The sequence below is a fragment of the Phyllobates terribilis genome, unplaced genomic scaffold (genome assembly GCF_046119375.1).
Source record: "Phyllobates terribilis strain yellow unplaced genomic scaffold, ASM4611937v1 Scaffold_2__4_contigs__length_985480577, whole genome shotgun sequence".
In the NCBI taxonomy this organism is placed as follows: Eukaryota; Metazoa; Chordata; class Amphibia; order Anura; family Dendrobatidae; genus Phyllobates; species Phyllobates terribilis.
Window position 1 is genome coordinate 807,787,716 of NW_027362762.1, and position 72,089 is coordinate 807,859,804.

Here is a 72,089-nt window from a genome sequence, read left to right on the forward strand (position 1 = left end):
TGCTCTGTCAGCACTTCCTCACTCTACAACCTTCAGCAAATGCTGACACATACCTCTGATACAGTTATATGCTCATTACATGATACAGGAGAACAGAGGAACCAGCTGAAAGGCACCAGATTTGAAACTAGGTGTAACAATGCAACACCTCCAGTCGCCTACATGGACCATAGTGCATTTAGGCCTCCATTAGCATTCCCTGTCCTGCATCTGGTGGGGGCATGTGTGTCCTTCTCCCACAAGTTGAATTGAATGTAGCAGGGAGTGGGGTATAAGCGCCTCTGCACAACAAGGGGGTTGGTCCCAAGAGGCAGGTAGAAAGGGAAAGACACACGTATGGGGGTTGTTGGTGCCGTGTCTTGGTAGGGCTAGGTGCCACTACTTGGGCTATTAAAGATTGGGGTTTCTCAGCCTTTTGGCCAAGATGATCAAGTGCAGTATCTTTTGAAAAGGCGGCTTAGCCGGAGGCCGCCCTAGTAGATTGATATAATGCACACTGGGTTTGGTGCGATTGTTAGTACGCCAGGTGGCTCATATAGTCATCTGGTGGAAAGCATAGCCCCCCAGGATCAATGCCATTGGGCCGAGGAAGATCAAAAGCCCCCAAGTGCAAAGTGCCTCTGGAGTGGTGACCCACTTGGCACTTAGTTCATTCCCACCTAACAGGTAATATAATATACACCAGTTTATACAGGATATGTGTTCATTTCTCTGCAATCTACATGTACCCTATGTTCATTCCACATCTAAGATGCCAAAGAAACCAGTAAGTTGGAATGAATTGGACCAATAAGTTCTGTTCATTCTTTTCATTCCTTTTCTGTACGTCCCAGGCAATAGTTATGGGCTGCCCGTGCTCCTATCCGCATTGCCCTGATCCTACTGAAAGGGGCAGATGTAGTGAGCACATGTGACTTCTCATGTGATTACAGTAAGCTAGTACTCTACACAGCAGCTGAGTCCTGCGCTGGGATTCCCTGTATTTCGCCCATGGTGGTGTTTGCAGGTCATTAGATCCGCGCTGCTGTCCATGTCAGTGGTCGGATTGCATCATCTGCAGTGTCAGTGTGCTCAGTGCTGCTGCTGTGAGGAGGCTTCAGTGTGAATGATCTACTTCCGGTTACACAGCTCACAGCCCCGCAGATGATGCCCCGTGAGACTGTGCGGATGAATGAGCACGTAACCGGCACAGCTCGGCCCTACGGGCTTTACCCGGCACTCAGCTTGTAACCTCTACGTTCCCGCCCCTAAATCGTGACATCACCGTTCGTCCACCAATCACTTGCCAACCCTTGGGCAGAAAGGGCGGGTCTCACAAACTGATGTCGAGGTGCGGACCGCAGCCTGAACCGGAAGTGATTCCATGGGGCATGCTGGGATTGCCTGTAGTCTGCCAGTGACTTCCTCTTCAGCAAGATGGCGGGTGACGAGCCGGGAGTGACTCTGGGACAGCCGCATTTATCTAAGCAGGATCTGACTACTCTGGTGAGTTCTTCTGTGTTGCGGCCTCGGACGATGCCGGAGAGCTGCTGCCCCAGTGTGCGGCGGTGAGGAGGAGCGGACACATGAGCGCAGCATGCCGGCTGGGCTTATCTGCCACCGCGTGTTCTGCCGGGATCCGCACCGCAGGCCCGAGTATAGCCGCAGTGTGCACCGGGGCTGTGTGTGCGCGGCCGGGGGCGGCTCCCCGCTCACAGCCTGGACTGCTCTGCACCGGCCGCTCCTGAACGAGTCTCTGTGCGGACAGGAGGCGTCAGATACACCGTATGGGGGGAGCAGCAGTGGCCGATAATATGGAGACCCCCACACGTTCAGCTCTCCCATCCACCACTGCGGGGAGTGACCGGGAAGCCTACAGTCATAGGCCCTGGGAATTAAAGGGAAGCTGTCCGGTCCCGGTGCCCCCAGAGCCAGCAGCAGTGGTCTGCAGATCTCCTGCCTGACAGGCCGTGTGTTACATTACACACAAACTGATATTTACAAAAAGTATTTCTAAAGTCTGTTTATGATATGTAAGTGAGGCCTCTGACTAGTCAATGGGGCTTTAGTGTCTCCAGACTAGTCGGCCCACTTATCATGTTATCAAGCCCCTGTGAGTATGAGAACGTGACTTACAAGTGCGTCCCGGGTTCAGAGAGGCGCTCTGCGCACGGTCAGAAGTCTTCTGCGCTTCCAGTCGTGTGTCTCTCTGAAGCCGGCCCACGTACACTCGTCTTCAGAGGATCAGTGACGTGAGGGGAAGAAGCCGCACACATGCACAGGTAACTATAGCGCTGGCGATGACACCTGTAAGTTATGATATCATACCCAAGTGTGCGTCATAACATGCTAAGTGGGCCGACTAGTCTGGAGACACAACTAGTCAAAGGCCTCATTTACATATCATAAATGGACTATATAAATACTTTTTATAAAGATCTGTTATTGTGTGTAACGTAATACACTAAAGCAGAGGATTATATGATGAAAACATGATTTATATTGAGTCTTTCTCACAAAACTATATACCAGTCCGCTCAGCTCCACCTGCTCTATAACATGGTGCCTACAGATTGGACTGTATTTTCATGGTGACAGGTTCCCTTTAAATGTGATCAGCAGGCATCTGAATCTGTGGTCCTCTGATTTGCTCGCCTGTGAATGCGACATTGAAAGAGCAGGATTAACCCTTTCAGTCTCTATGAAACATTCAGAGCAGTATCAAATCAATGTACATTAGTACTGAAATGAGACATCCAAACACGCAATGGGGTTAACACCTGTCACCGAGGTTGATGTGGTCTTGATATTCTTTTGTCTGGGTGCTTTACTTCAACACAACAGTGGAATTTTTGTTATTCCACCAAGACCGTCCAAACAGTTGTAAGTCAAAAAGTCAGGCGTTTTATGCTTAGTTTCTTCTTGGGGAGTAGTCAGACGGCCATATAAATAAGACGAAGATCAGCACGCAGTGCACGGATTGGCCGCGGCTCTACTGACCAAGCGTGACAGCTATATAAAAATACATGCATCTGTCACGCTTGGCTAAGGAGAGCTGCCGGCCAGTCTGTGCACTGCGGTCTGATTTATCCGCTGTCTGGCTGTACCCTTAGTGAAAAATTTTACCTTTATTTTATCCTTTTATAATTCATGGCAACATTTCACCCACAAATGGCCTCAAACCTGTATTAAAAGAGGTAAAATGCACCCAAAGAGAGGTTTTGTAGTCTGGAACAGTCTAATATATTTTAAAGCGAATCTGTCTTCAGAAAAACGCTATTGGGCCACAGCTCCATTCTCTGTATTCGGTATTTTTCTCAGGAGTGGGAGCCAAATCCAGGAGTGGGTGATAAATGCAGAATTGGTGACTTGTTTCTATTATACCTTTTCTCTGATTGTTCCTCTCCTGGTTGTGGCTCCCACTCCTGAGAAAAAATACTGAACAAATACTGATAGTGGGACCGTGGCCTTAACATCCAGTAATTGGGTTAATCTTTCTAGGGTGCATAGGCAGTCTGCGCTTAAAGGGTGGCGACTATTCATGCCCCCAAGTTAGTTTTATCAAAGTTTGATCCATAAAAAAAATAAATAACACTAATACTAGGCAACCACCTTCAATGTGAATTGTTAGGCGTGCGAGTGGTTGTTTCAGCAATATTTTGCACTTTTCGCCTTTATCAAGAGGGGCTTGCTGCGTTCTGCAATGTATTTAATATTGAGGTTTTTGCTTTTTTTTCTGTGATGTTTTTTTTTTTGCATGTTTGATCCCTGTTGACATCACTTTCTTTGTATATGGCTTTCATTGTAGACCTTAATGATACAATCAGGGCTATGGAGACTGTGAATCAAATTTGCAACTTTGACTTCCTTATGGCTTGTGTGTAAATTCCTATGAAAGTAGATGTGCGATAAGCTGTGAATTCTATTAATGATACATGATCATATTTATTGTTGGGGTCGGTACATTTCTACCTCTTGCGACTCCCCACAGCTCTGGTCACAATGTGTCAGATTGGCTTCATGTTGGTGTGAAAGCCAGGAATGGTTATGTTGCTGATCGCTATGAGATGGTAATGGAAAACAATGCTGACCAGCAGGGTCTCATTGATGTCACTGGTGCTTACAGATCAGTATGAATATATCGGCCTGTTCGCATGCGATCGTCTATTTTGATAATGGACAGTGGACCACCGTATACTTTACTCCATCCATGGCCTCGTATACACGGATTCAATGTAATTCCAAATAGAGAAGTCGTTCATACGGCTTCCAAAGGAGCCCAGCCTAATTTTATGTTTGTTTTTTTTTTTTTGTCAAGATGCATAAGGATTAGTGTTAAGCGAGTATGTTTCATTAACCGTTTCCGGCGAGCACGCTCTGATGCTAGCCAAGTATTTTAGCATGCTCTTCATTTCGTGCTCGAACAGGCAAACTCTGCATGTGTGACAGCTGTCTAACAGCCATGACGCTTGCAACCGCGGCGACAGTAAAAGAAATGCCGAGCACGCTAAAATACTTGGTGAGCACCCGAGCGTGCTCGCCGGAAAGGGTTAATGAAACATACTCGCTCAACACTAATAAGGATATATTTGCTGACCCCCTTCAATACGCTTTGGTAGCTGCAGACTTCAGCACTGGCTATTGGTGAATTATTAGCGTTGGCTATGTGCACACGATCCGTACAGGCAGTGCTTTGATCGCAGCAAACTGTATGCTGCGTCCAAAGCGCTGCTTTATATGAACGCTGGTGAATCCGCATGTGGTCATTAAACCATGCGGGTTTACCGCATTCAATACACTGTACTGATCTAATTTCTCTTGCGGAGATGAGCGACTCCACAAGAGAAATTGTGATGCTGCGGTCCTGAAAGACGCGCCACATATCCATGGGTGATCCCCCAGGTGCACGGAGACACATAGTGGACATGGGATTTCTAGAAATCCCATCCACTATACTGTAACACCTGGACGCTGCAGGTTTGACGCTGCATAACACGCAGCGTCAAAAACGTACCCTTATTAGGGTTTATCCATGTGTCAGTATCCGTCCTCTGATATTTTGCATCAGTGTTTGTATGCCAAAACCAGCAGTGTAACTTGCATAGAACTGTAATGGAAAGATTGAAACCTGTTCTGTGTTTTGGAGATACAAATACTGATGTGTGAATAAAGCCTTAAAGGGACCCTGTCACAATTTTTTTTTTTTTTTTTTTTTTTTGTTTAAGCTTCAAAACCCTGCCCATCACCTTTAAGATAATAAGAATAAGGTTCCTGCAACCCCTTTATATCCACAGATGTGCCGCTGCATACCTCAGAAAAAATGTTTTCTACTTGTCCCTCGCTGTATGTAAATTGCACGGCCCAGACTGATGGGTGTCTCCCTCATTGTGTCCCTTCAAACACCGCCTCTTATAAGTGCATGTAAGTGGATGACGTCTGTCATCCACATGGCACCCGAAGTCTTGCGCCTGCGCGCTGGAATCACTGGCCGTTCAATAGGGCTCAATGAGGAGTCTGCACAGCTCTCCGATTCCAGTGCGCAGGCGCAAGACTTCGGGTGCCATGTGGATGACAGACTTCATCCACTTACATGTACTTATAAGAGGCGGTGTTTGAAGGGATCGGGGTGGCGCTGATTACAATGTGGAGACACCCATCAGTCTGGGCCGTGCAATTTACATACAGCGAGGGACAAGTAGAAAAACTTTTTCTGAGGTATGCAATGGCACATCTGTGGATATAAAGGGGTTGCAGGAACCTCATTCTTATGATCTTAAAGGTGATGGGTGGGTTTATAAGCTAAAAAACAATGACTGGTTCCCTTTAGGCCCATTGTTGGGCGTCCTGACACATCTTATGTGAGTCACCCTTTGTCCATCCATCTCTCATGGGTCAGACCTTTCTTCCTGTGGAGCTCTTATCAGTGATGTCCATTATATATAGTGTTAATGCCCTCCTGGCGGTCACACGCGGTGTAATTAATGCTGTTTCTTGGTATGATTTTCCTCAACACAGTACAGATTTTAGGAAATGTTCAGCACAGTACATATTAGAGTTTAATGAGGCTTCATAAAGATAGATCATCAATATCAGATTGTTGGACGGCCCAGCACCAGGTCTCACACTGGCTAGGTGTTGTATGAGTCTGAAAAGCACGGCCTGTACACTGTATATTGGCTGTGTCTGGGGGCTGCAGCTCTGCCCCTATTCATCAGCTCTGCAGTGGCCAGTACATGGGGTGCATGGTGAGCGGCCCATGGTATTACTATTGAGCCTGTAGACACTGCGTGCGGTGTACAGGAGCTGCGCACTACACAGCCGTATTTTGAGATCGGTGGGGGGTCTCAGGAACCATACCCCCATTGATCATAGGCTATTTGCAGTGTTTGCTGCTCCTATAGAAGAAATGCTTTGCTTGCTGTATGTATCCCTGGCATTAGCTGATAACACAACGTTGCTGGTGTATATTAGGTCTCAGGCTGTAAGTGACCGCCAGAAATCGGGTAGAGAAGCTTTCCTAACCCTTAGGCCTCATTCAGACATTCTTTTTTATGTACATGTCCTAGCTGTATTTTCAGCTAGAATACCTACCCTTTATAACCTATGGAGCTGTTCACATGTCCATGTTTTTTTTTTGCAGATTGAATGGTCTGCAAAAAATCACGGTGATATTTTGGTTTTTGATCCAAATCCTAGATCACAATTACCCATATAAGTCTGAGGAAATCACGTACGGCGTCGGTGTGCTGTCCATGATCACAGTGTAATGGATAGGTGAAGCTCTGTCATTTATTTCCATTAGTGAAGATAACGGCTCAAACACTGATGGTAAAAACAGCCACTGACCAAACGCTTGAAATAGAAAAATATCTGATCCCAAACACTAATGAGCACCGCTCCACATTCTGATGCATGAGATAAACCACTGATGTCTGAACAAGGCCTTATTTCTGCCTATAATAAAAAGACAATGTCAAAGATTCCCAGGTCTCGGGGAAGAGCTCGGCGATAAAGTTAAGAGATAATGTGTATTGTATGGATTATAAAATGTTCATGGAATATGTCTTCAAAGCACTTTCTATTTTTTACAGAATGTCACCAAGTTGACTCCACTTTCGCCAGAAATCATCAGCAGACAAGCCACAATTAACATAGGTAAAATCTGCTCCTCGTAATGGTATAGCGAACAGGCTGTCCCGGTCTTTGTTCACTACAATAAAATGTCGCCCAGTTCCCCCGACTGGTGTGAACTGCGTATGCCAGGGGCGTGCTCTGTTCACAGCTGATCGGCCGTAGTATAGGAGACGCGGTCAGTGTCTGACCACCATTTCCTGTGCGCTGAGGCTGCCGTGTTAGCGCTAAGTCGTGCTCTGACACATACACACCAGCAAATAAAAATGGCAGCCCCCACTGGCTGCAGAAAAAAATAATCCATTTTAGTATAGTAGATTTTATATTGTTTTTACAAATATTTATGTAATTTTTAATATAAATTGTGATGCATTACCTTAACGGTCAGATTTGCTGTTCTAGGTACCATTGGTCATGTAGCCCATGGAAAGTCAACCGTAGTAAAAGCCATTTCTGGTGTGCACACTGTCCGATTTAAGAATGAACTTGAGAGGAACATTACCATCAAGCTTGGATATGCCAATGCCAAGGTGAGTTCACATTGCATATACACAAACACATTATTTATTTATTTTTTTTTTTATACAATCTACCGTATTTTTCGGACTATAAGACACACTGGACCATAAGACTCACCTAGGTTTTAGAGGAGGAAAATAGAAAAAAATGAAGCAAAAAATGTGGTCACGATGCACTGTTAAGGGGGAGGGGATCTGCTGCTGACACTGGTATAGGGGTAATGTCTCCCAATTCTGTTAATATCACCCATCCTTGTACATATGCCCACCCTTCCTATTATGCATGGCACCCCTCGTCCCCCATCCTGGCATGCATGGCACCCCTCGTCCCCCATCCTGGCATGCATGGCACCCCTCGTCCCCATCACGCTGCACATAATAAAAAATAAAATAAACACTTGTACTCTCCTTTCTTCCCTGTGCTCCAGCGCTGCGTCCTGCTCTGCTGCCAGCATTGATCTCACCATGTGAGCCGCGCATGGCATCACTGCCATGCGCTCTCACAAGGTGAGATCAGCTGCGGGACGTTACTGCTCCCCACGCTGGGACTGTGTGCATGGGGAGCACTGAATATTCATTCTCCTTAATAGCCGGCACACAGTGTAGCCGCAGCGCGGCTCCTGCTGCTGCCGGGTGATCGCGTGTGCCCGCTATTAAAGAGCATGAATTTTCACCCCTCTCCCATGGGCGTGGAGAGGGGTGAATATTCATGCCCTTTTAATAACGGGCACACGCTATCGCACGGCTGCGGCTACACTGTGTGCCGGCTATAAGAAGAATGAATATTCAGTGGCCCCCATGCCCATGGGCGTGGAGAGCAGTGAATATTTTTTATTTAGCAGCGGGGGCAGTGTAGGCTGCAGCTGCCTCCTGTGCCCTGCTCCTACGCCACTGCCGCTCCCCCCCCACACCCTCCACAGTGTGTGTATGTGTGTTTATAGTCCGAAAAATACGGTATATACCTGGGATTTTATTCCACTAATGACAATCTCTCGTTAACATGGTCTCTATATTCAGAGGAGGTTCACTAGTCTGGTTCTGATATTTCAGATTATCATCCAACTCTAATTTGGAAGTTTGTGCTGAGTTTCCGGTCTTTCAATGATGACCGGCTGCCTACAATTTAGGATAATTTTAGATTTATTGCAAAGTAATTTCCATAACACTAAAACTCTATTGCCCTGATGTGCTTTGTTTAATGACTGCTGGCATTGCAGATCTACAAACTTGATGACCCGAGCTGTTCTCGGCCTGAGTGCTACCGTTCCTGCGGCAGCAGCACCCCTGATGAATTTCCCACAGACATACCCAACACCAAGGGCAACTTTAAATTGGTCCGGTAAGTAGCTGATGAAAATGTGTGCGTTGAGTCAGGCAGATTTGGCGCTCGTTAGAAAACAGCCACTATGTAGTTGGGAATTTTACCGTATTCCTTAGGTTATATGTGTTTTGTGCATAACGTGTCATGATTTAGCATTTGATAGGATGTAAAGTTTTACGCAAAAATAAATCTAATTCAGATTGAGAAGTGTCTTTTGATTTTTATTATGGGGCAATATTCTGCCTTGGATAAATCACTTTTAAATGGTGATGTGGAATAAAAAAACGTCTCTGTGCAACTATTAGTTTATACAGATGCTGAAAATAAAGCATTATTTAACCGGTTCCCGACCGCCCACTGTAGATAAACGTCGGCGCTTGCCGGGCTCTGTGCAGTGCCGACGTTTAAAAACGGTGGGTGGTCTCGCAGTGCTCAGGACCCCCAGGGTCCTGCAAGCACTGTGATTCCGGTGCAGAGCGTTAGCTCTGACAGGGTACATCATCGGGACCTGATTAGATCAGGTCCCAGTGATGTTAACCCTTTGCTGTCTTCTATATGCTGTGATCTATAGTGATCGCGGCATATAGGAGACAGCAGGAAGAGAGGGGCTCGTCTTACTTACCTCCGAAGACCTCCGTTTCGTTTGAGGACCTGGGGTTGCTATGGCAGCTGGAGGTCACATGACCGCCTCCAGCTCTGCCATATATGGTGTCCTTCCTGTCTGGCTTCAGCCTGTATGTAGCTGAAGTCAGACAGGAGACTGACTGAAACATAGAATGGTAGAGTTGGAAGGGACCTCCTGGGTCATCTGGTCCAACCCCCTGCTCAAAGCAGGATTCACTAGATCATCTCAGACAGATGTCTGTCCAGCCTCTGTTTGAAGACGTCCATTGAAGGGGAACTCACCACCTCTCGTGGCAGCCTGTTCCACTCATTAATCACCCTAACTGTCAAAAAGTTTTTTCTAATATCTAATCTGTGTCTCCTCCCATTTAGTTTCATCCCATTGCTTCTAGTCTTTCCTTGTGCAAATGAGAATAAAGATGATCCTTCTACAATGTGACAGCCCTTGACATATTTGTAGACAGCTATTAAGTCTCTTCTCAGTCTTCTTTTTTGCAAGCTAAACATTCCCAAATCCTGCAACCGTTCCTCATAGGACATGGTTTGCAGACCAGTCACCATTCTGGTCGCTCTTCTCTGAACTTGCTCCAGTTTGTCTGTCTTTTTTAAAATGTGGTGCCCAAAACTGTACACAGTATTCCAGATGAGGTCTGACCAAAGAGGAGTAAAGACCGATAATGACTTCACGTGATCTAGACTGTATGCTTCTGTTAATACATCCCAGAATTGTATTTGCCTTTTTTGCTGCTGCATCACACTGTTGACTCATGTTCAGTCTATGATCTATTAGTATACCTAAGTCTTTTTCACATGTACTGTTGCTTAGCTCTATTCCTCCCATTCTGTATATGCTTTTTTCATTTTTATTGCCCAGATGTAGTACTTTGCATTTTTCCCTGTTAAAAACCATTCTGTTGGTTGCTGCCCACTGCTCCAGTTTATTTAGGTCTTTTTGAATCCTCTCTCTCTCTTCTCTAGTATTAGCTATCCCTCCTAGCTTTGTGTCATCAGCAAATTTAATCAGTTTACCCTCAATTCCTTCATCTAAATCATTGATAAAGATGTTGAACAATACAGGTCCCAGGACGGAGCCCTGTGGTACCCCACTTGAGACATTCATCCAGCTGGATGTGAAGCCATTTACAACCACCCTTTGAGTCCGATCACTAAGCCAGTTATGAATCCACCTAACAGTTGCCTGGTCCATTGCATACTTGGTCATTTTTTCAATAAGGATGTTGTGAGATACTTTGTCAAATGCTTTGCTGAAGTCAAGATATACTATATCTACAGCATTTCCCTGATCCACCCAGTCAGTGATTCTGTCATAGAAGGAAATTAAGTTAGTCTGACATGACTTGTTAGTTACAAACCCATGCTGACTCTGGTTAATCACTTCATTCTTATCCATGTACTTACATACATGTTGTTTAATAATTTGTTCAAAGATCTTTCCTGGTATAGAAGTCAGACTCACCGGCCTATAGTTCCCTGGGTCCACCTTCTTCCCCTTTTTGAAGATCGGAACAACATTTGCTCTTCTCCAGTCTTCTGGGACTTCTCCTGTTCTCCAAGAATTTTCAAAGATTATGGAGAGTGGTTCTAAAATTTCTTCTACAATCTCCTTCAGTACTCTGGGGTGTAATTCATCTGGACCTGGAGACTTGAACTCATTTATGTTAGCTAAATATTCCCTCACAATCTTTCTGTTTACTGATAACTTGGATTCCTCTATTCCTTTAAAAGGACAGTGAAGATCAGTTGATGTTACATTTTCTTTCTGAGAGAAAACAGATGCAAAATAGGAATTAAAAAGTTCGGCCTTCTCAACATCCTCTCTTACCATTTCTCCATTTTCATCCTGTAAAAATCCTATAGCATCTTTGACTTTTCTTTTACTTTTGACATACCCCCAAAATCCTTTTTTATTGCTTTTGACATCTCTTGCAAGCCTTAATTCATTGTCAGCTTTAGCTAACCTGATACGTGCCCTGCAGGATCTGCAGACTGCATTATAATCTTCTTTAGATATGCCTCCCTCTTTCCATTTAATAAACATTTCTTTCTTTCTTTTTAGCATGTGTTTAAGTTCTGTGTTCATCCATCCTGGTTTCCTTAAATGCTTCCCATTCTTCCTACTTTTCGGGATTGTTAACGATTGTGCTTTGAGAATCTCATTTTTAAAAATTTCCCATCCTTCCTGGACATTTTTGTCCTTAAGGACATCCAGCCATTGGATCCCTCCTATTCTCTGTCTGAGTCTCTTAAAATCTGCCTTTCTAAAATCTAACCTTGAAGTTTGAGTCTTCACATGTCTTCCTCCTCTAGTTATCCAAAATTCTATAATAGCATGATCGCTGCCTCCTAGGGTCCCAGCCACCTTTACCTCCTCAACCATTTCCTCCCTGTTTATAAGAATTAGATCCAAAGTAGCAGATCCCCTTGTTTTCTCCCCTACCTTTTGGAAGATAAAGTTGTCAGCAAGAGAGGATAAGAATTTGCTTGACCTGTTAGTTTTACTTGAGAGAGATTCCCAACAAATGTCTGGATAGTTGAAATCTCCCATGACCACTACGTCATATTTTTTGGAGAACTTGGTCATTTGATACATAAAGAGTTCATCCATATCTTCAGCTTGCCCAGGTGGCCTGTAGTAAATGCCTACAATGGTGTCCTTTCCGTTGTTCTCTCCTTGTATTCTTACCCAAACAGTTTCCACAGAACTCCCAGTCTCTGAAGCTTCAATCTCTGTGCAGATATACGCTTTTCTAACATACAATACAACACCTCCTCCTCGTTTATCAAGTCTATTTCTTGCAAATAAGTTGTATCCTTTTAGCCTTTTATTCCAATCATGTGTATCGTCCCACCAAGTTTCAGTGATTCCAATGACATCATATTCCTTTTCCTGCATTAGTAGTTCCAATTCTCCTTGTTTGTTGCCCATGCTTTGTGCATTTGTATAAAAACATTTTAGTTTGTGATTGGTTTCTCTTCCTCCCATATTTTTATTATTTAGATTTTTTTGTCTTTGTTCTTCTTTTCCACTTCCAGTAGCAGAGATCTCAATAGTATTTGTCAGCTGTATGGCTTTTTCTGGCCTTTTGAAGATCTCATATAATGTAATATATGTGTATTACATTACATGAGATCAGTGATCAGAAAAATAAAAATTAATGTCCCATACAGGGACTAAGTAAAAATGTAAAAAAAAGTAAAAAAAAAAGGTTTTAAACTATTAAAAAAAAAAATCACAAAATAAATAAAAATAAATAAATAAAATATTAAACCAATAAATCCGTAAATTACAAAACCAAAAAAAGTACACATATTTGGTATCGCCGCGTCCGAAACAACCCGAGCTATAAAACTGTCACACTAACTCCTTCTGTGCACACCGTAATAAAAATAAATAAAAAACGGAGCAAAAAAATATGCTTTTTCATCATATCGCCAAACAAAAAGTGGAAAAAAATGCGATCAAAAAGCAGAATAGAAATAAAAATGGTACCACTGAAAACGTCATCTTGTTCCGCAAAAAAAAGCCGCCATACAGCTCCATCAGCCAAAAAATAAAAAAGTTATAGCGCTCAGAATAAAGCAATGCAAAAAAAATATTTTTTTTTCTATAAAATTGTTTTATTGTGTAAAAGCGCCAAAACATAAAAAAAATACAGTAAGTGTAGTATCGCTGTAAACGTACTGACCCGAAGAATAACGCTGCCTGATCACTTTTACCACACGCAGAACGGCATAAAAAAAAACTCAAAAAACAATTCCTGAAGTGTTTGTTTTTGTTAACTTTACCTCCCAAAAAACGGAATAGAAGGCGATCAAAAAATGTCACGTGCCCAAAAATGGTTCCAATAAAAATTTCAACTCGTCCTGCAAAAAACAAGCCGTCACATGACTGTCGGCCGAAATATGGAAAAATTATAGCTCTCAAAATATGGTGATGCAAAAACTAGATTTTGCAAAAAAAGCGTATTTTAGTGTGTGACAGCTGTCAGTCATAAAAACCCGATATAAATCTGGTATCTCTGTAATCGCACCGACCCGAAGAATAAAGTAATCTAATCAGTTATATCACACTAGGAACGGCATAAAAAATAAATAAAACAAATATTATTTACCTGCTACTGATTTGTTTATTATGTCTCCCAAAGATCCCAGTAAGGCTCTGCTCACATTTATCCTGTGCTCTGCGCTGAGCACTTACACCAGAGTTTCCGTGTAAATCTCTGAAATACGTGATTCAGCCAGAACCCATGATGGAAGATTCCCTGTAATGAGGCAGATATAGGCCACTGTGGACGCCGTCTAGCCTGGGATCCCACGGTGTCATTTGTTTTAGGCGTGCATAAAAGTGCGGTTGGCCACAGTTTTGTGCACTTCTGAAAAAAAGGACACCACTAAACAGAGGCCAGACGGAGTCCAGAGTAACTCTGCTGCCTCATTACAGTGAATGGATCCTGCAGGGGTTTCATCTGAATTACATCACTTGGAAAATTAGATGGAAACCCCGATGTAAGTGCTCAGCCTAGAGAGCCGGATAAATGTTATGCAAAATGTTCCCAATAAAAGCTTCAACTCAGTCCTCAAAAAAAGCTAGTCCCCACTCAGGTCCATCATCTGTTAAAAATATAAGGGACTTCCAAGTTACTGGTAGCAGAAAGGCTCTGGAAAAGCAAAATGGTCCTTGCCCCCCAAAAGAAATTCAGAAAATTTTGTGCTCCCAAATCCAAATGCCTATTCTACAATAATTTGTTCTCCAATTGTCAAATAGCGCTCCTTCCCCCTCAAATCTCACCGTATGGCTAAGTGGTACGATACAGCCACATATGGGGTATTGACACTTTTAGAAGAAATTGTGTGACACATTTCGGCACCATTTTTACCCATTGCCCTGTGTGAAAATGTAAAATCTGAGGGTAAAACATTTTTTTGTGGTAAAAATATAATTATGCTTTTTTCACTGCCCAATGGTATAAATTTAAAAATTAAAAAATGCTCACTACTTCCCTAGATGAATTCCTTGAGAGGTGTAGTTTACAAAATGGGGTCACTTGTGGGGGTTTCTGCTGTTTTGGCATGTCAGCGACTCTTCAAATGTGACATGGTGTCTGCTGCCTATCCCAGCCAACATAGCGCTTCTTTCTCTTCCGAACCCTGCCGTACACCAAAGCAGTGGTTTTCCCCCACATATGGGGTATCGGCGTACTCAGGAGAAATTGCACAGCAAATTTCATGGTGCAATTTCTCCTGTTACCCTTATGATAATGCAAAATTAGGGAATGAAAAACATTTTTTTATGGGAAAAATGTGAAAATTTTATTTTTACGGCTCAATATTATAAACTTCTGTGAAGCAGCTGGGGGTGCAAGGTGCTCACCACACATCTAGATAAGTTCCCTAAGGGGTCTAGTTTCCAAAATGGTGGCACTTGTGGGGGGTTTCCACTGTTTAGGCACATTAGGGGCTCCCCAAATGTGACATGGCGTCCGCTAATTATTCAAACAAATTTTACATTCAAAAAGTCAAATGGCGCTCCTTCCCTTTCAAACCCTGCCATGTGCCCAAACAGTAATTTGCCTCCACATATGGGGTATCGGCGTGTTCAGGAGAAATTGCACAACAAATTTCATGGTGCAATTTATCCTGTTACCCTTATGATAATACAAAATTAGGGAATGAAAAACATTTTTTGAGGGAAAAATGTGAAAATTTTATTTTTACGGCTCAATATTATAAACTTCTGTGAAGCAGCTGGGGGTGCAAGGTGCTCACCACACATCTAGATAAGTTCCCTAAGGGGTCTAGTTTCCAAAATGGTGTCACTTGTGGGGGGTTTCCACTGTTTAGGCACATCAGGAGCTCTCCAAACGCAACATGGCGTCCGCTAATTATTCAGACAAATTTTACATTCAAAAAGTCTAATGGCGCTCCTTCCCTTCTGAACCCTGCCGTGCGCCCAAACAGTGGTTTTCCCTCACATATGGGGTATCAGCACGCTCAAGAGAAACTGCACAAAAAAATTTGGGGTCCATTTTTTCATGTTACCCCTGTGAAAATAAAAAAATTGGGTCTAAAGTAACATTTTTGTGAAAAAAGTTAAATGTTAATTTTTTTTCTTCCACATTCCAAAAATTCCTGTGAAGCACCTGAAGGGTTAATAAAGTTCTTGAATGTGGTTTTGAGCACCTTGAGGGGTGCAGTTTTTAGAATGGTGTCACTTTTGGGTATTTTCTGTCATAAAGACCCCTCAAAGTGACTTCAAATATGATGTGGTCCCTAAAAAAAAATGTTTTTGTAAATTTTGTTGGAAAAATGAGAAATCGCTGGTCAACTTTTAACCCTTATAGCTCCCTAACAAAAAAAAATTTGGGTTCCAAAATTGTGCTGATGTAAAGTAGACATGTGGAAAATGTTATTTATTAACTATTTTGTGTGACATATCTCTCTGATTTTAAGGGCATGAAAATTCAAAGTTTGAAATTTGGTGAAAATTTTGAAAATTTTGCAAATTTCCGATTTTTTCACAAATAAACGCAAGTGATATCGAAGAAATTTTACCACTATCATGAAGTACAATATGTCACGAAAAAACAATCTCAGAATCAGGGGAATACGTTGAAGCGTTCCAGGGTAATTACTTCATAAACTGGCAGTGGTCAGAATTGAAAAAATTGGCCCGGTCACGAAGGCAAAAACAGGCTCTGGCGCGAAGTGGTTTTAAAGTACCTTTTAAAGCACTACTCCAGAGTTTTATTTGTTTTTTTTTTAATTGCAACGCTGGAGTGGTGCTTGTAATCCAAGTTCCCTGCCTCTACTCTCATTTACCTGTCGACGTCTCCGCTCCCATCAGTCTCCAGCAGTTTGTGATCTACAAGATTGCTCCAGTGTTTACTGAAGTGAGCCGGAGGTCACATTTCAGTGCAAGTCTATGGGAGCCTCGTTCTGGCTCTTATAGATTTGCATTGAGCGATTGAGCTAGAGACTTATTACTTCTGGACAGTCAGAACCTGCAGTCATAAGATGGTGCTGTGGGTTCGGAGCGGCGGTGATAGGTGAAGATGGTGGCGGGTAAGTATGATAGTAGGGGCAGAGACCTTGGATTAGAATCATGACTCCAGTGCTGGGAAAAAAAAAAAACACCCCGCTGGAGTGGTGCTTTACCTGTGCCCAATACTTGGGCAATGTTTACATTTTTCTGGACCTGACTTATCTCTAACCAGTGCCCGTCTGGCATATGTCTGGGTATTATGTGTTGAAAAACTTCCTTTCTATGCCGAGCCATGAATTCGTGATGAACTTTCATTTTACAATTTGAGGCTGCATTCACACATTGCGTATTTCCCTGCATTTTTTTACGCGTGCATATTTTCCTGCTTTTATGGAGGTGCAGGAGAAAATGAAGTGTGAGGAGCATGGACACCTGTATATAATGTAATGTATGTGTATGTATGTAATGTACGTGTCTGTGTCGTGTGTGCGAGTGTCCCCCTAGCAGTGTATGTACAGACAGCTTCTGGCTGCAGCACATACACTGCTTTAAAAGGAAAAAACTATGGATACTCACCTATCCGATAGATGGGAGGGCCGTCCGGTCCGGTCCCGCGGCTTCCAGCATCTGCCGTGAAGCGATCAGCTGACTGTCACGTGACCGGCTTGTAAATCAGTTGACCGGAAGCCGGTAAGCTACAGTTAACTGATCGCTTCACCGGCAGATGCTGGAGGCGGCGGGACCGGACCGGACGGCTCTCATATCCATCGGATAGGTGAGTATCCATAGTTTCTCCTGCGCCTCCATAAAAAAGCGCTGGAATTACGCAGTGTGTGAACACCGCTGCGTAATTCCATCGCTTATAATGGGCACAATAGGAGAAAGCGCGGGACGCAGCTGCGTAAAGAATTGACATGTCAGCGCGGGACGCAGCTGCGTAAAGAATTGACATGTCAGCGCGGGACGCAGCTGCGTAAAGAATTGACATGTCAGCGCGGGACGCAGCTGCGTAAAGAATTGACATGTCAGCGCGGGACGCAGCTGCGTAAAGAATTGACATGTCAGCGCGGGACGCAGCTGCGTAAAGAATTGACATGTCAGCGCGGGACGCAGCTGCGTAAAGAATTGACATGTCAGCGCGGGACGCAGCTGCGTAAAGAATTGACATGTCAGCGCGGGACGCAGCTGCGTAAAGAATTGACATGTCAGCGCGGGACGCAGCTGCGTAAAGAATTGACATGTCAGCGCGGGACGCAGCTGCGTAAAGAATTGACATGTCAGCGCGGGACGCAGCTGCGTAAAGAATTGACATGTCAGCGCGGGACGCAGCTGCGTAAAGAATTGACATGTCAGCGCGGGACGCAGCTGCGTAAAGAATTGACATGTCAGCGCGGGACGCAGCTGCGTAAAGAATTGACATGTCAGCGCGGGACGCAGCTGCGTAAAGAATTGACATGTCAGCGCGGGACGCAGCTGCGTAAAGAATTGACATGTCAGCGCGGGACGCAGCTGCGTAAAGAATTGACATGTCAGCGCGGGACGCAGCTGCGTAAAGAATTGACATGTCAGCGCGGGACGCAGCTGCGTAAAGAATTGACATGTCAGCGCGGGACGCAGCTGCGTAAAGAATTGACATGTCAGCGCGGGACGCAGCTGCGTAAAGAATTGACATGTCAGCGCGGGACGCAGCTGCGTAAAGAATTGACATGTCAGCGCGGGACGCAGCTGCGTAAAGAATTGACATGTCAGCGCGGGACGCAGCTGCGTAAAGAATTGACATGTCAGCGCGGGACGCAGCTGCGTAAAGAATTGACATGTCAGCGCGGGACGCAGCTGCGTAAAGAATTGACATGTCAGCGCGGGACGCAGCTGCGCTTTCGCTTCGTAAAATCACACAGTCTGAACGGCAAAGTGAATTTCTCATTCACTTTGCTGGCAGACACAAGGCACATTGCGTATTTTCGTGCGCTTTTTCAAAATACGCAATGTGTGAACGCAGCCTGAAACATGAAAGTCTAAAAATTGAGAATTCAAGAGAAGACTATGCGTAATGTCACAGCTGCCATAACAATGAATGAATATTACTCTATGAAAAAGAAACTACTTGTTTCAGCATTTTTAATTTCAGCGTTCGTTTGTGCCTTTTATGAGGGCACCCTTTAAGTGCTTGTTATCCTGTTTTGCAGGCATGTATCTTTTGTAGATTGCCCAGGTCACGATATTTTGATGGCAACTATGCTGAACGGTGCAGCTGTTATGGATGCTGCCTTATTGTTAATAGGTGAGTTTGCACATATCTGTAATGTATTTTCAGCATAATATCTTTTCTCATGTTTTATTATGTTTTAGTTTTTGTGTTGCGCTGTTTATATCTGACTGCAGAATGAGTTTATTAAGAATCCGGCAGTCGGCCCGTTCTGATTGATTTATAAGTTTGGTTTTTTCAGCTGTCTTTTACTGAGCTCTTCTTAGAACATGTAATGACCACATGGTAGTTGAGCTGTTCTTATAAGGAGGTCAGTGGTCATAATTACGCTGGCATGTGTTGAGTAAAACTCAAGTAATGTATAAACTTTCAGGAGTTGACTGAATCCTTAGTTAAGGGGTTTCACACCTTCAGGAAAGTCAACTCCAAACGTTGTAAAATACCTAAAATAACCAACAGAAGCAGGTACTTTCACCTCCCTGCGTCCAGGACAGGACCTCCTCCCCACCGCTATTTGATGGCACACATTGAAGGCAAGCATCACTGCTGCAGCACAGGTTGCTGTTAAGTGATTGGCAACCTAGCTTGGCAGAACTGCTGAGCTTAGTGATTGGCTGCAGCAGTGATGGATGGTATTGACATGATGTCACCATAGAAGATCAAATACTGAGAGCCAACTGGCAGCGGGAAGCTGGCACTGCATCGGGAAGAGTGAGTACCTGCTCGGCTTGTTTAAAGTTTTTTTTTCCCTGAAAATGAAAACCCATTTGGTTCATTCTGCAGCTAGCAATGTGCAGGTAAATAGGCAAATAAATGCCAAGAAGTTGTCCACATCCTTCCAGTGATATTCTTTTTATGTGAGCAGCAATATTGAAAGTTCTGTAATTAGTAATGAGCGCAAGTGCTCTTTTCTCGAGTTTGCTGAGGGTGCTTGGGTATGCACCGAGTATCGCAGATGTTTGAGTCCCCACTGGCGCATGTTTCGCAGCTGTTAGACTACCACAAAACTTGCGGGGTTTGCCTGACAGACACGAGCAAGCCCGCATGTTTTGTGGTTGTCTAACAGTCATGAAACATGCGGCCGCGGGGACTCGAACATGTCACTCAAGCACCCGCGATACTCTGTACATACCTGAGCACCCTCAGCAAACTCGAGCAACGAGCACTTGCGCTCATCACTATCTGTAATACCACTGATCTTTACGATCCTATATCACCCCCCTGCCAATTCTCCACCAGTCTCCATATCATGATAAACACTGACTTCTATTCTTGTCTGATTTTATATTACAGCTGGTAATGAATCCTGTCCTCAGCCCCAGACTTCAGAACATCTGGCTGCCATTGAAATCATGAAGCTAAAGCACATCCTCATTTTACAAAATAAGATTGATTTGGTTAAAGAAAGTCAAGCCAAGGAGCAGTATGAGCAGATCCTGGCATTTGTACAAGGTGAGTAACTATATGGCCTCTGTACCAAAGCAAAGACTTAATGTTTATTATTCTGTTTTAAACTATAAAAGGGTTGTTAGGTGTTGCATCATCCAAGTGTTTGCTTGTTTTTTTTATTAAAAAAATCTAAATCTTTCACTTTACTGCTGTGAAAAATGTGGATCCAGTAAAGATTGCATTGGTGGCCAGCAGTGGCTCGGAAAGTGATGGCTGCATTATCTGAATATTACAGGACTGCTGCAGCGGTCAGGTGATGGAACAGGACACCATCAGGGAAGTGTGATGATCTGCTATTCCACTCACCTGACCACTGCAGCCAGTCACATGCTTCAGCAGTCCTGTGACATCCAGACGGCGCAGAAATCTCTTATCAGAAAAGCCTGTACTAGATGCACAGGGGTAACAGCAAGTGACTCTCACACTTTTTTTTTAAATATCAATGCCAAAAATACTTATTAGACAACCCCCTTAAGATCTTAGCAGTGTTCCTTTAGTTAAAAGCTTATGGAACTCTTCAAAATAATATGGAAGTAAGCGAATCTTCTTAAGTGACTTGTAAAACATACTTTAACGCCTTTACCCCCGAGGGTGGTTTGCACATTAATGACCGGGCTAATTTTTACAAATCTGACCACTGTCCCTTTATGAGGTAATACCTCTGGAACGCTTAAACGGATCCCGCTGATTCTGAGATTTGATTTTTTTATGACATATTGTACTTCATGATTGTGGTACAATTTCTTCGATATAACTTGAGTTTATTTGTGAAAAAATCGGAAATTTGGCCAAAATTTCACAATTTTCAAAATTTTTATTTTTATGCCCTTAAATCAGAGAGATATGTCACACAAAAGAGTTAATAAATAACATTTCCCACATGTCTACTTTACATCAGAACAATTTTGGAACCAATTATTTTTTTTTATTAGGGAGCTATAAGGGTTAAAAGTTGACCAGCGATTTCTCATTTTTACACCAAAATTTGCAAAACCATTTTTTAGGGACCACATCACATTTGAAGTGACTTTGAGGGGCCTTTATGACAGAAAATACCCAAAAGTGACACCATTCTAAAAACTGCACCCCTCAAGGTGCTCAAAACCACATTTTTGTTAACCCTTCACGTGCTTCACAGGAATTTTTGGAACTGGGAAGAAAAAAAAAATTTAACTTTTTTCACAAACATGTTACTTTAGACCCCAATTTTTTATTTTTGCAGGGGTAACACTAAAAAATGTACCCCAAAATTTGTTGTGCAATTTCTCCTGAGCACGCAGATACTCCATACACGGGGAAAAAACACTGTTTGGATGCACGGCAGGGCTCGGAAGGGAAGGAGCACCGTTTGACTTTTTGAATGTAAAATTTGTTTGAATAATTAGCGGACGCCATGTTGCATTTAGAGAGCCCCTGATGTGCCTAAACAGTGGAAACCCCCTATAAGTGATACCATTTTGGGAACAAGACCCCTGAGGGAAGTTATCTAGATGCGTGGTGTGCACCTTGAATCCCCAGGTGCTTCACAGAAGTTTATAACATTGAGCCGTAAAAATAAAAAAATCTAACTTTTTCCACAAAAATGATCTTTTAGCCCCAAATTTTTTCGTTTCACAAGGGTAAGAGGAGAAAATGGAGCCTAAAAACTGTTGTGAAATTTCTCCTGAGTACGCCAATACCCCATATGTGGGGAAAATACACTGTTTGGGCGCACGTCAGGGTTCAGAAGGGAAGGCGCATTGTGTGACTTTTTGAACGCAAAATTGTTTGGAATCAAGCGCGGACGCCATGTCGCATTTCGGGAGCCCCTGATGTGCCTCAATAGTTGAAACCCCCCACAATTGACTCCATTTTGGAAACTAGACCCCCTCAAGGATTTTATCAAGGGGTATAGTGAACATTTTGAACCTAGAGGTACGACAGAATTTGATAAAATATTCAATATGATGACCTAATGTTGTCATTAATCTTGAGCGCAAGTGCTTTCTACTTGAGTTTGCATTGGGTACTCGGGTATGCACCATGTATCACGGGTGCTCAAGTGACATGCTCGAGTCTCCGCCCACATGTTTCACTGTTATTAAACACCCAAACAAACATGCGGTGATCACTCGTGCATGGCAGGCGATCCCAGCAACGTTTTTTTTGGCCGCGAAGCATATGGGGCAGAGACTCGAGCATGTCAATCGAACACCCACAATACTCAGTACATACACGATCACCCGATGCAAACTCAAGTGGCGAGCACTTGCACTCAACACTGGTCGCCATATCATCATCATTTTTTTTTTTCTTTACTTTTGAAAAAACCCTAACCCTAGCACAACCCTAACGCTAGAGTTAATTTTTTTACGCCGTTCCTCGTGTGGTATAAGTGATTAGACGACTTTATTCTTCGGGTCGGTGTGATTACAGCGATGCCAGATTCATATCGAGTTTTTATGATTGACAGCTGTCACACACACTAAAAGACTTTTTTTTTTTTTTTTGTGAAGACTAGTTTTTGCATCACCATATTTTGAGATCTAAAATTTTCCCCTTCTCCCATGACAGCACCACCTGAGAGAGGGTATCCGCCCACCAAGGACAGGAACCTACTGAATAAAAAGGCGGTACCTCTCCTCCGCATCAGTTTTTGGTTCCTGTCCCTGATGGGAGCCTCACCAGGTGGTACCTCACGTACCTGGATTATGGACGGTGCGGCCTGGAGGCCGTGGAAGCAGCAGATGGTCCCTGTTCCCAGCCCGTCTGGCTGCTGCCCGGGTCTGCGTGTGGGGAGGAGGTGCTGTTTTCCTTCGGATGCCTCCCCGCGTGCGCCGGGGCCTGCGGCCGGGTCTGCGCCTCGCAAAGATGAACTGAGCGCGCCGGCCGGCAGGTCTTCCGGGCTGCGCACGTGGGGGTCGCGTCGCACCCTCTGACGGAGCGCGCCGGAAGTCCGGGCTGCGCACGCGCGGGGTGCTGACGCGCCCTATCACGGAGTGCGCCGGAAACCGGGTCTGCGCATGCGCGGGTGGGAAGCTGTCATCCCGCTGCAAGCGCGCCGGGTGCCGCTGGGCTGCGCACGCGCAGAGGCAGGTGGATCTGCGGGTAGCGCGCCAGCTGGCTAAAATTAAAAAAAAAAAAAAAAAAAAAAGGAAAAAGAGAGATGAGCACGCTGCCGGAAGGGGAGGAGCCTAAAGGAGGTGGAGCCCTACTGCTTTTAAGGATGGGGAGCAATCAGGATGGCGGTGTCTGCATCCCCGCCATGATGAATGAGGAACCGCAGTCACCTGGGCAGCAGCTGTCACCGCCACAGGAAGTACAGCAGCAGCCACAGCCATCAAAGCAGCGCAAGCAGCTCAAACAAATGGAACGGGAATCTTCCCATCGACAAAGTCATAGCAGTGAGGGGCGTACGAGTTCCGGCAAGACTGGTCAGAAAAGACTTCGTCAGTCCACCTCCGCCAGATGGGAGCCCTCATGTGAACGGCAACCACCGCCTCCGGAGGCGAAGAAGTGTAGTGCTAAAAATAAAAACAGGGAGTGTGCTTTATGCAAAATCGGTCTTCCCACCTCCTATGCCAAAAACCTATGCTCAGACTGTATTCAGAAAACCATTGCAGAGGAGTCCCCCAGGTTTTCTTTAGAATTAAAGGATCTAATCCAGACAGAGGTCAGAGAGTCTTTAAGAGGCTTAACCTCACTCAAAAAGAAGAAGCAAAAACTAGTTTCTTCAGAATCAGAGGAATCAGTGGAGTCCCGTTTTACGAGAGAACTGCCTTCCTCCTCTAATCACTCCTCATCGTCATCGGAGCCTTCGGATGATAATGGGGGGGGCAGACCTTGTTTTTCGGTTGATAATACTGAGAGACTAGTTAAAGCCGTCAGAGGGACTATATGGGTATTACCGATACCAAAGTGCCCAGAACAGTCCAGGATGTTATGTTCGGGGGCTTAGACCAAAGGAGGAGACGCTCATTCCCGGTCAATGACAGGATTAAATCTCTGATAGAAAGGGAATGGAAGAAACCGGAGAGGAAGGGTCAGCTGCCGTCATCCTCCAAGCGGAGGTACCCCTTTGAGGATGAGGATGCGGCTAAATGGGACAAAACCCCTAAGATTGACGTGGCCATTTCAAAATCTTCAAAAAAATCCACTCTGCCCTTTGAGGATTTAGGAGCCTTAAAAGACCCGCTGGATAAAAAAGCGGAGTCCTTCCTTAAGCAAACCTGGGAGTCGTCAGCAGGGGCCCTTAAACTGGCAGTAGCAGCGACCTGCACTGCTAGATCTATGATGATCTGGCTTCAACAATTGGAAGACCAGATCAGGGGGAATGTGTCCAGGGAGAAAATTCTATCAGACCTTCCTCTTGTGCAGGGAGCGGCTGCATTCCTGGCAGATGCATCGGCAGATTCAGTTAGGCTGGCTGCCCGGTCTGCAAACCTCTCTAATGCAGCCCGTAGGGCGCTATGGCTCAAGAGCTGGCCAGGAGATGTGCAGTCAAAGTCTAAACTGTGCTCAATCCCTTGTGAGGGGGACTTCTTGTTCGGCAAAGGTCAAGATGACATCCTAGATAAAGCCGCAGACAAAAAACATGGATTTCCCACGGTGTCTGGTTCCCGATTTAACAGTTCCTTTCGTAAGAGAAAATACAGCCGCAGTAAAGCTCCCAGAGACCAAGGTAGCTGGAAAGACCGAAAGCCGTATAGCAGAGGCTTCATGTTTGGGGGTCCCTCCTCCGAGAATAAGAAAGCCCCTAAGTGACAGTTCCCCCCAGGTGGGAGGAAGATTGTCCCACTTCCTGCCGGCCTGGAAGAAAATTTCATCCAATTCTTGGATCTTAGGGATAATCAGGAGGGGGCTCACACTAGAGTTCAAGAGCAGGCCCAAGAACACTGTCAAAATATCAGCCCCCAGAGGTTTAGTGGAACAGATAGCCTTACAGCAGGATGTTCTCTCTCTGCTCAGGAAAGGAGTTCTGGTGGAAACACCTGCACCCGAGCAAGGAAGAGGATTCTATTCGACCCTCTTCCTAATAAAGAAGCCGGACGGCTCCTTCAGGACCATTGCGAACTTAAAGAGACTGAACGACCATTTAATCTACAGGCCTTTCAAGATGGAAACAATAAAATCAGCCATAAAGATGTTATTTCCGGACTGTTTTATGTGCGTCCTCGATCTGAAGGACGCCTACTACCACGTCCCGATTTTGCCAGATCATCAACAGTTTCTAAGAGTAGCTGTACAATTCGGCAGGCACGTAAGGCATTTTCAGTTCGCAGCTCTTCCCTTTGGCATTTCCATGGCGACGAGAGTCTTCACAAAAATCATTCTGGAGGTCACAGCGCACTTGAGGGAAAGAGATATTTTAGTCATCCCTTATCTGGACGACTTCTTAGTAGTGGGCAGATCAAGTCAACTCTGTGCTCTAGCCCTGGCGGACGTCATGGCCAGTCTAAGACGCCTAGGTTGGCTGTTAAATCTGGAGAAGTCAAGGCTGGAACCAAAGAGGGTTCAGTCTTTCCTGGGTCTCATTCTGGACTCGGAAAACCAAACCTGTCTTCTGCCAGAGGAAAAGAAACTGAAGATCAGATCCCTAACATCTCAGATTGTCAGCAATCCGACCATCACCCTGAGGAGTGCAATGTCTCTGTTGGGTACAATGACGTCTTGCATTCCGGCGGTTCAGTGGGCCCAGCACCATTCCAGATGTCTTCAACAGGAGATTCTGGCAGCGGACAGGCGGCTCAAAGGTCGCCTGAATGGGAAAATATCTCTTCCAGATGTTGTGATCAACTCCCTGGACTGGTGGACATCTCCGGTCAACCTATCTTTGGGGGTTCCTTGGACCTTCCAGGTGTCGGATACAATTACAACAGACGCAAGTGCGGAAGGTTGGGGAGCTCACCTAAGGGATCGTTCTGTACAAGGCCTCTGGTCGGACAGCGAGACAAGCCTCTCTTCCAACATGAAAGAGCTGTTGGCAGCCAGAAACGCGCTAAAAGAATTCAGTTCTGTTCTTCAGGGTCCTCACGTCAGGATAATGTCAGACAACAGATCAACAGTCGCCTACATCAATCATCAGGGGGGTACCAGGTCTCTCCCTCTGATGTTAATAGCGGATCAGATCTTCAGGTTTGCCGAGAGTCGGCTGGTTACGCTCTCGGCACTGCATATAAAAGGGGAAGAGAACATAAAGGCCGATTTCTTGAGTCGTCACATCTTGAAACAAGGAGCGTGGGAGTTGAATCCAGCCGTTTTTCAGCAGATTGTGGATCGGTGGGGACAGCCCCAGATAGATCTGTTTGCAAACAGACACAATCGGAAGACCGAAACCTTTTGCTCCCTGAATCCAAAAGAGGGGGCGTTTGCGGTGGACGCGCTGCAGATTCAGTGGGATTTCACTCTAGCTTATGCCTTTCCCCCTTTAGTACTGATCCCTACTATCCTGAGGAAGATCCGAGAGGAACGGGCGAGGGTTATATTGATCGCCCCGTTCTGGCCCAAGAGACCATGGTTCACTTGGATGAAGAGAATGTCCCAAGCAGATCCATGGGTTCTTCCGGACATCCCGGATCTCCTCAGGCAGGGCCCAGTCTGTCATCCCCAAAGAGCGGGCCTGCATTTGACGGCTTGGATTTTGAGAGGTCGCTATTGACGCAAAGGGGGTTTTCTCCAGATCTTGTTACTACCCTTCTAGCAAGTAGAAAGCCGATAACAACTAGAATCTATGGTAGAACCTGGGCTAAGTTCTTGTCTACCTCGGGTCAGTCTGCCAAAGGGAGGGTTCCTATTGAGGCCATACTAGAATTCCTCCAGAAGGGGTTAAACATGGGACTAGCCACCAGTACTCTTAAGGTACAGGTATCTGCTCTGGGGGCACTGTATAATTATGACTTGGCAGCAAATAGATGGATCATTAGATTTATTAAAGCCTGTCATAGATCCAGACCTATTCCTGTTCCAAGAATGCCTCCTTGGGACCTTAATTTAGTTCTGGAAGCATTAACCAAACCTCCCTTCGAGCCCTTAGAGAAGGTTTCAGAAAAAATCTTAACTTTAAAGACTGCGCTATTGGTGGCCCTGACATCAGCTCGTAGAGTCAGTGACTTACACGCACTATCCATTAACCATCCATTCACTCAAGTATGTATGGATAGAGTAATCTTAAGACCAGACCCGGCCTATCTTCCAAAGGTAGCCTCCAAGTTCCATAGGACTCAAGTAATCACTCTCCCTTCCTTCTATCCTAATCCTAGGGATTCTGAGGAATATAAGCTTCACACCTTAGGTGTTAGGAGGGTGTTAGTCCAGTATTTGGAAGTGACAAAAGCCTGGAGAAAGAGTGACGCTTTATTTATATCCTTTCAGGGGGCTAGGAAAGGACTTAAGGTTACAAGGGGGACCATAGCTAGATGGGTCAGGGATACTATTACCTTAGCCTACTCTTCTAGCAATCTGCCGGTTCCTGAGAACCTGAAGGCCCATTCCACCAGAGCGGTAGCTGCTTCCTGGGCTGAGAAGGCGGATGTGCCCATCGACATTATATGTAAGGCGGCAACTTGGTCATCCCCTGCTACATTTTACAAACATTACCGTCTTGACCTTTCCTCTTCTACTGATCTGTCCTTTGGTAGAAGGGTGTTGCAAGCGGTGATCCCTCCCTCTGGTATTTAATCTCTATAAATCTCTCAGGTGGTGCTGTCATGGGAGAAGGGGAAAAGATCCTAGTTACTTACCGGTAACGGGATTTTACAGAGCCCATGACAGCACCCTATTAATTCCCTCCCCTTTATCACTGTGGTGTGCACTTTTTTTAAGGTGTTTAGTACATATGTTGAGGTGGTGGTTATGTATTAACTTGTCTTCGGAGGCCCTCTCATGCTCTGAAACAAAAAACTGATGCGGAGGAGAGGTACCGCCTTTTTATTCAGTAGGTTCCTGTCCTTGGTGGGCGGATACCCTCTCAGGTGGTGCTGTCATGGGCTCTGTAAAATCCCGTTACCGGTAAGTAACTAGGATCTTTTTCCATATCTCAGCCGACAGTCATGTGACAGCTTGTTTTTTGAGGGACAAGTTGACGTGGTTATTGGTGCCATTTTCAGGCATGTGACATTTTTTGATCACTTTCTATTCCTATTTTTGGGAGGCAGAAGAAACAAAAACTAGCCATTCTGGAATTGTTTTTATGAGGGGGTTTTATGTATTTCCACGTGTGGTAAAATTGATAAAGCAGCTTTATTCTTCGGGTCAGTACATTTACAGCGGTATCGCATTTATATAGTTTTTCTATGTTTTGGTGCTTTTACACAATAAAAACTATTTTCTAGAAAAAAAATTTTTTGAATCCCTTTATTCTGAGAGCTAGAACTTTTTATTTTTCGGATGATGGAGCTGTATGGCGGCTTGTTTTTTGTGGGACAAGATGACGTTTTCAGCGGTACCATTTTTATCTACATTCGTCTTTTTGATCGCGTTTTATTCCATTTTTTGTTTGGCAGTATGATGATAAAGCATCGGTTTTTGCTTATTTATTTTTTTTACTGTGTTCACTAAAGGGGTTAACCAGTGGGACAGTTTTATAGGTTCCGGACGCGGCGATACCAAATATGTGTACTTTTATTGGTTTATTTTTTTTTTTTTTTCCATAATAAATAAATATTATGGGATCAATATATTTTTACTTTTTGGGGATTATTTTGTCATTTTTATATATTTTAACAATTTTTATTTAGTTTTTTTTTTTTTTTTTTTTTTTTTTCATTTTTCTACTTTTTATTTACTCTTACGCATTGTCCCACTATGGGACTTTTACTTTTTGCAGCCTGATCAGCTGCATGGCATAGAGAGCAGCAGCTCCCTATGCCATGCAGCCTGTCAGCGCTGCACACAAGGGAGACATTACTTTGGTCATGCGCAGTGCATGACCAAAGTAACGTCCTGCCTCCTGCTGATCCGGATGTTGTCATGTCGACATCATCCAGAAGCCGCCGCAGACATCGCTGGACGCCGGCAGGAGAGGTGAGTATAGGCATCACCTCCCCCCTTGCCAGGACCGCTCCCTGTACATTGTCACAGCTGACATCCGGTGCTATCAGCTGACACCTGGCTGCGATCGCCCCGCACCGCTTGTGTGCGAGCGCGAGTGCTGCACGTGTAATAGTACGTAGCTGGTCCATAAGTCCCAAGGCACGGCTACGTACTAAAGGTACGGAAAGGGGTTAAAGCACCACTCCAGCGGTTCTTTTTTTTTTTATTGCACCACTAAAGGGGTACATTAAATATAATTCCCCTGCACCTGGTCTGATGCTCACCTCTCGGCGGTTTCATCCATTTCCAGTGTCGCTCCGGTCGGTCTCCGCTTAAAAGTGACCGGCTCGCAGCTCCAGTGTTTCATGGAGTGCCCCGGGGGCTATTTTTCAATACAAGTCTAAGAGTCTTGTTCTGGCTCTCATAGACTTGTATTGAGAGTATGTGATGTAGCTTCTGACTTCCAGCCAGTCAGAAGCTACTGTCATAAGATGGCATGGGGGGGGCGGAGTTTCACCGAAAAAATGGTGAGGACTACGGATGGTGAGTATATGACCGAGGGCAGGGGGCTTACATTTAAAGCACCACTCCAGCCCTGGGGAAAAAAAAAAAAAAAAAAGCCCGCTGGAGTGGTGCTTTAACATCTCTCGATAATAATAATGGATCATTTGAAGTTCACTCTAATGCCTAGATATTAATAATGCAATGTGTGGTTCATCTTCCACGGGAATAGTATGATCACACCTTATTTGCTTCTACTACAGGTACAGTAGCGGAGGGTGCTCCTATCATTCCAATCTCTGCTCAGTTGAAATATAACATTGAAGTCGTATGTGAATATATTGTAAAGAAAATCCCAGTGCCTCTGAGAGACTTCACATCTGAGCCCAGACTTATAGGTAAGTCACTTATCCCATCCGTAAAGCTAAAGAATTTAAACTGGATCTTCGGCATAAATGTGCGGTGGGCAGTGTCTGCTAGTGGCAGCGATGTTGTGCCACTTTTCTTAGGAAAACCAGAAGGAAAAATGTGTCATTACAGAAGTAGAACCTGTGTGGTCTACTCAGAATTACAAGCTGATAACGTTAATCCAAAGTGTCTCATGTGATTGATGGAATAAAGTAACGCCTAGCTTTGTCACTTGATGGGAGTTATACAGTCATGCCATCCACAGCGACCAGTATAGCATTTAGTTCTCCTACCGATCCTGACAGCGGGGTCTTGAAATGCCTGTTTGAAATTGAGGATTGGCCAATCATGTGCTCGCTTACTCCTTTCTTTCTCTACGGGACTGCCAGAGCACTGTTATCTGGCTGTCTGTGGCAGACAAAGGGAGCAGGACCGGTTGTCAGATTAATGATAAATGACCGCAGCATAAGTTGACAAATTGTGAGATCAAATCCGCACCGACCATCAGTTTATGCTGCAGATTTTGAGATGAGATTTCATAAAATATAATCTAAAAGGTTGGTATTATTAATCTACTAAGCAGTGGAATACATTTGTCATAAAGACTTTACTGGGTATCCTTTACCTGGGGCCACTAGCTCTGCTAAACACAAAACAAGTAGCTGCTTTTTGGCATCACACCTTTTTGTGCTTGTACGTTTTGTGGCTCAAAAATATTTTCTGTCTTCTCAGTTATCAGATCTTTTGATGTGAACAAGCCAGGATGTGAGGTTGATGATCTGAAAGGTGGCGTTGCTGGAGGCAGTATTCTAAAAGGCGTATTGAAGGTATGTATTAGTATGTAATCCAGAGTTACAACCACCACCAAAGTAATGCTGGGACCCCAAATAATGAACATTAGTTTAGGTTTGCTGTCTCTTTGCTTGTGCGTGTTTAAAATGTCTAAACCTGTATTACCTGGGTTTTGCTATTAGAGGATTGTGTGGCATTTCAATAGGATGAAGGTTGTGTTGTGGTGGGCACACAACAAATGTAAAAAAAAAAATGGCCTGACTGTCCAGTGTAGGTAAATGGCACAGATGAGCCACCCACACCCCCAGAGGAGGGAAGATCACAAAGCATCAGCCAATTATTGGCTTCCATTTTTGGAGCTGGCCAATTTGTTACATTTGGTACATTCATTTTATATAAGCCCCATTCAGCCATTGTAACGTAATGCAATATTTTCAGGGTATTTTCCAATTTTATATCTATCTATCTACATATTTTTTGTTTGTTTGCTTTTGAATCCATAGGTTGGTCAAGAAATAGAGGTTCGCCCTGGCATAGTTTCTAAAGACAGTGAAGGAAAGCTCATGTGCAAGCCTATCTTCTCTAAAATTGTGTCTCTGTTTGCTGAGCACAATGATCTACAATATGCTGCTCCCGGAGGCCTTATTGGTAAGAGACTCTAGCAGTATAGCCTTGGCTTCGTTGTTTAAAGGGGCTTTCCCCTTTCACCTATACTCTGCTTGCAGGCATAGTTAAACATAAAGCTCAGTTTTGTTTTTTTACGAACCCTCCCTGGGTGCAGTGCTGTGTCTTCACCGCTGCCCCAGTGTCTGTTTTGAATGTAGCATTGATGTCACTGCAATAATGCTGCAGACAATCACAGAGCTCAGCAGGTCTGCTGATGTAGATGGCACGAGTTGCTGAGCTCAGTGATGGGCTGTAGCATTGTTGGCATGACGACAATGCTGCAGCCAAACAGAAACCAGAGCAGTGGCAGAGACACAGTGCAGGATCCGTGGAAGGTAATAAAATCGGAACAGAATAAAATATTATTTTTACATGCCAATCAAATAGTGTTCCTGTGTCCATCTGGTCTGTATAAACACTAAGCCTCAATGATGTTTAATTTATGAAAATTAGACCACATAGCCATGTGATGTTAGCTTAGTATGGACACATTACTGACATCTGGTCTGTACATAGTGCTCTTCAGCCTTTATTAGGCCTATCATACGCTGGACATTCACAGTGGAAAATAAATTATGGGCTTTAACTCATAGGGCAGCAATTTCTACTGACTGAACCTCCTCTTTTGACTGGCATCACAATGATTTATAATGTGTAGCTAAGAATTATTTGTCTACTTTTTTTTATATGCAGGTGTTGGTACTAAGATTGATCCAACTTTGTGTCGTGCTGATCGTATGGTCGGGCAAGTATTAGGTGCAGTCGGAGCATTGCCTGAAATTTTTACGGAGCTGGAAATCTCATACTTCCTCCTGCGGCGTCTCCTTGGAGTACGTACAGAGGGGGATAAGAAGGCTGCAAAGGTAAGGGCTTAACACAAGGACAAAATGGCCAACTTTCAGCATTATTGTGGTGTGTCCACATCCATTTTTTTAATTTCTAAGAAATATGTGCTTTTTCTCCTTCAGGTTCAAAAACTGTCTAAGAATGAAGTTCTGATGGTCAACATTGGTTCTTTATCCACTGGTGGTCGTGTGAGTGCTGTGAAAGCTGATTTAGGAAAAATTGTGCTTACAAATCCAGTGTGCACAGAAGTAGGAGAGAAAATTGCTCTTAGCAGAAGAGTTGAGAAACATTGGCGGTAAGATGAAATATATCATCTAAGTTGAGGTGGGGATTCGTCCTCTTGCAGATTTTGAGGAAATTTCTGCAGTGTATGCCTGTTCAGAAATCAATTGTTGTATTAACACCCTAATGGAGCTTTGAGTTTTTGTAGGACTTTAAACCTGAAAAATGCTATCTGTAAGTAGTGTAACTTGCGATTTAAAAGGGCGTTGGTACTACTGTAATTTTTAATCTGATGTAATTTTATTTAGCATCTAGCAAAATCATCTGAGCAATAAAGCAGGGCCCTCTGCATTACCAGACATATCACCACTCTTGTCTACTTACTTGAATTGACCCTCGGTTGCAGTACGAAATACAGCCACACAGACATGGACGGCTGCAATGGAGCTAGAGCAGCAATCCTTGTACTGCTCACTGCTTGGGACACCACGGTCTTAATAAACACTTGAGAGTACACCCTTTCTTAATTAGCATCCTTCCATATGCAACTAGCTAATCAGTGTGTCCTTGCTTCATTAACAACTTATCAGGAACGCTGTAAACCCTTCTTTCCTTTTGATCTCCAAAGCAAGACTTATTCATTGCATCTCTGGAATAATAGAGTAGAACCCCATCACCTCCATAGTAAGGCATATAAAGTCTACAGAAAACAAAAACTGATTATCAGCTCCTAACAGAATAAAGCAAGTGTGAACAGGTGCAAGCTGCTATGACTGCATAATGTACAAATGAAAGAATACAGCAGCACTTTGTAAGTGCTAAGATATATGAAAGAGAACCTGTCAGCACGATACTGTAATGTAAAGACATGGCTGTAGTGGAGCTGTAATACTGGTTGAATTGATACTTTTGGTGAAGAAATCCGCTGTGTTGTTCTTTAATTACTAATTGTTTTCTGCTAATCAGATTTCGGTGCACAGGGGCTGGGAGTGTGCACTAGGTCTTCTCCTCCCTGTCTGTAATTCCCTTGCCCCTCCAGCTTGATCCCTGGGTCCGGAGGAGAAAGTGCAGTCTGTGTAGGGAGGGAGGGAGCAGGAGCTGCTGGGACCTAGGAGACCTTGTCAACTGCACTGCAACTGGGGCTAATATACCAGCCCCAGTTACAGTGGAGATCAAATAATAATAAAAAGTTTAAATGTTGAAATTATCCCCAAAGGTCTTTTATTAACTTATGGAGGGGCACAATGTGCAAAAGAAGTTTTAAGTAAATAAAAAGCAAGGGGGGGGGGGGGGGGGGAGGTAAATTTAAAATAAAGCAGGTGCCAATCCAAATCACTGTTACTACACCCTTCCTTGGCGGAACAAAAGCCTGTGTGTCCATTATGTAAAAATCTTATGGAAAGGGGAACCAATTTAAAATGCATTTAGTAGTCTTTTGTGGTCATTAAAAAAAAAAAAAATGTGAAAAAGACACATTTCATTTATTTTCCCACCGATATTGCTCGATATCGACAAAATAAAATTTAAGTGTGAAACCAACCTAAAATTAGGCCCCACGTATTCTGAAAAAAGCCGCAAAAATAATTTAATTTAATAAATGTAACAACTCATTAATCCACATGTACAAAAAAGAAAAATATATATGTTCGAGGAAAAATTACTGTAATATTTCGGTCTTGATAGATATAGATGTGTACATAAACACACACACGTGTGTGTGTGTGTATGTACATACAGTACAGACCAAAAGTTTGGACACACCTTCTCATTTAAAGATTTTTCTGTATTTTTATGACTATGAAAATTGTACATTCACACTGAAGGCATCAAAACTATGAATTAACACATGTGGAATTATATACTTAACAAAAAAGTGTGAAACAACTGAAAATATGTCTTATATTCTAGGTTCTTCAAAGTAGCCACCTTTTGCTTTGATGACTGCTTTGCACACTCTTGGCATTCTCTTGATGAGCTTCAAGAGGTAGTCACCGGAAATGATCTTCCAACAATCTTGAAGGAGTTCCCAGAGATGCTTAGCACTTGTTGGCCCTTTTGCCTTCACTCTGCGGTCCAGCTCACCCCAAACCATCTCAGGCCTGGTGAATGTGGAGGCCAGGTCATCTGGCTTAGCACCCCATCACTCTCCTCCTTGGTCAAATAGCCCTTACACAGCCTGGAAGTGTGTTTGGGGTCATTGTCCTGTTGAAAAATAAATGATGGTCCAACTAAACGCAAACCGGATGGAATAGCATGCCGCTGCAAGATGCTGTGGTAGCCATGCTGGTTCAGTATGCCTTCAATTTTGAATAAATCCCCAACAGTGTCATCAGCAAAGCACCCCCACACCATCACACCTCCTCCTCCATGCTTCACGGTGGGAACCAGGCATGTAGAGTCCATCCGTTCACCTTTTCTGCGTCGCACAAAGATACGGTGGTTGGAACCAAAGATCTCAAATTTGGACTCCTCAGACCAAAGCACAGATTTCCACTGGTCTAATGTCCATTCCTTGTGTTCTTTAGCCCAAACAAGTCTCTGCTGCTTGTTGCCTGTCCTTAGCAGTGGTTTTCTAGCAGCTATTTTACCATGAAGGCCTGCTGCACAAAGTCTCCTCTTAACAGTTGTTGTAGAGATGTCTGCTGCTAGAACTCTGTGTGACATTGACCTGGTCTCTAATCTGAGCTGCTGTTAACCTGCGATTTCTGAGGCTGGTGACTCGGATAAACTTATCCTCAGAAGCAGAGGTGACTCTTGGTCTTCCTTTCCTGGGGCGGTCCTCATGTGAGCCAGTTTCTTTGTAGCGCTTGATGGTTTTTGCAACTGCACTTGGGGACACTTTCAAAGTTTTCGCACTGACTGACCTTCATTTATTAAAGTAATGATGGCCACTCGTTTTTCTTTACTAAGCTGCTTTTTTCTTGCCATAATACAAATTCTAACAGCCTATTCAGTAGGACTATCAGCTGTGTATCCAACAGACTTCTGCACAACACAACTGATGGTCCCAACCCTATTTATAAGGCAAGAAATCCCACTTATTAAACCTGACATGGCACACCTGTGAAGTGAAAACCATTTCCGGTGACTACCTCTTGAAGCTCATCAAGAGAATGCCAAGAGTGTGCAAAGCAGTCATCAAAGCAAAAGGTGGCTACTTTGAAGAACCTAGAATATAAGACATATTTTCAGTTGTTTCACACTTTTTTGTTAAGTATATAATTCCACATGTGTTAATTCATAGTTTTGATGCCTTCAGTGTGAATGTACAATTTTAATAGTCATGAAAATACAGAAAAATCTTTAAATGAGAAGGTGTGTCCAAACTTTTGGTCTGTACTGTATATACACACACTGTATTTTTCTGATTATAAGTCGCACTTATTTCCCCCATATTTGGGAGGGAAAAGGGGTGCGTCTTATAATGCGAAGGTACGGTATTTTACCTGGGGGCCCTGTCCTCAGAAGTCGGCTGTGAGTAGAGGTTCCCCCTCTTGTGCATAGCCCTGCGGAGGGCTTTGTCAAAGTGGCCACCAGAGCATGCGCAGATTGAGCTCTTGGAAGACGAGATCTCATTTCTCGATCTGCGCATGCGCCTCCTCCAGCAGCTGTTTTCCCAAAGCCCATCGCAGGGCTATGTACGGGAGAGTGGTTCATACAAGATGAGATACATCACGATCACTGGAACTTCTGGAGAAGCCAGTTTGATATACAATGAAAAAATTCAGTCAAAAGGGGCTTTGAATATTCTGTTTAAACTCTTATTAGGATGAAGCAGTCCGAGCTCAAAAATCTGCCTTATACCTTGACATGTTTAATCGATTGCATTACAGACAATGCTGGAAGTGATCTCCGTTTTCTGCCAGACACATTTTGATCCCGTGTTGCATGTTCCCGAATGTATCGGCAAGCATATCGGGGGAGGGGGGATTAGCAGCAACTTCACATTGGATGTTTTTTTTCAAACCCTGTACAGACACTTGTTCTGATAAACTTTTCCATTGAGCATACCCCAAAGAAAGAAGTCTAGTGGTGGCCAAAGTCCCTATGAATTTACTCTGTTGCCAAAAAGGACTGAATTTCTGCTATGCTACTTTTCCAATGTGTGACATGTTGCTCCACCTTGCTGGAGGTAATCTTCCGTTAACACATGATCATCCAGTTGATTCACAAACTGTTCAGAAATGTCCAGGCATACATTGGTGTTCACAGTGGTATCAAAAAAAATGGGGCCTACAATGCCCAACCGAGACAATTTACACCATACACCAACTTTTTGATCATGGGGTGGTTTTTGGTGAGTGGCAAAGGGATTTTCAGCAGCCCATATATAGGTGTTTTGGAGGTAACATAACACAACAAAGGAACAATTCCTCATCTGAAAACCATCCATACACTAAGGAGCACTTTGTTTCGTTCAGATTGCTTCGTCCTAGCAAGAGGTGTTACAGAATATTCAGGGGCCTCTTTCGAATTGAGTGAATCTCCATGATCCTTGTTGCTCTCTGGATTGCTGCCTTCATGGGTATTTCTACTATTCACAACTTCATATTTTCCAGTGCCCAGAGAAACCCTCTGGATATCATTACTATGATCATGGTTTTGTATTTTGCCATTGTATACATTGTTTTGACATCTATTTTTCTTCCCCTCTGTAGTTTGATTGGCTGGGGTCAGATAAGAAGAGGAGTGACAATAAAGCCAACCATAGATGACGACTAGAGACATACACCCCTATGCTGCTAAAATGTTTTTTAAAAAGAGACACTTGCTTTATATTTATTCGGCAAGTGCTACTTGGATAAATTAACTCTTCATACAACAGAAGTCTAATATTTACAGGCCCCAAATTCTAATTTATAACGGAGCAGGATCTCGGCACAAGAACACTTGATGCTGTCCAGACATCACCTGCTGTGTAACACATAAATTGGATGCTTTTCTTACAAAATACAATACCATTTTATTTTCATTCTGCCTGAGGTGGTTGAAGCCCTCAGCCTTATTTCACCAATGAATGAATGTTCTCAGAATAAACTTCAAAAGACCAAGTGATTTGTTGTTTTTACTGAGTGTATAATATAATTGGATAAAAAATGTCAGCACGTTGATTTAATTAGAATATAGTTTAGTCCACTAAATGAGATGGTGAGCTCTGTGCCAGAGAACGGGGAGTGAACAAGAAATGTAGTGAGCGGTGATCATTTGTCTGTGGGGACTATTGTAATAAATGGCCATGAGGCCACAAGACCTGGAGCTTCTTTTTGCTTCCCTAGATAACGTACAGCCTTTAGATGTTATGTTCTCTGAATAGATGTAATTTCTAATGAAAATAGGTAATGGATACAGGTCGCCTCCTTCACGTGCTACCTGGTCACAGAGTATGCTCCCTTCGCGCAAACCATATAAGTCAATGGGGGACATGTATAAATCCCATTTAAGCCAGTTTTTCCTTACACCTTGACAGAACTGTACAGAAAGAGTATCAGCCTTCAGGAACAGGAAACCTACAGAATAAAAAGGCAGACCCTCTCCGTACGCCTCAATGTGATGTCCTGTTCCGGTGAAGAGGGTTGTATCTAGAAAAATTTCTTCAGGAGTTGCAGGAGGCTTTCCAAGGGTGAGCAGTCGACATGGATCCGTTGGTCCAGATGACTACATAACTGGTGCCCTCCCTGTCTTTCCATGCAGTTGCTGGAATAGGGAGGGGACAACGCTCTGCTCCCGGTGGGCCGCTTCAGGGTTCGGAAGTCGGGGCTGGATGTGCTGCAGCACACCGAAGTTTGCACACTCTGCAAGGGGATGACTGCGCTTCCAGTTCAGTGAGGCGCATACACACAGTCGGTCCAGCTGCTTCTGAGTTCGGAAAGTGTGATCGGATTTCAGGTGATTGACAACACCTTGGGGTTAGTCCTATCTCCCATTGGAGTAGTCCCTCTATCCCCCTGATTGATATGAGTACTCCTTTCTGCTGGCAGTGGATGTGCAGCTTATTGTGGGAAATGGCAGCATGCACGATCCAGTAATGCCCAGCAGTGATGCGAATGACCCAAACCTTCTCCTAGCACATTGGTTTCCAATGCATAGGATGGGATGAGTGCTTAAGATATCATTCTGATTATCGGTCATCACACTGGTAACCCCCCCCTACATGTATAATAACCCTGTCTCCAGAGATTATCTTCCAGACAGAGTCCTCCCCAGAGCCTGAAAGAGGTCATTTATATGAAGTGATAAATGATGATTTATCCACAAGACATCTGATATGAGACGTACAGAGATCACTCTCCTCAGGAGTCTATAACCTGTATGCCTTTACTCATACTGTTCAAAAAATAAAGGGAACACTGAAATAACACATCCTAGATCCGAATGAATGAATGAAATATTCTTATTGAATACTTTGTACTGTACAAAGTTGAATGTGCTGACAGCAAAATCATACAAAAATCATCAATGGAAATCAAATTTATTAATGGAGGCCTGGATTTGGAGTCACCCCCAAAATTAAAGTGGAAAAACACACTACAGGCTGATCCAACTTTGATGTAATGTCCTTAAAACAAGTCAAAATGAGGCTCAGTATTGTGTGTGGCCTCCACGTGCCTGTATGACCTCCCTACAACGCCTGGGCATGCTCCTGATGAGGTCGCGGATGGTCTCCTGTGGGATCTCCCCCAGACTTGGACTAAAGCATCCGCCAACTCCTGGACAGTGTGGTGCAACGTGACGTTGGTGGATGGAGCGAGACATGATGTCCCAGATGTGCTCAATCGAGTTTGGGGAACGGGCGGGCCAGTTCATAGCTTCAATGCCTTCATCTTGCAGGAACTGCTGACACTCCAGCCACATGAGGTCTGGCATTGCCCTGCATTAGGAGGAACCCAGGGCCAACCGCACCAGCATATTGTCTCACAAGGGGTCTGAGGATCTCCTCTCAGTACCTAATGGCAGTCAGGCTACCTCTGGCGAGCACATGGAGGGCTGTGCGGCCTTCCAAAGAAATGCCACCCCACACCATTACTGACCCACTGCCAAATTGGTCATGCTGAAGGATGTTGCAGGCAGCAGATCGCTCTCCACGGCATCTCCAGACTGTGCCACGTCTGTCACATGTGCTCAGTGTGAACCTGCTTTCATCTGTGAAGAGCACAGGGTGCCAGTGGCGACTTTGCCAATCCTGGTGTTCTGTGGCAAATGCCAAGCATCCTGCATGGTGTTGGGCTGTGAGCACAACCCCCATCTGTGGATGTCGGCCCTCATACCACCCTCATGGAGTCAGTTTCTAACCGTTTGTACAGACACATGCACATTTGTGGCCTGCTGGAGGTCATTTTGCAGGGCTCTCGCAGTGCTCCTCCTGTTCCTCCTTGCACAAAGGCGGAGGTAGCGGTCCTGCTGCTGGGTTGTTGCCCTCCTACGGCCCCCTCCACGTCTCCTGGTGTACTGGCCTGTCTCCTGGTAGCGCCTCTGGACACTACGCTGACAGACACAGCAAACCTTCTTGCCACAGCTCGCATTGATGTGCCATCCTGGATGAGCTGCACTACCTGAGCAAATTCTGTGGGTTGTAGAGTCCGTCTCATGCTACCACAAGTGTGAAAGCACAACCAACATTCAAAAGTGACCAAAACATCAGCCAGAAAGCATTGGTACTGAGATGTGGTCTGTGGTCCCCACCTGCAGAACCTCTCCTTTATTGAGGGTGTCTTGATAATTGCCAATAATTTCCATCTATTGTTCATTCCATTTGCACAACAGCATGTGAAATTAATTGTCAATCAGTGTTGCTTCCTAATTGGACAGTTTGATTTACTTGGAGTTATATTCGTTAAGTGTTCCCTTTATTTTTTTGAGCAGTGTTGTTTACATTGGTCAAATGTGGTGACAATCTAAACTTTGGGCTAACACTGGGATGACCTGTAGCAGAACATCAAGGTCACTTCCAGTAGGGCAGGGCCTGGTATGGTGCACTCGTTTAAAAAGCGGCATACAGAGGGTTGAAGGAGCAACTTCAGAGCAGGGTTTCCAGAGAGAAGTTTGCGCTCTGTATTTGTACAGCGTTGTAAAGAGGTCATCAGCCAGTCTAGAGAGCCTGCGGAAAATTCTGCCCCATCAAGCATAGTGCGGGTGAATTACTATTATTATAATTTTTTTATTTGCCTTTGAAATATGGTAATTTCTTTTAAATGTATTCTAGGACAGACCTAGAAGGCACAATCAAAAAATAAGGAATGTGCCCTATGCAGAAGTAAACTGCTACCGACAGATAAGACGTAATGTTAGCAGTGTATTGTCAGAAGAATCCCCGTTCTAACAGAAAATTTGAGGTCCATTATTAAAACCAAAGTTAAAAATTCACTTATAGGATTCAGAGATGAGGAGTTCCATGATGGCTCCATGAGGAAAACGGGACATCGCGCTAGACTCTAAATCTCCATCTTCCATCAGAGCTAAAGGGGTTTCATTCAGATGTCTACATCTGCTTCCTCCGACGAGGGCAGGCCATGTTTTCCTGCTGAGGATACAGATAAGCTGGTAAAAGCGGTTACATCCACAATGAAATTAGAGTATGTAAAACAACCTAAAACTATGCAAGATTGATATTTGGTGGCTTGAAGGTCTATAAGCAAAATGTTTCTCTGTTCATAAAAATGTCTTCCCTCATCAAGGAGTGGAAGAAATTAAATAAAAAGGGATTTATTCCAAAGGGAGATAAAAGAAAGCATCTTTTTGAGGCTGATATTTGTGAAGTTTAGAATAAAGCGGCCAAGATCGACATGACCGTTTCTAGGGGGTCTTGTAAATCTGCTTTGCCGATTGATAACACAAGTCTTCTAAGAGACCCATTAGACTGGAAGGCGTAACTCTTAAAATTAATATAGCAGCTATATTCATGGCAAGATATTTAATCGTATGGCTCAGTCAGCTGTAATCTCATATTAGTAATATATGTCCTCAAGACTATCCTAAAGGCAGCAGAATTTTTTAGCTGACGCTTAAACGGATGAAGTACGGCTAACAGCACGCACTTGTCCCCTGGCAAATTTAGCCTGCCAGGCTCTGTAATTGAAGAACTGGTCAGGATATCTTCACTCTAAGTCCAGGCTGTGTGGTCTTCCTTGTAAGGGCGAATTTCTTTCTGGTCCAGCCTTGAACAATATTTTGACTAAAGCATCTGATTCCAAAAAAAAAAAAAAAAAAAATTTGCCTCCACAACCCTCCTGAAGTTTGGAAGGCTGTTTCGTGTTTTGTCCATCATTGAGGAACAGTCAGTTTTTGTCCCCAAAATAAAAGAATTCTAGATTGGAGGTCCCTAGAAATAAGGGAAATTTTTTTCCTGGGCAACAGTTTTTTTCCCCCCTCTGATCTCCCTCAATGATCCAGACGTCAATGACTCCAGGCCAGAGGTAGGCGGGAGGTTGAGAGAGTTTCTACCTGCCTGGTCAAAAACCTAAGTGGTTGTATTCTAGATTCCATAGGCGAGGAATTAAAACTTTTGCCCCCAGTGTGTTTCTTAGCTGTCATGACTCAGTCCTACAAGATAAGCCAATATGCCCTAGAACAGAAAGTTCTGTTACTACTGTAGGAGGGAGTCCTATCTCGAGTTCCCAAATCAGAACAGAGAAAGAAAAGTCCAGATCAAAGAGCAAACTTGAGCTGAGAATCCAAAGGAGATATAGCGAAAGACTTTATTTGAACTACACGTTTCGGAGTCTATCACACCCCTTCATCAGGTATCTTCAGGTATCAGATACCTGATGAAGGGGTCTGATCGACTCTGAAACTTGTAGTTCAAATAAAGACTTGTGTTATACAGTACAGACCAAAAGTTTGGACACTCCATCTCATGTAAAGATTTTTCTGTATTTTCATGACTATGAAAATTGTACATTCACACTCAAGGCATCACACTCTTGGCATTCTCTTGATGAGCTTCAAGAGGTAGTTACCGGAAATGGTCTTCCAACAATTTTGAAGGAGTTCCCAGAGAGCACTTGTTGGCCCTTTTGCCTTCACTCTGCGGTCCAGCTCACCCCAAACCGTCTCGTTGGGTTCAGGTCTGGTGACTGTGGAGGCCAGGTCATCTGGCGTAGCACCCCATCACTCTCCTTCTTGGTCAAATAGCCCTTACACAGCCTTGAGGTGTGTTTGGGGTCATTGTCCTGTTGAAAAAGAAATGATGGTCCAACTAAACGCAAACTGGATGGAATAGCATGCTGCGGTAGCCATGCTGGTTCAGTATGCCTTAAGTTTTGAATAAATCCCCAACAGTGTCACCAGCAAAGCACCCCCATACCATCACACCTCCTCCTCCATGCTTCCCGGTGGGAACCAGGCATGTAGAGTCCATCCGTTCACCTTTTCTGCATCGCACAAAGACACGGTGGTTGGAACCAAAGATCTCAAATTTGGAATCATCAGACCAAAGCACAGATTTCCACTGGTCTAATGTCCATTCCTTGTGTTCTTTGGCCAAACAAGTCTCTTCTGCTTGTTGCCTGTCCTTAGCAGTGGTTTCCTAGCAGCTATTTTACCATGAAGGCCTGCTGCACCAAGTCTCCTCTTAACAGTTGTTGTAGAGATGTGTCTGCTGCTAGAACTCTGTGTGGCATTGACCTGGTCTCTAATCTGAGCTGCTGTCAACCTGTGATTTCTGAGGCTGGTGACTCGGATAAACTTATCCTCAGAAGCAGAGGTGACTCTTGGTCTTCCTTTCCTGGGGCGGTCCTCATGTGAGCCAGTTTCTTTGTAGTGCTTGATGGTTTTTGCAACTACACTTGGGGACACTTTCAAAGTTTGCCCAATTTTTCAGACTAACTGACCTTTATTTCTTAAAGTAATGATGGGCACTCGTTTTTCTTTACTTAGCTGCTTTTTTCTTGCCATAATACAAATTCTAACAGTCTATTCAGTAGGACTATCAGCTGTGTATCCACCTGACTTCTGCACAACACAACTGATTGTCCCAACCCCATTTATAAGTCAAGAAATCCCACTTATTAAACCTGACAGGGCACACCTGTGAAGTGAAAACCATTTCCGGTGACTACCTCTTGAAGCTCATCAAGAGAATGCCAAGAGTGTGCAAAGCTGTCATCAAAGCAAAAGGTGGCTACTTTGAAGAACCTAGAATATAAGACTAGTGTTGAGCGAGCACTAAAATGCTCGGGTGCTCAAAGCTCGGGCCGAGCTCGCCGTGATACTCGGGTGCTCGACCCGAGCAACGAGCCCAATGTTAGTCTATGGGAGACTCGAGCATTTTTGCGGTGGCACCCCGGGCAGTCTTTTAAAAGCCTAACAAGTGCCCAAAACGATAGTGACAGTGCTCAAATGACATGGGGACAGCATGGGGATCGCCCCAGGAAGCATTTCTGACCCCCAGGTCACTGCTGTCAACAACGTGGTCAGAGGTATTAAGCCACTTTTACGGGCTCACAATAAAACATTCAAAAACGAAAGTGAAACTTTTTTCCTGTGAAATATGTTAAGGAACATCCTTTCCAGGGAAAAGACTTGTGTATAAGTTAAAATAAATGACCAAAAACAAAAATACTCCTCCACACCTTCGGCTATGTTCACAAGTAGCATTTTTTATGCATTTTTGCACTTTTCTATTGCTTTTAACTATGACAAATGCATTCACCGTGAAATGTCATTTTAACATTTTACAACCTTATCTGGCCATGTGCTGTGTGACACATGCATAAAGTGCTGAAAAGACAAGGGAACAGCATGGGGAAGACCCCTGGAAGCATCTCTGACTCCCAGGTCACTGTCTAAAAGTGTGCCCATCATAAGTGATCCTTACCGCATCAGAAGATGCAGACTTGCAACTATCCCCATGCAAGTTCTAGTCCCAGGGCAGTGTTCAATTGTACCTCCCCCATTCCTTGCAATACAAGCTCAAGTATGCAGCCTGCAACCCACCCACCCCCAGGCTGCAATACCATACTGCTTGCTTGCTTGAACTTGAAATTGGGCCTTTTAGGCATGTGGAGGCGGAATCTGGCCACCACATCATGGCTGTGTTGGCGGCCTGGAATCCATACTCAGTCCCCAGCCGCCCGGCGGCCGGGTGTCCATATTCGGTCCCAAGCCGCCCCGCGGCCGGGTGTCCATAAACGGTCCCCAGCCGCCCCTATTTCTCCTTGGAACATCCCCCCACACACTTTTCTTAACCCGGCCTGCTTTAGGCAGCATTGGACGAGCCCACCAGAGAACCAGACTCCTCCGGTGGGCCCTGACTTCTCCATCGGTGGAGTTGAGAGTGCCAAGGTGAGGAGCATGATGATGATGACAGAAGTTAGCATCTGCTATGTTTTCTTTTAATGCAAGTGTAAGTGTGCAGCCTGCCACCCACCCACACCGAGACTGCAATTCCATACTGCTAGCTTGCACTTGAAATGGGGCCTTTTAGTTTGGAGGAGGCCGAAGCTGGCCACTACCTCATGGCTGCTTCGGCAGCGAGGTATCCATACTCAGTCCCCAGCCGCCCATATTTGTCCTGGTGTGCCTTATACATAAGGTTAAGCGCGTATACCAAAACATTACCTGTGCCCTCCCCAGTGCATTTAGTGGGAAGGAGAGCCTATTCCGCTGTAGTGTGTGCATGCCAAACCCCTGTTCATGGTACATGCGAAGATGCCTCCCACCTTGCACCTGCCGTTGCAGACTTGCAACTATCCCCATTCAAGTCCTTGTCCCAGTGCAGTGTTCAATTGTACCTCTCCCATTCCTTGCAATGCAAGCGCAAGTATGCAGCCTGCCTGCCACCCACCCACCCCCAGGCTGCAATACCATACTGCTTGCTTGCTTGCACTTTAAATTGGGCCTTTTAGGCATGTGGAGGCAGAATCTGGCCACCACGCCATGGCTGTGTCGGCGGCCTGGTATCCATACTCAGTCCCCAGCCGCCTGGTGGCCGGATGTCCCCGCTTGCTCCCCAGCCTCCAGGGGGTGGCCGGGTGTCCATACTCGGTCCCCAGCCACCCCTATTTGTCCCGGTAACCTTTCCCACACTTTTTTTTAGCCTGGCCTGCTTTAGGGCAGCATTGGCCGAGCCCACCGGACTATCAGACTCCTCCGGTGGGCCCTGGCTTCTCCATCAGGGGAGTTGAGAGTGCCAAGGTGAGGAGCATGATGAGGATGATAGAAGTTAGCATCTGTTTTGTTTTGTTGTAATGCAAGCGCATGTATGTAGTAGCGGCTAGGCCTGAGGTGGTCAGCGTTTTGGCGCATATCCTACCTCCTCCGAGGATTGCTGGATGTTTTCCTGCTACTATCCAAGTTCTATGACTCCCGATAAAACAAAGCTTCAGGTGATAAATGATGGATGAGGTAGTGGCAAAGGAGAAAGAGCAGGAGGAACAGGGACCATTCACATCAATATCAGGCCAGTCAACCAGATATGTCTTGTAGGATATGTTTCTGTAACAAAAGGATCGGTTCGGCTATACAGTTATAGGGCATACAGTGAGTGCAATGCCTACCAAAAATTTCGAGCTACTCCAATGCCGCTTGGAAATGACATGGAGGTCAGAGGGCGTTAACTAAACCTTTTTTTCCATTTATAGCAACTGGGTCTCCCGTGCACTGTTGGCCTAAGCAGTGAATGGAAGGCTTTCCAAAAATTATGAGGAACTGCAATGCCCCTTACAAGAGCCATGTGTGGCACCCCAGGGGTCTGGTCACAACAGTAATAGAGATATTACGTCGGAGAGCAAGTGGGAGGTTTCCTGGTCAGGATCCCTTAAACATGCAACATCCTCCTGCCCCAGTCCTGGGAGGGGAGAATTCTGCCCTTATAAACTGGATCTGGGGCGGGGTTGAGTGAGTCAGAGAACAGTCAGAGTCAGAGTGAGAGCAAGGGAAAGTAACAGCAAGGAGCTCTGTAGGAGCTAGGAGCTAAAGACCAGGGGCTGGAAGCTGAGCAGAGCTCGCCCTGGCAGAAGACAATAGGAACCGGACACAGGAGTCCGAAGCTGTGAGGACTTATATATCCAGCAGCAGAAACCAGCCGGCAGGGGATTTCAGGTCCTCTGGCCATAGAAGCCCGGAGGCTCAGTCACAAGCAAGGGACCAGCAGCGCCGTCGTGGAGAGGAGGCTAACAGAAGGCCCCAAGTCACCAGCCATACGGGTGAGCACTACACGGTACACTCAGGGACGTGGGCTACTTCTACCCCCTTACAGCAAGGTAGCCAGGAAGAGTGCAGACAGACGGGGAGGCCTACAACTCCACCTGGCCAGGGGAACTCCTGCTTGCTCACAGACTGACCAGGCCTCTTATGCTAGCCAGTACTCCCGGGAGGGTCTACCTTATAATCATCAGTAAAGACCCTGAACTCCACTGCAAAGACTCTGAGTCGTTCTTGCTGCGCTCGTGCACCATCACCCCCATCATCCACACTCACTGCCCTGAGGCTATACTCCTCCCGAGGGGAGTTATCCCATTCTATGCTGCGCACACAACACCAGCCTCAGCGGTCTGCCTCGCAGCGGTGGTACTCACTGACCGCAATCCACGGGTGGTGCAGTTGGACAATTAACCTCAAAACCTAAGAAAGACTGCCACTGGTTTGACCAGCCTGAGCCACGGGACCGGGTCACTGCCACGGAGACTACAGACCCCAGAGACCCGGCATCGGGTATCCCACACACGTGTACACACGGCTCAGGGGGCGCGTCACATGCAGTACAGCATATTACAAACATAAGTCCCATTATTGGGGAGTGAGTGTCCCATAGTATTTGCTTATGCTGTCCAAGCAAAAGCTGCCAAAAATTAGGACGGAGCAACTTGCAATGCCCCTTACAAGAGCCATGCAGTGCAGCATATTACAAACATAAGTCCCATTATTGGGGAGTGGGTGTCCCATGGTATTTGCTTATGCTTTCCAAGCAAAAGCTGGCAAAAATTAGGACGGAGCAACTTGCAATGCCCCTTACAAGAGCCATGCAGTACAGCATATTACAAACATAAGTTCCATTATTGGGGAGTGGGTGTCCCATGGTATTTGCTTATGCCTTGCAAGCAAAAGCTGCCAAAAATTAGGACGGAGCAACTTGCAATGCCCCTTACAAGAGCCATGCAGTACAGCATATTACAAACATAAGTCCCATTATTGGGGAGTGGGTGTCCCATGGTATTTGCTTATGCTTTCCAAGCAAAAGCTGCCAAAAATTAAGACGGAGCAACTTGCAATGCCCCTTACAAGAGCCATGCAGTACAGCATATTACAAACATAAGTCCCATTATTGGGGAGTGGGTGTCCCATAGTATTTGCATATGCCTTGCAAGCAAAAGCTGCCAAAAATAAGGACGGAGGAACTTGCAATGCTGGCACCCTGGTGGTATAGTGGTGGTGGAGGCTGAGGATAAGGAGAAGAAGATAAAACAGCCGAAACGAGGAAGCGTATACCCATGTGTGGGTGTTAAGCGGTGCATGTGAATACACCTCCCGAAATAACACAGGGGATTTGACTTTGTTACTCTGCTGTCATTTGGTGGTGATGAGAAGTCTGGCCCAATCCAGCCCTTGTTCATTTTGATAAGGGTCAGCTTGTCAGCATTGTCAGTTGACAGGCGAGTGCGCTTATCAGTTATAATTCCCCCAGCGGCACTAAAAACACGCTCCGATAACACGCTAGCGGCAGGGCAGGCCAGGACCTCCAAGGCGTACAGAGCGAGTTCATTCCAAGTGTCCAGCTTGGATACCCAATAATTAAAAGGCACAGAGGAATCACGGAGGACGCTGGTACGATCGGCAAGGTACTCCCTCACCATCTTTTGAAACTTTCCACTCCTTGTGAGAGTACCCCGCGCCTCAGGGCCTGTAAGCTGGGCGGGTGTCAGAAAACTGTCCCAGAACGTTGACAGTGTTCCCCTGCCTCTGCTGGATTGGAGTTGCATCTCTCTCGCCTGTACGCCTTGGTTGGGCAACGAACTGTGACCTCTGCCGCTAGCGTGTTCAGATGGGAATTTTTTTAAGAGTTCTGCAGCAAGGGCCTTCTGGTACTGCCCCATTTTTGTAGACCTCTCCACCTCAGGAATAAGAGAGTGAAAGTTCTCCTTGTAGCGGGGGTCTACAAGTGTCACCAACCAGTAATGACTGTCACCCAACATTTTGACAACGCGAGGGTCACGGTTAAGGCAGCGTAACATAAAGTCAGCCATGCGTGCCAGACTGGTAACGGGCAAGATTTCCGTGTCCTCACCAAGATGACGACTGACCATGCTCTTCTCCTCCTCTTCCTCCTCCCCCCTGTCCTCAGGCCACCCACGCTGAACCGACGGTATGACACTTGTACAGGTACTACCGTCTACAACGCATGATAGCAGCTCCTGTTCTTCCTCCTCCTCCTCCTCCTCTCCCTCATTGTCCCCCAATGCACGTTGGGATGAGATGAGGCTGGGCTGTGTGTAATCGCCCGCTACGGCTTCTTGATCCATCTCATCATACTCTGGCTGCAATGCCTCCTCTTTAATTCTCTGCAGAGAGCGTTGCAAAAGACAGACAAGTGGGATGCTGACGCTAATGATGGCGTCATCGCCACTCACCATCTTTGTGGACTCCTCAGAGTTTGTCAGGATGGTACATATGTCAGACATCCAGGTCCACTCCTGAGGTCTTATGTGTGGAGTCTGACCTGAATATCGACGGCCTTGTTGCAGCTGGTACTCCACAACTGCTCTCTTCTGCTCACAAATCCTTTGCAACATGTAGAGGGTAGAGTTCCAACGTGTGGGGACATCACACACCAGTCGGTGTGCCGGAAGCTGCAAACGCTGCTGCAACACAGCAAGGGCGGCGGAAGCTGTAGCCGACTTGCGAAAATGAGCTGACAGGCGGCGTACTTTCACGAGCAGATCTGGCAACTCGGGGTACGATTTAAGAAACCGCTGAACCACGAGGTTAAGCACATGAGCCAGGCATGGTACGTGTGTGATCTCACCTCGCCTCAGAGCCGCCACCAGGTTACGGCCATTGTCACACACGACCATGCCAGGATGTAGGTTCAGCGGTCTCAGCCACAGATCTGCCTGCTCTTTCACAGCTGTCCACAACTCACAAGCAGTGTGAGTTTTATCACCTAAGCTTATGAGTTTCAGCACAGCCTGTTGCCGCTTGGCGGAGGCAGTACTGCAATGCTTCCAGCTTGTAACTGATGTAGTGATATCTGAGATGGAGGCTGAAGATGAGGAGGAGGAGGAGGAGGAGGATGCGCAGGAGCTGTACACTGTGAGGGCAACTCTGACTGACATAGGGCCCGCAATCCTCGGTGTGGGGAGGATGTGTTCCGTCCCAAGGTCCGACTGGGTCCCGGCTTCCACTATGTTTACCCAGTGTGCCGTCAGAGAGATGTACCGTCCCTGGCCACAAGCACTTGTCCACGTGTCCGTTGTCAGGTGGACTCTCCCAGTAACTGCGTTGTTGAGGGCACGGCAGATGCTTTGGGACACGTGCTTGTGTAGTGCGGGGATGGCACACCGGGCAAAATAGTGTCGGCTGGGGACCGAGTAACGAGGATTCCGTCTCCACCAGCCTAAAAGGCAGCATTTCCAATGCAAGCAGTCGTGAAATGTGCGAATTTAGGACTGTGGCCTGTGGGGCGTTAGCTGCGAATTTCCGCTTTCGTTCAAAGGTCTGGGATATGGACAATTGAACGCTGCGGTGGGACGTGGACGTTGATGCTGTTTCTTGAGAAACTGCCATAACAAGTGAAGACTGAGAGGAGGGGGCATCTTTACATGCAGTATGGACAGGGGATTGCCTTGCACACACAACAGGGGGTTCTATTGCACGCACAACAGTGGAAGAAGCAGTGGTGACACCCGCTGACACTGGTCGTGGACCCTGGGTTTCGCCCCACAAAGTCGGGTGCTTTGCTGCCATGTGCCTGATCATGCTGGTGGTGGTCAGGCTGGTAGTTTTTTCACCCCTGCTGATTCTGGCATGGCAGGTGGAACATATGGCCTTTTTGGGGTTATCAGCACAGTCTTTAAAAAAATTCCAGACTCTGGAAGACCTACCGCTTGTACTGGCAACGTCCCTCGTGTTGGTGTTACGGGGAACGGTTGCCTGCCTTCTGTCTGCGGCCACCACACTGCTTCTTCCTGCCTGTTGGGGAACTCTGCCTCCCTCCCCCTGTGTGCTGCTGGCCTCACTCTGCATGTCCTCCTTCCACGTTGGGTCAGTTACTAGATCATCCACCACCTCCTCCTCTTCCACTTGCGCACCACGATCCTCCTCCTCACTTCCTGGCAATTGTGTCTCGTTATCGTCCACCTCTTGTGACAGATTGCCAACGTCGACTTCCTGTGGCCGTGGCTGTTCAAATATTTGGGCATCGCAACATGGGATCTCCTCTTCCACCACTTCAAGCGTATCAGGCGAGGGGCCCAAATATGGAAATGGACCAGTGAACAGCTCTTCAGAGTGTCCAAGTGTGGGATCACTTGCTGTCTGACGACACTCGGCATGGTGGGAGGAAGGAGCATCAGGGTGAGGAGGAGTATGCGGTCGAGACTCACGGCTACTAAGAGTTGACCGTGTGGAAGACAGACCGGAGGTGGTGGTGCCCAGGTAACTGGAAGTATCATCTGCTATCCAATTAATAACCTGTTCACACTGATCAGTTCTCAATACTGGTGTTGTTCTGTGCTTCCCTAGTAATTCGGTCAAGAAGTGGGAGCGAGAAGATGTGGCTGTTGGTTGTGGCACATTTTCACCTTGGCCACGGCCCCATCCTCTGCACGAACCATCACCAGAACGTCCACTTCCACGTCCCTTGCCACGCGCCTTGCCCATTGTAAATGAAGTAAAATAGCTTACACTTGCACTATCAATGGAAAAAGGGTAATAAAGAGTAGATTAGAACCGTAGAAGAGGAAAACCACAGTTATTGTTTACTGGGGTATACCACACTTTTTTAAATAGAGATATTTGCGGCTGTACAGTGAGTGACACACTCAAACTGCTTTTTTTTTAGATACCAAAGGCCCAAAACTGGATAGTACAGCGATTTGACCCGTGGAACTGCGAAACCACACTGGGATGTCGGGCCTACACAAGACTATTTTCAACAGATATATTTTTGTGTCAAAACAGTCAGGAGACACTACTATTTTTCTTTACGGAAAAAACTACCAAAAGCTGAATAATAGAGATTTTTTACCGTGGGATGGCAAAACCACAGTTATTGTTTACTGGGGTATACCACACTTTTTTAAATAGAGATATTTGCGGCTGAACAGTGAGCGACACACTCAAACTGTTTTTTTTTTTAGATACAAATGGCCCAAAATGGATAATACAGAGGTTTGAACCGTGGAAGTGCAAAACAACACTTCTGTTTCTCTAGCCTACACCAGACTATTTTCAACAGTTATATTTGTGTCTGAAAAATCAGAGACACGCTTTTTTTTTGGGGGGGGGGGACATACCAAAAGGTTAATAAGACGGGTATTTGTACAGTGTGAAGAAGGAAAAAAAAAAGGAGGATTTAGATGAAAAAAAAAGGATTTCAGCAACAGGAGCACACAGGACTGTAATGCAGCGTTTGCTGGAATAACCACTGTGTCTCCTATACAGCCTGCCTGGTATCTGGGATGGATATTAGTCCTGAAAAGGACTGTTTGTTCTGGCAGCCTTTACAGACCCTACACTAACTATTTCGCAGTTTATATCTCTCCCTAAATCAGCAGCGCTGTCCCTACACTGTCTAATCCGGAGCGACTGTGTCCAAGATGGCGGCGCCCCATTTTAAATACTCGAGGTGACGCTGTGCGGCCAGCCAATCACTGTAATGCCCACAACCAACATGGCTGCAGCATTACAGTGCGTGGCAAGCAATCCCTGCATGTTCATTGGCTCTGTAAAGAGCGCCAAACATGCAGGGCGGAGACCCGAGCTCCCGCCCGAGTAACCCGGAAATGCTCGGTGCTCGCCGAACATCCCGAGTAGCGTGATGCTCGGGCGAGTACCGAGCAGTGTCGAGCATGTTCGCTCAACACTAATCCAGATGTTTTAGATTAATGAATTGCGACTTTTACCAAATATCACATTTTTTGGGGCATTTTTCTCCAGTCCTAACTGGAGAAAGATTTCTGGAGGAATTTTCAATGTGGCGCATTTCTGAGACTTTAAAAGATTTGCGAATTTTGGTGTTGAAAAAGAAAAAAAAACAATAAAAAGCATTTTTTCTTTTCCCCAAATTAATGTACTGCGTGTATCCGTATCATGAATGCCGATACAGTTGAAAACAATGATGGGAAGGGGAGCCGTCAGGTGTTGTTCCCTCTCCCATCATTCCCCCTCTGCAGCTGAGCTCTGTGACGTCTCAGCGTAGAAGGCACAAAGACATTACTACAGCGCACCGTCTGTGCTGAGCAGTGCAGGGGCTGGAGCTGCGAGGGATTAGGGAGAGGTGAGTATTTGTTTATTTTATATGTATGGAGGACTACATGGGGCCCATAATACTGTATGGAGCTCATTATACTTTACTAGATGGTGGCCCGATTCTAATGCATCGGGTATTCTAGAATAGGTATGCGGCCGACCGGGTGCAATTAGCAGAGCGGTGTTTAAATTTTGCGCCAAAATCGCTGATTGGTCGCGGATGGCGGCCGCGACCAATCAGCAGAGCGGTGTTTAAATTTGGCGCCAAAATCGCTGATTAGTCGCTACCGCGACCAATCAGCAAAGAGGTGTTTAAATTTGGCGACAATACTGCTGATTGGTCGTGGCCGGCGACCGCGACCAATCAGCAGAGCGATGCAGAGCGGTGTTTAAATTTGGCGCCAAAATCGCTGATTGGTCGCCAGCCGCGACCAATCAGCAGAGCGTTGTTTAAATTTGGCGCCAATCTCGCTGATTGTTCGCCGCTGGTGGCCGTGCCCAATCAGCAGAGTGCGGATTAAATTTGGCGCCAATACTGCTGATTGATCTTGGCCAGCAACCGCGATCAATCAGCAGAGCGTTGTTTAAATTTGGCGCCAATCTCGCTGATTGGTCGCGGACGCCAGACGCGTCCAATGAGCAGAGCGTTTTTAAATTTGGCGCCAAGCTCGCTGATTGGTCGCCGCTGGCGTCCGCCACCAATTAGCACAGCAGTGTTTAAATGTCGCGGCAAGATCGGTGATTGGTCGCGGCCACTATTTAAATGTGGCGCCCAAATTGGTGATTGGTCGCGGGCAGCGGCCTCGACCAATCAGCAGAGCGGTGTTTAACTTTAGCGCCAAGATCACTGATTGGTCTCGTGCGGAGAGAGCGACCAATCAACGAATCGTATTGGTGAGGACCGGGGAGCGCCGCTGCCTGTGCGGATACTTCCACTTCGAGAAGCCAGGACATGAGCGACTGCTCGCAGCAGAAGTATCCCGACCCGCAGCGCTGCTCCCCGGTCCTCCCTTCACACCCTAGCCGCATGGATGTCAGCGCCGCTCCCCGGTCCTCCCTTGACACCCTAGCCGCTGATGTCCCCACAGTATCCGCGTGCACTGGTGAAGTCCAGGAGCTTGCCTCGACATACGTCACATGACCGACCGTGACACAAACTGGGCACGAAAGACACAGGAAGGGGAGAGCCGGCCGGGCACCAGACGAGCCAATGTGCAAAAGAAGTCTAGCATTCATAGTTGAGAGAAATCAACAACGTGCATAGTTGGAGAGTAATACTCACAAAAGGCCACAAGATGGTGCAAAAGAGCATGGTATTAACTGTATTCAGCCCAATGGAGAGAACACATTATGTGATATTATGACAAAAGGATATTAATAATGCCATAAATAAGATACATATTATTGATGATATCTATAGTGACAAATGCAAAACAAACAATATTAAATGAAAAATAATGTAATTAAATATAATAAAAATATAATATAATAAAAAAGTGTGTCATTTATAAATGTGTGTGAAGAGAGAAAAAGAATATATATAATATTTATATATCCAAACAAGCAATGATGGGTGAATGTGAATAAGGGAACACCTAGATCAAGGTTTATACCACTCAAAGTGGCATGATTTCATTACATTAGATAAGAGTACATACATGTATGTGAATCCACAATGTAAAACGTGTAGGGAAATAATGGGGAGTAAGTGGGGTAGAAAAAGGGAAGAAGGGATGGATAGATGGGGGAGAGGGGGAAAATAATGTCTAAGTACCATATTTTGTGGACTATAAGACGAGTTAGACCATAAGAATCACCTAGATTTTAGAGGAGGCAAATAGAAAATAAAATTTGAAGCAAAAAATGTGGTCATGATGCACTTATGGGGGTTCTGCTGCTGCCACTGTTATGGAGATAATGTCCCCCAATTCTGTATTTATGTCCCCCATCTTGGTGTATATGTGGGCCATCCTTGTCCCATCCTGGTATATACCAGAATGGGGGCCATATTCTGTATATGATTCCCATCCAGGTATACAGTATATGGCCCCAATCTTGGTATATATGGCCCTCATCCTGGTATATATGATCCACATCATGGTATATATGGCTCTTCTTCCTGTTATATATGGCCCTCCAGCCTGGTATATATGTCCCCCCATCCTGCTATACAGAGGGGAAAAGAAGTATTTGATACATTGCCGATATTGCAAGTTCTCCCACTACAAAGAATGGAGAGGTCTGTAATTTTATCGTAGGTACACTGCAACTGTGAGAGACAGAATCGAAAGAAACAGTAAATCACATTGTGTTTCGATTCTGTCTCTCACAGTGGCAGTGTACCTACGATAAATTACAGACCTCTCCATTCTTTGTAGTGGGAGAACTTGCAATATCGGCAATGTATCGAATACTTATTTTCCCCTCTGTATATGTCCCCCCCATCCTGGTATATTAGTCCCCTCATCCTATTATATATATCCCCACTCATCCTGTTATATATCCCCACCCATCCTGATATATATATATCCCCACCCATCCTGGTATATCTCTATCCTGGTATATATGTCCCATCATCCTGGTATATGATCGCCATCATGCCGCACACATAAAAGAAAATAAACCATTCTACTCACCTTCCCCTTGCTTCCTCGCATAGCGGCGTCCTCTTCTGATGCTGGCAACTGACTTCAGGGTGTAAGCAGCGCAGCTCATGACGTCAATGCCATGTGCCCCCATATGCCAACGACAGCTGCCGGTATATTCACTGCTCCCCACGCCCGGGATTATGGGCATTTTCCTTAATAGCGAACACACGTGATCGCCCAGCCACAGCGGGAAGCCGGTGTCTGCGGCTAACACGTGCACCCCATATTGAAAAAAAATGAATACGCACTGCTCCCCACTCCCACAGTCCCACCCACCTCTACGTCCTGGCTTCAGTGCAGAGAGGTGGGCGGTATTATTTGCGTGGGGAGCGATGCATATTCATTTTATTTTATAGCAGGCACAGGTGGTAGCCCCAGCGCCGGCTCCTGCCTCCTGCGTCAGCACCCAGGCAAGTGCCGGGGCCCTGAGCAGGCGGGGGGGGCCCACTCGCCGTCAGGCACCCCGCCGCGCTATAGGCGGGGGAGAGCGTTGCCAGCGTCCACTCCCCCCCACTTGCTCAGGGCCCCGGCACCCGACGTAATACTTGCCTCTCCCCGTGCCTCCGCAGCAGCTCCGGTCTCTTCCGAGGCTGCTGTACAATGACAACTCAGGTCAGAAGATGCAGTGACGTCTTTACAACGTGCTCTCTCCTGAGCCGTCACAGCGCAGAGCGGGAAGACGCCGGCGTGCGTGAGGAGTCCGGAGCAGCGGCAGCAGGTGAATGAGGTGAGTATTTGATTTTTTTTTTTATTGTGTGGAGGCGTGGGGCATTATATGGAGGGGTGTGTGACATCCTGCATGGGGCATTATGTGTGAGGGGGGGGGGGATAGCCTGCATGGAGCGTTTTATGGGGGCCAGTATTCTGTATGGTGCGATTCGTCGGTTTCTGAGCTATTATAGAATTTACAACAGATATCACTCTGTAATGTAAGAGGTGAAATCTTTGCGTTGTACTATACCTATATTTCTCTGCGGTATCTGTGCATCATGAATCGTGGTATGTGCTAAAGGGGCCCATTGAGACTCTTTCTCCCAGGGCCCACAAAACCCTGAAGCCGGCCCTGACCCTGCTCCTGCCTCCCGTGACTCGCTTCTTCACCGCTGTCCACCCCTCAATTCCACAGCCACAGACAGGTACATCATGACTATAAGATGCACCCTTCTCCACTTTCCTCCAATTTTTGGGGGTAAAAGAGCATCGTATAGTCTGCAAAATACGGTATAAGTAAAACACCTACATGAAAATAAGTAGTATAGTATAGTATAGAGGTCTCACATAAATTGAAAGTAGAATAAATGGTGGAAGCTGTAAAAACCAAAGAGGACACAGTAAAGCAACATTGTGCAGTAATATAAAGAAATTGTATATCTACATAGATGGTAAAATTGCGCACATCAGATGGTTCAGAGGGACAGTGAATGACGATGAGAATGATGTGACGATACATCGCAGTCATTCCCAGAAACTAAGGGCACAGTCAGCCAAAGTAATCATGAGGAAGTGAGCGGCTGCAGCTCTGACCTCCTCTTGATTACATGTACATTCAAGGCGGGGACAGTGACACCAGCGGTGATTGGGCGCCGGGCTCACGAGTCATAACAGCCGCACAGGAGTTCCGGGAATGTGAGTGCTGAAACCGATGGAAAGGGGCCCGACACGAGAGGTGAGTATGGGAGTTTTTACTTTCATGGTGGCAAACATTCAGATTGAGAAGGGGTTGTCCTAATAATGGACACTCCCTTTAAGCTGATGAGTAGTGAGTACCACGTATATTTTTGAATAGCGGCATGTGGCATAATAAACGGCTTTTGTGGTACAAGATATTTTATGATTGATGTTAAAATGTTTCAGTCTTGTGGAATCACAAAAGGAGTCAGTGCGTTCAATGTTAGGACAGGAAATGCATCTGCCACAAGGTGATCATCCTCGACGAGGGCGGACATTATCCAAAAAGAAGATTGGATCACTGTGGTAGTGACTTTCACCACATGATCACGGAGGTTTTTTACTTCTCTGAAAGGTGATACTAGGTCTATTAGGTAAGTATTTGGATAGAGTAGAATCCACCAAAAAGGATGGGCCACAATTTTTCTAAATATTCCTTTTCAAGGAGGCTTGGGAATACTCTTGATTATATAGTTGTATTACATTATTAAACTATGGGCAATCAGACAATCCAAGATCCAAATACCCCAAAAGGATTAAAGAAAAAAGTAAAAAAAAATCTAAAGAATTATAAAAAGTAAAAAAAAAAGTCAACCACACTCCCTTACTTCTATTAAAAATAAAGATATTAAAAAAAAATAGATAAACAGATTTGTTATCTCCACATTTGTAAAAGTACAATCTATCAAATTGTAGAGCAATGGTCCCCAACATTTCTTACATTGAGAACCACATTCAGCTCTGAGAAAGGGTCACAAGCCACATCCAGACCCCACCTGTCCCCCGAGTAGTGACATCTCGCTCCCGCTCCCCCTCGCAGTAGTGACACCTAGAGCTCCCATGACCAGTATGACAGCCAAGCTTTCACACAGAAATCACACTGAGGCCTCCTTCACACATCTTGGTAATTCCTGTATAGGAAAATACATTACTGGCGAGATCTGTGGTCTGTGTCCGTGTGGCATCCATGTGCTCTCCATATGTCTGTGTGTCCGTATGCAGCATCCGTTTTTTGTCCAGGAAAAAAATGGATGCTATTTAAACAATTTATTTTTAAAGTTTAATTGCAAGAAATTTAAGAACACAGGACTTGCAAGAGGGAGAACAGATGATTGACAGATAGATAGATAGATAGATAGATAGATAGATAGATAGATAGATAGATAGAAATATGTGAGTGAGATATATATTCAGTGCTTTGGGGTTGTAGCTTACTGTATATTATTATTATTATTATTATTAATAATTTATATAGCGCCATTGATTCCATGGAGCTGTACATAAGAAGGGGTTACATACCACATACAGATATCACTTACAGTAAACAAACTAACTTTGATGGAACGGTACGGAGGGAAGAGGACCCTGCCCTTGCGGGCTTACATTACACAGGTACATGTAATTTATTCATAAATTATTACATTTTTAAAAAAATGGCTTGTGATCCCCCTACATTTTATTAGTCAGCAGAGGGAAAGCGGAAAGCTGGGGCTGATGTTTATAGCCTGGGAAGAGGGTACTACCCATGTAGCTTCCCAGGCTATTAGTATCAGCTCACAGCTGTATACTTATTCTTTACAGGTTATTAAAATGGGGGACCCCCCCAAAAAATTATGTGGGGTCCCCCCTATTTTAACAACCAGCAAAAGATAGGCAGACAGCTGCAAGCTGATATTAATACCTTAGGAAGGGGCCATGGATTTTGGTCCCCTCCCTTATTTAAACATCAGCTCTCATTCGCCCCAGAAATTGCGCATTCATAAGATCCTGGCACTTAGCCTCCGCTCTTCCTGCTTGCCCTGGTGCAGTGGCAAGTGGGGTAATAGGGTTGGGGTTGATGACAGCTTTGTATCGGCAGCTGATATCAAGCCCAGGGGTTAGTATGGAGAGGCGTCTATAAGACGCTTCCATTATTAACCCCAGAGTCAAATAGTCAAATACACAGAAAAAAGTACTTTATTTGAAATAAAAGTGCACACAGTTTTACACATTTATTTAAAAAAAATTGAAAATAAAAACCAACCATATCCCATCTCTGTGATAATTGGTTTAGAACCTGAATGGTGCCAAGATGCGACCGTCCAGGCTGTAAATCAGGACACAATGAGCTGCTGCGACCGGCGTAATAGAGGTTACCGCCTGTCACTGAAGGTGCGTTTCCACGGGTAGCTCACTGCAAGCTGGGACGAGGAACTGCCGTGACCTCAGTGAGATCACCACGAGCACCATGAGAAATTTCTCACAGTGTTGCGCTGAGCTCACTGAGTTCACCGCTGTTAACTCAGTTAATAGTGAATTGCCCTGAATTAAGTGAGCTCAGCGCAACACCGTGAAAAATTTCTAACGGTACGAGCGGTGATCTCACTGAGGACATGGCAGTTCCTCGTCCCAGCTTGCAGTGAGCTGCCCGTGTGAACGCACCTTCAGTGACAGGCGGTAACCTCTATGACGCCGGTTGCAGCAGCTCATTGTGTCCTGATTTACAGCCTGGACGGTCGCATCTTGGCACCATTCAGGTTATAAACCAGTGATCATAGACATTGATTACAGTTTGGGACAGTATATCGGACAGGTGAGTATTATGGTTGTTTTTTCATTTTAGTTTTTCTACCGGTGACACGGGCTTCATGGCATTATGTGTAAGGTGAATATAAGGTTTTTTTTTTATTTTACTCTTTATTTTAAACCCGTTGACAGCGGGGGCTGCCTACAACTCCTAACATTGTCTCTTGCTTGTGCTGATCTCAGCATGAGCAAGGGACAATGATGAGAGATGCTTCCAGCAGCAGCCACCGCAGCAGCAGCAGAAGAAGATTCGCGTGAACTGTACCGCTGATTCCCAGGTGCCGGTATGTTCCACACTGGTGACACATGGTTGTCATCTGTGTGTCATCAGTGTGCAGGATCTATTCAGTGCGTGCTGCGCAAAAAAAACCCTGACATGTCTGCATTTTTTTATACGGACACAAGGTCAGCATGAAAAACCTAACATGTGTGCACACCCATTGAATACAATTGGTGTGCATATGTCCGTATTTGTGGTCCTTTAAAAACGGGATGCATATGGACATAGAAAATGAACATGTGAAGGGGGCCTGAAGCAGTATACCTAGACCTACCTTACCCCCATTCAGTATTGTCTCCTCAACCACCCCCACAACACTGTTAAATCCAGCTTCAAGCATCCCCTCTGACTATAAGTACCCTATCTGCACCTTACAATACTTAAATTATCACTAAACCCCCAAGGCCAGTATATGAGCATCCAGATCTGCTCTTCTGTACTGGGCTAATCACAGAAGTCACCATCTGGAAATGTACTGTTCATAGCTGTTAGCTAGGCTTGGTGCTAATGCACCATATTGGCAGACAGTCGTGAGCCACACTTCATGGGTCCGCAAGCCACATGTGTGGCACCGAGACACATGTTGGGATCGCTGCTGTAAAGAGAAAAAATCCAAAAGCCAGAACTGTGATTTTTTGGCTACAGCAACTCTGTAAAAAAATGCAATAGGCGATCAAAACGTGATATCTACCCCAAATGGCATCAATAAACACGTCAGCTCGCCATGCAAAAATAAAGCCCTCACACAGCAATATCGATGGAAAAATGAAACTAACAGGTCTTGGAAAATGGGGACACAATCACATTCTGTTTATAAAATTCCAATTTTTTTTTCTTTAAACAAAATAATATGCAGGTTTGGTTTTGCTGTAAAGTATACAAATAGGGCAACACAAAAAATCAAGACACCAGATGTGGACTTCTTATAAGGCTGGCTATTAGTGATGAGCGAGCATGCTCGTTTAACCCTTTAGTATTGGTTTTAGTGCCGAGTATTTGCGGCATGCTTGGCATCTATTTTTATCCGCCGCGGCTGCCTGTTTCACGGCTTTTAGACAGCTGCGACACATGCAGGGATTGCCTTTTTTGTTAGGCAATCCATACATGTGTCGCAGCTGTCTAACAGCCGTGACACATGCAGCAGAGTAAACAGATGCCGAGCATGCCACAAATACTTGGCGAGCACCCGAGCATGCTTGATTAAAGGGTTAAACGAGCAAGCTCGCTCATCACTATTGGTTATCTATTAAGATGCCTATGCTCATTTGCTTATTCTGTTTGGTGTCTTGATTTTTTGTTTTGCCCTATTTGTGTACTTTCCCTGATTACTCCTGATCATTTCTGCATATACTTATAGGGGTCAGGGACTTAATAATAATTGATGCACACTTTGATATATAACATCTTTGTCTTTTCAAACATGGACAGTGCATTGCTGTTTATTTAGTTACATTGACACACATCCAGGATTTTGTAATTACTACTACTTGTGCTGCACTTTAGATTAGGGGTGTAATAGGGTCCTATATATCATATCCTGTCAAAATATTATATATTTTTTGTGGACCCTTATATATGTTGGATGTTGAATGTGTAATTGAGTACACACCTTATAATATATATTTTTGAGAGTTTTTAACTTAATCATTAAAGGTTATATTTTAGGGGTCTATTTTTTGATGGTTACTGAATAAACGTCATAACTGGTGAAAAATGCTGGGATCAGATAAGTAATAAATACGTCATGTTCAGAAAGTGAACTAAGTCCGCACCTCTGACCGCATTGCGCAGGGGAATACAGATTTGTGCATTGATCCTGTATATTGTACTTATGTGGTCGGGCTCTCATATTGTATTCTCTGTTATATATATTTACTCAGCACATTTCTAGTCTTATACAGTGGGGAAAAAAAGCATTTAGTCAGCCACCAATTGTCCAAGTTCTCCCACTTAAAAAGTTGAGAGAGGCCTGTAATTGACATCATAGGTAGACCTCAAGTATGAGACAAAATGAGGAAAAAAAATCCTGAAAATAACATTGTCAGATTTGGAAAGAATTTTTCAAATTTTGGTGGAAAATAAGTATTTGGTCAATTACAAAAGTTCAACTCAATACTTTGTTATATATCCTTTGTTGGCAATGACAGAGGTCAAACGTTTTATGTAAGTCTTCACAAGGTTGGCACACACTGTTGCTGGTATGTTGGCCCATTCCTCCATGCAGATCTCCTCTAGAGAAGTGATGTTTTGGGGCTGTAGCTGGGCGACACGGACTTTCAACTCCCTCCAAAGGTTTTCTATAGGGTTTAGATCTGGAGACTAGCTAGGCCACTCCAGGACCTTGAAATGCTTCTTACGAAGCCATTCCTTCGTTGCCCTGGCGGTGTGCTTGGAATCATTGTCATGTTGAAAGAACCCAGCTTCGTTTCATCTTCAATGCCCTTGCTGATGGAAGGAGGTTTGCACTCAAAATCTCATGATACATGGCCCCAATTATTCTTTCATGTACACGGATCACTCATCCTGGTCCCTTGGCAAAGAAACAGCTCCAAAGCATGATGTTGCCACCCCCATGCTTCACAGTAGGTATGGTGTTCTTTGGATGCAACTCAGCATTCTTTCTCCTCCAAACACGACGAGTTGTGTTTCTACCAAACAGTTCTACTTTGGTTTCATCTGACCATATGACATTCTCCCAATACGCCTCTGGATCATCCAAATGCTCTCTAGCAAACTTCAGACACGTCCGGACATGTAATGGCTTAAGCAGGTGGACACGTCTGGCACTGCAGGATCTGAGTCTCTGGTGGCGTAGAGTGCTACTAATGGTAGCATGTGTAAAATTGGTCCCAGCTCTCTGCAGGTCATTCAATAGGTCCCCCCCGTGTGGTTCTGGGATTTTTGCTCACCGGTCTTGGGATCATTTTGACCCCATGGGGTGAGATCTTCTGTGGAGCCCCAGATCGAGGGAGATTATCAGTGAGTGGTCTTGTATGTCTTCCATTTTCTAATTATTGCTCCCACAGTTGATTTCTTCACACCAAGCTTCTTGCCTATTGCAGATTCAGTCTTCCCAGCCTGGTGCAGGGCTACAATTTTGTTTCTGGTGTTCTTCGACAGCTCTTTGGTCTTCACCATAGTGGAGTTTGGAGTGTGACTGTTTGAGGTTGCGGACAGGCATCTTTTATACTGATAACAAGTTCAAACATGTGACAGTACTACAGGTAATGAGTGGAGGACAGAGGAGCCTCTTAAAGAAGAAGTTACAGGTCTGTGAGAGACAGAAATCTTGCTTGTTTGTTATTGACCAAATACTTATTTTCCACCAAAATTTTAAAAAAATTTCTTTCCAAATCAGACAATGTGATTTTCAGGATTAATTGTTTTCTCATTTGGTCTCTCATAGTTCAGGTCTAACTATAATGTCAATTACAGGCCTCTCTCATCTTTTTAAGTGGGAGAACTTGCACAACTGGTGGCTGACTAAATACTTTTTTCCCTCACTGTATTCTGGTCTCCCTTTGTAACTTTATACTGGTGACTCTGGAATATGACATTCTTACATGTTTAAGCATATTTCTAATATCTGCCCAGGAACCAGCGATGTCCGGATCTACATCCTCTGACAGCGAGATGGACCATGCTGAGAGCTACCTATCGATGATCTCTGACCTGCTGGACAGCTTTATAGACAGTGTCAGTGCCAGGTTCCTTCATTTATTAGATTGGCTGTGTACTGTATATGTGTTATTTCATTCAGAAAAACAGATGATCTTCATCTCCATTTTCATCCATATGGCATTGATATGACCAAATACAATTTCCCATGTTAAAGAATTGTTTGTATCCATTAAAATCTTACACTATATAGTAGTGTAAGATATATAGTACATACATATGGTATGTATATAGATCCGTATTGGATCCAATTTTTTTGCGCGCTCATAGACTCAATGCCTTTATTATTCTCCAAGTCATTACGAGTTCATAGACACCTAACATGTACCGATTCTTTTTTTTTAATTGGTGAAAAAAAATCCATAGTTTGCTTAAACAAATGGCTCCATTTTCCGGGACCCGTAGCGTCTGCATTTTTCATGCTCTGAGGCTGGATGAGGGCTTATTTTTTCCACGCGGAGCTGACATTTTTTATTGATAATAGTTTGGGCCTAGAACCAATGGTTTTGTCGCCCGTTATTGCATTTTATTGCAATGTTGGGCGACCAAAAAAATGTAATTCTGGCGTTTAAATTTTTTTTCTCATTACGCCGTTTGCAGATTGGATTAATTCTCTTTTTATATTGGTAGATTTGGTATCGCCGCGTTCAGAACCGCCCAATATGTGTATGTGATTTTTTTTATTGTTTTATTTTGAATGGGGTGAAAGGGGGGTGATTTAAAGGAAATCTGTCACCCCCCTGGGACCTATCAGACCTCTAATATGGGCATACAGGTGATAGAAATGTGAATCTATACTTCCCTGTATGGCCCATAATAGAGGTTTGCTAGCTTTGAAATACATTTTACTTTTGATAAGCTTCGCGTCTGGGGGAAACAAAGAAATCCCCGCCTGTTAATTTCCATATTCCCCCTCTCCCCTGTACATCATAGGGCCCTGTGACGTGCAGTTCCCGGCCGGATCCCGCGCCTGTGTAATTTACCTTGTATGGGAGGCGCAGTAATCCCTGCAGTCTGTGTATCCTTGTGGAGAAAGAAACTTGTGCACAGGCGCCGGGAAGGCAGAGTGACTCACCAGCGCCTGCGACAAGTTTCCTTGGCCACTCGTTTTTCTTTACTTAGAATTTGTATTATGGCAAGAAAAAAAGCAGCTAACAGTCTATTCAGAAGGACTATCAGCTGTGTATCTGTGGCGCCCCTGAGGGTTCGACTGCCACAGGAATGCTGCACTTCTTCAATGGAGTGTGGTGTTCCTCCTCTGAGGTAAGGCCAGTGTGATGGTAGTGATCTAGCCTTTTGCATCCAACACCACATTTCTCCACCAGAGGGAGCTAGTATGCACTAGGTGCTGCTCCCCTGGTTACAGGGAGACTGGGGAACACAAAGTGGTAGGAACCAGTTAGTGGGTGTAGGTGGAGGAACAGTTAGTTAGTTACACTTCTAATTTCATATTTAATTGAATGCCATCTTTGATCTTGGTCTTTTGGTAGTTTTCTGTCAAGTGGTCCGTCCTTTGTCTAGCCTTTGCTAGTCTGTCGGCTGTCACTGTGCTGTCAAAATACTGTGTGTAATGTGACTTCCCTCTGGGAGCGCAGATCCTGTGTGGGCCTGCACCGGCATGGGACACAGCCCTCGTACCCTGATCTTGGGACAAGAAGGAGGTTGCAGGCGTAGGAATGTCTCAACCCGGCCGAGGACCAGGATCAAGAAGGCCCGGGAGCTTTAGAGTGTGGCTCCACAGCAAATGGGTCCCGGGGAGGATGCAGACGGAGCGGAGCATGCCACCTGTCCTCGCCTACCTGATCTATTCAGAGGGATTCCGGCTGCAAGAGGGGTACCGGTCCCCGACACCCGACCTCGTACTCTACGTCCAGGACTGGAAAGCCCGGTTAGGCCCTGAGGATCCCACCGGGCGTCGGATGGAGAGGAATTGCCACCCGACCCCTACATCTGAGAGAAGCTCAGAGGGAGACCGGGCCTATCTACACACGCACAGACGGGAAAGGGTGAAGTCTGTAGTGCAGGAACACTCTGGTGTAGGGTCGCTACCGAACACTGGACTTCCTCGGAGGTAGTCGGACCCCTGTCCCTGGTGGCCGCAGGACTCCGCGAGGAGCAGGGAGTCGCCTTCCCGCTAACATCTCTGAGTGAGTAAAGCCTTGGAAGTTCACCCCTATGGCCTCCGGACTGTTCATTATGCGCCATACCACGCGACAAATAGATAGTGAGGGTAGATTGGTTCACTTAACAATATCTACGCCCTGCGGGGTTTTATCCATTTATAATGTATATGCACCTAATGTAGGAAATAAATCCTTTTTCAAACAGTTGGAAACTAGACTTTTGCTAGACCCAAACTCCAATAAAATAGTAGAGGGTGACTTCAATTTAGTAATGTCGGTACATGAAGACAGGAAAAATACTACAGGCATACAGTCAACAACTACACATGACAAGATGCTAACACCTCTCATGTCCACATGTCACTTAGTCTACTCATGGAGGTTCCTTAATCCTAGCAATAGAGAATTTACGCATTTCTCACATGCCAATGATTCATGGTCTCGAGTCTCTTATATATGTTTGTCTCCCCTTCCCTGTTGGCCAAATTGATCTCTGTACACATAGACAATATCGCTATTTCGGACCATGCTCCAGTAATTCTGGAACTATCACAGTCTTTTCCCAGAGGCACAGATTTTCTATGGAGATTTCCCAATTACTTCTGTAAAGATGACTTTTACCTTCCCCCTCAAATTATGGTGGCAAGAATTTCAGACAATGCGGAACACCAAAAAAACCCAATATTACTGTGGGAGGCAACCAAGGCGGTGCTCAGGGAGAAAATTTTGGCGTATACATTTTCCCACCAAAAAAAAGTTCTAAAGAGATATGGGGAACTCTCTACTGACTTAAAACAAGCCTACACCAAATTCTTGCTTGACCCATCCATCATAAATAAAAAACCACTGGTCGCAAAAACAAGTGTAATTCAATCAATACGCAGACTTGATGGAAATATTTCACCTATCCAAACCTGAAGCTTATTTTTATAGATTCGGAAATAAATTGGGGCGGATGTTGGCTAATTTAGCTAATGGGATGAGAAAACCACAGGGAATTTTTCAATTAAAAAGCCCCAACGGGGAAATCCACACCAACCCTAAAACAATAAATGAGATATTATGTTCTTTTTATAAAGACCTCTACAAAAATTTAAATCAAACCCCTTCCTCCTCAATTACACTTTTAGATAAAGTTAAGCTACCCATCTTTTCAGAGGAACAAAAAGGTATTTTAAACAAACCTCTCTTTGGAAGAGGTCATGAATACAATTAAGAACCTAAAACCGAACAAAGCACCCGGCCCAGATGGTTACACAAATTAATTTTTCAAATCTCTGAGAAAGGAAATTTCCCCATTATTGGAATCAATTTTTCATAAACTCTCTTAAGGCGACCCCATTTTTCCTTCTGAAAACACAGAGTATATTAAATTACTACTAAAATCAGATAAAGACCCACTATTCCCTAGCTCATACAGACCAATCTCTCTCATTAATACTGATATTAAGATCATATCTAAAATAATGGCTGACAGACGGTCCTCCATCTTACCCCATCTCATTTCTCCTGCCCAGGCGGGCTTTGTAAAAGGTCGCTCGGCCTCTCTAAATAACAGAAAAGTACTACTGGTACTAGATAAAATTCACTCCTTACCAGATTTAAAGGGCTCCCCAGCGATTGTTTCCTTGGATGCAGAAAAAGCTTTTGATAATATAAATTGGGAGTTTCTGTATATGGTCTTAACAAAAATGTCACTAGCAGGCCCCTTCTTTAACTACATTCATAATCTATATTCATCTCCAAGGGCTTAGGTTTACACTCCAGGTTTCTTGTCCACTCCATTCCCCCTTGAGAAAGGAACGAGACAAGGTTGTCCGTTGTCCCCCCTCTTCTTCAACTTAGCTCTGGAGCCCTTGGTCCGCATTTTGTCTGATCCAAGCACTTTCACGGGCATTCAGTTTACTAGGAAATCAATTCAGGCGGCTTTCTTTGCTGACGATGTCATTTCATTTATGTCTGACCCCACCCAACATCTACCTATAGTATTAGACTTACTTACAAATTTTGGCTCTTACTCAAGGTTTAAAATCAATGTTAAAAAATGTGAACTACTCCCATTAACTTAAAAGGGAACAAAACTCTGCCCAGATGGATCTTTAAATGGTATACCCATAGCACCCTCACATATCACCTACCTGGGAATTAAAATAGGCCGTTTGCCTTCATCTATATACACCTTAAACTACCATCCTCTTATAAATAAAATCGTCAATCAATTAAAGTCATGGCAAGATTTGCCGCTTTCTTTTATGGGTAGGGCCCATCTAGTAAAAATGATCAGTACAGCCAGGATTATGTATCAACTACAAACCTTACCATTACCCCTGAAACACACGGATGTAACTATACTCAATAGAGCCTTCAGTCACTTTATTTGGAAGGGAAAACGTCCCAGGATTAGTATGAGAAAACTTATGGCTTCCAAAGACGACGAAGGCATTCATTTCCCAAGCATCAGAAATGACAATCTTGCTTGCCTTTTCCGGTATATAATAGACTGGTCCCATAAGAGACGTACATATTCTGACTACACGCTGGAAGCAGATTATGCATACCCCCGTGACCTGGTTGCCCTCCTTCATTCTCGATTTACCTCCCTTCCCTTGGCAGTTAAAAAGTCAATAATCCTTAGGGACACTATTTCCGCATGGAAGGCAGTCAGAAAAAAATACGGTCTTTCTTTCAGGATTTCAAAGCACCTTCCGATATGGCAAAACCCAGAATTCCCCCAGGGTAATGAAAATAAACTATTTCTGAAATGGCGACAAGCAGGTGTAGACAACGTATCCCATCTTCTCCACTCAAGTGAGCAAAGATGGATGACATGTACCGAGTCTTTAGACAGATACAATCTACCTCCCCAACATTATTTCCAATATGAACAAATCAAACTATCCATTATGGCCAATTTAAAAGATGTGACCTTTGAGGTCTCCTAAAATGTCTTGGATGTCATTCTGATGTCTCCAATGGGTACCCCTTCAATTTCTGTCCTTTATTCTGTAATGAGATCCAATCTACTAGGAGTTCACCCAGATACTTTCTTCAAATATTGGAGACAACAGTTGGAGGATGTGGAAATCTCTGACAAGATCAGGTCAGGCTGGAATTTAATAAGAAAACACATTATAAACGAAGCATGGAGAGAAACGCAATATAAAATTATGCATGGCGCCATCTATGCATTTAACATGCCTAAAAAAGACCCGCTGTCAAACAGGCTGACAGCTTGCCCTAAATGCCACCTTCCACTCTCCGACCTCATGCATAGACTATGGTCATGCCCGGCTTCAGTTTCATATTGGGGACAAGTATCATTTTGATGAACACCACATGGGGTCCGGGTTATACTCTTTCCCCTTATCTAGCCTTGTTACATTTTTGGAACAACACAGAAAACCCTGAGGGGAAGAGGGGAAACCCTCCGAAATTGCTCCACACCCTACTTATCCAGGTAAAAAAACAATTAATTAAATATTGGCTAGGACCCAACACACCCCCTCCCATTGAAGAGTTAACAGCTGAAATGAAACATTTTATGGGAATAGAGCAACAAGACGCCCTTAGCAATAAGGAAACGCAAGCTGGCAAATTTCTTCCGAAATGGAAACGGTTTATTGTAAATTGCTGCTCATTAAATGAAAAAAATCTAAATGGTGGACCCCTTCACTTCCACAGCGTGGCACATTCTGGAGGATCTTGGGGATAGCCTAGGTCCATTACGCCTGGATTGGGGGGCAGGGGGGAGAGAGAGTGGAATGGAGGGATCATTTGGTGAAGATCTATAATACTAACATAGGTGGTCTAATCTAACAAGATGGATTCAATAAATCAGGGTATCAACTGGATTGCATGTTAATTAAACTGATGTTTACATTGTCATTAAGTTCTTATATTATATTGTTTTGCTTTACCAATCAAATATGTAAGAACTCTCTCTTTATACCCTGTCTGCAAGCAGGTATCTGATTATCACCTTAATCTGGTATGTTTTGTTTCTTTTTGAAAAAGTTAATAAAAATTATGTATTGAAAAAAAAGGGTTAAATCACAAAGTAGCTTGTTTTTACAAACATTTTGCAGTAATATAATAAAGTTTGTAGATGCAGCTCGCCCCATCCTATATATGTGTGTTGCACAGCCTGCTTTCCTGGGCACTCCACCCCACTATGTATGGATAAAGCTTGTGAGGTATCAACCAGCTTTGTTCAAAGCTGTGAAAAAAGTTTTTCAATCCAGCAGAGAGTTAAAAGCAAAAATACTTTGTGACTTCATTAAAATAGTACTCTGGGCATACAAAATATACTAAAATTGATAATAACTCCGGCATTTATCAACATAAGTTGACGATTAGATGTGAATGTACTCTACTACCTATCCTGGCACACTTCATCTCCAGGGGACACACGATTACCCAATTGAAATATCAAATTCTTGATCCCCTTAGCACGGAGAGGAGGAAACCGGGGAAAAAATTAAAGTGCGGGAATCCTATTGGTTTCACACTCTTCAAACCTTGAATCCTATGGGCCTGAATCGAGAGTATGATATTCACCACTGATGGTTGACTGTAGTTCCCTTGCTTTTGTATTGGACTTTGGTCTGCGTACCAAGTCCTCCTGTTGTATATCATTTATATACATATGGAAACAAAAATATTAATGGTGTATTTTCAGTTGTACATATGTAATATACATTTTTTTAATGTTTTTTCTAGACTGTCCAGTAACAATTCAACAAGTATATATTTCTTTGTGTCTCCATTACTCCCTTTCTTCTCTTATTTGTCTTTGCTAGTTTCTTTGGTTTGCTCTAAGTTCACTTCTCTGCAGTTATTTCATCTCTTATCTTTATTTGTTCCTTATCTCTTGTTATATTGTTTCTTTGGCCCTTCTTATCTTTACCATTCGGGTATGTTCCTTCTTTCTCTGCCGCCTGCTTATTTAATTGTTGCTTCTCTCCTCTTTTGCTATTGCGCACGCGCCCCTGCAAATCAGCAATCTCCGTTCTTTTCCGCCGCGAGTCGGTCTGCTCATGCGTCGTAGCACATCTCACACCGGCTTCTACGTCACCGGATGTAAGCACACCCGCCCCTTCCTGGCGCACATATAGGACGCTGTCTAGCATGGCGGCATCTTATCTTCACCGCACTACTAGACGACGGGACCCTGGAACCACCAGGTAACTTCTTATTTCTTTGCTCCCCCTTTTTTTGTTTTCCTGCTCTTCTGATACTTGGGCACACTGTTCTAGGAGATTAATTCCCCTCCTTTCTGGATATCTGACTGGATTATACCACCATTTGCTCTATCCTGTTTATCTCGTCTTCATCTTTTTAGAGTGTGGAGACATTAATATTATCTAGGACCATATTTTTGACTCACAATATGGAGTTTTGACATTAACCACCGATCCCATTTTATCCAGTATGTGAAATATATCGAAAATGTACAATATACAGTATATGAAGAACATACAGTGGGTATGGAAAGTATTCAGACCCCTTTACATTTTTCATTCTTTGTTTCATTGCAGCCATTTGGTAAATTCTAAAAAGATCATTTTTATTTTCTCATTCTTGTACACTCTGCACCCCATCTTGACTGAAAAAAACAGAAATGTAGAAATTTTTGCAAATTTATTAAAAAAGAAAAACTGAAATATCACATGGTCATAAGTATTCAGACCAGTTCAGGCCGAAACGTTGTGTTTCTGTATCTGCTTCCACTTGGGTCTGGCTAAGTCATCAATAATAAACTTTTGAATTTTCCTAAAATTTTGAGTGCCGGAGTTATCATCAAGTTTTGTATTCTCTGTATTTACTCATACACTTACCCCTGAGCACCACAGCTTTCATACCATAAAAAATATACTGTCGCATTTCAAGTCTAGCCGACTCTTAATCGTAGATATAGTTCAAAAAGGACAAAACTAGTAGTATAAAAACACATAAAGTCACTAATTAGAACACATCAGACATTGACAGCACCAAATAACAAAGTATTAACCCTACAATGGGATGTTGTGGACATGCATATGTACCATAG

At 44.6% G+C, this 72,089-nt stretch overlaps 1 protein-coding gene across 1 annotated transcript; it reads left to right on the top strand.

The window, feature by feature from the left end:
• The first annotated feature begins 1,333 nt into the window (after window positions 1-1,333).
• EIF2S3 (eukaryotic translation initiation factor 2 subunit gamma) lies at window positions 1,334-37,726 on the top strand. The gene is made up of 12 exons (XM_073667526.1): window positions 1,334-1,485; window positions 7,071-7,134; window positions 7,513-7,640; window positions 8,846-8,967; window positions 18,763-18,857; window positions 20,076-20,234; window positions 30,005-30,139; window positions 30,882-30,976; window positions 31,445-31,589; window positions 32,301-32,470; window positions 32,576-32,748; window positions 37,334-37,726. The coding sequence occupies exons 1-12, from the start codon at window positions 1,417-1,419 to the stop codon at window positions 37,395-37,397; spliced, it is 1,419 nt and encodes a 472-aa protein (XP_073523627.1). The 5' UTR covers window positions 1,334-1,416; the 3' UTR covers window positions 37,398-37,726.
• Window positions 37,727-72,089: the final 34,363 nt, after the last annotated feature.

Excerpts from the sequence above, each read along its gene's own strand:
- EIF2S3 (XM_073667526.1), top strand. The coding sequence starts at position 1,417 with ATGGCGGGTGACGAGCCGGGAGTGACTCTGGGACAGCCGCATTTATCT. Across the intron at positions 8,968-18,762 it reads GGCAACTTTAAATTGGTCCG|GCATGTATCTTTTGTAGATT; the intron begins GTAAGTAGCTGA and ends CCTGTTTTGCAG. Across the intron at positions 31,590-32,300 it reads TGCTCCCGGAGGCCTTATTG|GTGTTGGTACTAAGATTGAT; the intron begins GTAAGAGACTCT and ends TTTTATATGCAG.